At 38.6% G+C, this 62354-nt stretch overlaps 13 protein-coding genes across 14 annotated transcripts in view; 6 read left to right on the top strand and 7 right to left on the bottom strand.

The window, feature by feature from the left end:
- LOC18766884 lies at positions 1632-3293 on the top strand. Its single transcript, XM_007200036.2, has one exon. It carries the CDS (start codon positions 1854-1856, stop codon positions 3126-3128), a length of 1275 nt encoding a protein of 424 aa, XP_007200098.1. The 5' UTR covers positions 1632-1853; the 3' UTR covers positions 3129-3293.
- Positions 4373-5110, bottom strand: LOC18767682. The gene is made up of 3 exons (XM_020553584.1): positions 4988-5110; positions 4779-4870; positions 4373-4665 (listed from the first exon to the last, which is right to left on the bottom strand). Exons 1-3 carry the CDS (start codon positions 5032-5034, stop codon positions 4373-4375), a joined length of 432 nt encoding a protein of 143 aa, XP_020409173.1. The 5' UTR covers positions 5035-5110.
- Positions 5513-8259, top strand: LOC18768307 (galacturonosyltransferase 8). Its single transcript, XM_007201107.2, has 3 exons — positions 5513-5793; positions 5988-7235; positions 7639-8259. The coding sequence occupies exons 1-3, from the start codon at positions 5629-5631 to the stop codon at positions 7912-7914; spliced, it is 1689 nt and encodes a 562-aa protein (XP_007201169.1). The 5' UTR covers positions 5513-5628; the 3' UTR covers positions 7915-8259.
- LOC18768828 (putative G3BP-like protein) lies at positions 8803-13508 on the bottom strand. Of its 2 annotated transcripts, none has more exons than XM_007200226.2 (10): positions 13228-13508; positions 12628-12695; positions 12384-12521; positions 11718-12006; positions 11324-11643; positions 10964-11138; positions 10752-10873; positions 10614-10673; positions 9662-9722; positions 8803-9548 (listed from the first exon to the last, which is right to left on the bottom strand). In XM_007200226.2, the coding sequence occupies exons 2-10, from the start codon at positions 12682-12684 to the stop codon at positions 9238-9240; spliced, it is 1533 nt and encodes a 510-aa protein (XP_007200288.1). In that variant the 5' UTR covers positions 12685-12695; positions 13228-13508; the 3' UTR covers positions 8803-9237. The 2 variants fall into 2 exon arrangements, with proteins under 2 accessions (XP_007200288.1, XP_020426365.1); XM_020570776.1 differs by having other exon boundaries at positions 12628-12686.
- LOC18767783 lies at positions 15311-17478 on the bottom strand. The gene is made up of 2 exons (XM_007199199.2): positions 16666-17478; positions 15311-16544 (listed from the first exon to the last, which is right to left on the bottom strand). The coding sequence occupies exons 1-2, from the start codon at positions 17336-17338 to the stop codon at positions 16003-16005; spliced, it is 1215 nt and encodes a 404-aa protein (XP_007199261.1). The 5' UTR covers positions 17339-17478; the 3' UTR covers positions 15311-16002.
- LOC18767442 (putative ER lumen protein-retaining receptor C28H8.4) lies at positions 19381-22295 on the bottom strand. The gene is made up of 6 exons (XM_020569714.1): positions 21756-22295; positions 21029-21228; positions 20228-20368; positions 20052-20132; positions 19842-19969; positions 19381-19679 (listed from the first exon to the last, which is right to left on the bottom strand). Exons 1-6 carry the CDS (start codon positions 21979-21981, stop codon positions 19637-19639), a joined length of 819 nt encoding a protein of 272 aa, XP_020425303.1. The 5' UTR covers positions 21982-22295; the 3' UTR covers positions 19381-19636.
- Positions 23087-25179, bottom strand: LOC18766177 (cytochrome P450 CYP82D47). Its single transcript, XM_007199987.2, has 2 exons — positions 24140-25179; positions 23087-23899 (listed from the first exon to the last, which is right to left on the bottom strand). The coding sequence occupies exons 1-2, from the start codon at positions 25061-25063 to the stop codon at positions 23270-23272; spliced, it is 1554 nt and encodes a 517-aa protein (XP_007200049.1). The 5' UTR covers positions 25064-25179; the 3' UTR covers positions 23087-23269.
- On the bottom strand, positions 33638-35989 carry LOC18767658 (cytochrome P450 CYP82D47). Its single transcript, XM_020570620.1, has 2 exons — positions 34939-35989; positions 33638-34378 (listed from the first exon to the last, which is right to left on the bottom strand). Exons 1-2 carry the CDS (start codon positions 35860-35862, stop codon positions 33749-33751), a joined length of 1554 nt encoding a protein of 517 aa, XP_020426209.1. The 5' UTR covers positions 35863-35989; the 3' UTR covers positions 33638-33748.
- LOC18766764 (cytochrome P450 82G1) lies at positions 38653-41494 on the top strand. The gene is made up of 2 exons (XM_007201082.2): positions 38653-39767; positions 40186-41494. Exons 1-2 carry the CDS (start codon positions 38787-38789, stop codon positions 40849-40851), a joined length of 1647 nt encoding a protein of 548 aa, XP_007201144.2. The 5' UTR covers positions 38653-38786; the 3' UTR covers positions 40852-41494.
- LOC18767463 (cytochrome P450 82G1) lies at positions 47485-49416 on the top strand. The gene is made up of 2 exons (XM_007201640.2): positions 47485-48498; positions 48593-49416. The coding sequence occupies exons 1-2, from the start codon at positions 47533-47535 to the stop codon at positions 49217-49219; spliced, it is 1593 nt and encodes a 530-aa protein (XP_007201702.1). The 5' UTR covers positions 47485-47532; the 3' UTR covers positions 49220-49416.
- LOC18767393 (cytochrome P450 82G1) lies at positions 55435-57429 on the top strand. Its single transcript, XM_020553819.1, has 2 exons — positions 55435-56494; positions 56589-57429. Exons 1-2 carry the CDS (start codon positions 55514-55516, stop codon positions 57213-57215), a joined length of 1608 nt encoding a protein of 535 aa, XP_020409408.1. The 5' UTR covers positions 55435-55513; the 3' UTR covers positions 57216-57429.
- LOC18767495 (cyclin-C1-2) overlaps positions 58953-62354 on the top strand; it is a 3501-nt gene continuing 99 nt past the window's right edge. Inside the window, exons 1-9 of the mRNA XM_007201331.2 lie at positions 58953-59073; positions 59181-59287; positions 59975-60014; positions 60104-60148; positions 60787-60905; positions 61004-61118; positions 61480-61530; positions 61833-61980; positions 62155-62354. The exon at positions 62155-62354 is cut by the window's right edge and continues 99 nt beyond it. Of these exons, the coding sequence (XP_007201393.1) occupies positions 59042-59073; positions 59181-59287; positions 59975-60014; positions 60104-60148; positions 60787-60905; positions 61004-61118; positions 61480-61530; positions 61833-61980; positions 62155-62259 (762 nt within the window). The 5' untranslated portion in view covers positions 58953-59041 and the 3' untranslated portion in view covers positions 62260-62354. The remainder of the gene's footprint in view (positions 59074-59180; positions 59288-59974; positions 60015-60103; positions 60149-60786; positions 60906-61003; positions 61119-61479; positions 61531-61832; positions 61981-62154) is intronic.
- The window catches only part of LOC109950768 (SKI/DACH domain-containing protein 1-like), a 945-nt gene continuing 912 nt past the window's right edge, over positions 62322-62354 (bottom strand). Inside the window, exon 3 of the mRNA XM_020570855.1 lies at positions 62322-62354. This exon is cut by the window's right edge and continues 259 nt beyond it. The gene's annotated coding sequence lies outside the window, so the exon portion shown is untranslated.

Below are 62354 nucleotides of genomic sequence, written 5' to 3'. Positions count from 1 at the left end.
ATTGAAAAATTTTCGATAAAAATACGTGTGTTTGCATCATTAGAATTGTTTCCTTTAACCCTCGTGGTTGGTGAGAAGGGGGCATGTAATTCTTGTACATTAGAGTTGGAAAATATTAATTTTCAATTCGCATGAACATTTGACACATTGGCAATAATGTGAAAGATTTTTTAGTGTGACAATCACACTATGATATATTATTACTAATTTACGCACGTGTTATAATATAAGTGCACGATGAGTTTATGTAAGGTATTACATTAAAAAAGAAAACTCATGTTATAACATGAATGTACTAAACCCTAAACCGCATAACACTAGGAGAGATTGAGTGACTCTAGCACAATTCAGAGTGCTTGTGCGAAGCTATTATTACTATTCAAGCACAACTGGGCAGGATCCAATGAATGAGACTCATTATCCTTTGCAGAAGAAGTCTCATACTTACACCAAGGCAAATTTAGATGGTGAAAACACAAATTGGTACATAAATTGTGCAATCCTCGAAGGGGAACCTAAATTTTGTACTCAATTTTCCTTTGCTTACTCTTTCTTTTGGGTAACTTTGCTCAGTTCAATACCAAATAAAACTTGATTTACTGGTCAAAACTTGAGCTATGAAAGAGTAAGAATGTGGTAAATGACTGTCGGTGCCCCTGATTTCATGATCCAGAAGAGTGACAAGAGACAAAGATGGGTCCCTTGAGAGGTGAGAAAGGCAGAAGACCAAGAAAAGAAAGGATGCAAATGCAATTGCATGGCATGCACTTGAGTGACCATGAGTGATTTCCCATGTGCAACAACACCCAACTCCTCAATCACACCCTCTGTTTCTTCTTCTTCTTCTTCTTCTTCTTCTTGCCTTTCATAGACTATAATTGCTGCTTTTACTCCCTCACCCACCTATGTGTATTTTCTTCATCCTCTATTTACATTGTTGTCCCTGTCCCCATTAGATTGACTTCAATTCAATAACTTGGTTTCAAAGAAAAAAAATGGTAGTAACTAAACAAAAGTGGTTGATGATGAGTTGGTGTAATAGTGGTGAATGCATAGGATGCTAGTTCAACTGTAGCAAGCTTGATTAATTAGCCTAAAATAGTACTTAATATAAAAACGGGTAAAATTCATCTTTTAAATTGACAAAATTGAAACTACGGAAACCAAACTGATATAAAACCGACAAAATACACAGATCAAAAATGACTTTTTGCTTATAATAAATTACGAAAGTTTACATTTCCACTGGTTTATTCATGCATTCTGCTGCTCCATGTTTTAGAGGAGACCAAGCAAGTTTTTATTGGCGAAATCATTGGTAGCAAGTAGCTACTAGCAAACTAATTTCGTACAAATATTTTAAACAATCCTACTATATCCATATAACTATGTGCATGTGATAATTATAGAAAATTAATGATCATTGATGAGAAGTTGTATCTGTGCAAAGATCCCACCATTGAAATTGAGCAGGGCTTCAAGAAGAGAGGGTCAGTTTGGTAAATCCAAATTTTAGACATGGTACATACATAATTGGGTGGTTGTGGACGGGAAAGAAAAAGCAAAGAAAAGTTTCCAAACATGTTTTCTTTCTCCCTTTCTTTTTGATTAATCTGAATTCTAAAGTTGCTTTTTGGTATTGTTATTAGCTTGCTGCTAGTTAATCTCTCACTCTCATAATATCATTTCCCAGTCTATCTCTCCTTTATTCACGCCGCTCTCACTTCCAATTTCACACTTTTCTCTCTTCTTACTCAACACAAAAACACCAAAGCTTTCCTTGTTCACCATATCACTATCTATCCTTCTCATTTTGCTTCTTTCCTCCCTTAGACCCCAACACCACCATCAAAATGTCTGAATTTTCTTTCTCATCAAACACTTCCAAGAAGACTAAATTCTCTAGTCTTCTTCTTGCTGACTTCTTCAATGTTTGTTTCTTCATTTTGTCACACCCTCTCTACTTCTCCTACTTCATTTTCTTCTCACCATACCTCCTCAAGCTGCTTTCTTTTCTGTCTCCTCTCTTCATCACCACTGCGCTTCTTGTCCTGGCTTACCTCACTGTCTCTCCCCCACTTGTCCAAGACAACGTTGCGAATTCCGAATTGTCCAGCATCAAAGTTGGTTGTCTTGTGACCACTTACCAAACTGTTTTGGAAAGATTGCAGAAGTCTAAGGCAGATGACAGTGATGGTGATGATCATGAGCACGAGGAGTTTCGATCTTTCGAAGAGCTTGAAGTGTATAAGATTGTGTTTGATACGTCTAGTTTCGAGATTAGCGAGAACCCAGTTGAAGAAATCTGCTCACAAGTCTCTGAAGCACCAGTTGATGATGTGTCCAGCCATGAAGGCAATGCTACCTCTGCTCCACTGGAAGCTGCAAGTGATATTTTAGATGAAAACCCGGCTGAGGTTATTGCTTGGCCAAGAGTGGAGACATTGGCAGCATTCTTTCAAGAGGAGAATTGGTCAAAAGATTTCAAGGAAGAGAAAGAAGTCAAGCCAGCAAGCACACTGTCCAATAAAGTTGATGAAGATGGAAAAGAAAAAAGGTCCATGAGAAGAGCATCCAAGGATTTGAGTAGCAAAACAAGTTTTTGTGAAGTGAGTGCTGATTATGATGAAGCTCAATTTACTTCCAAATCCATGTCAAATTCCCAAAGGCTAGGAGCAAATTTTGGAGAAGACAACATTAAAGTTATGGAGGACTCTCAAATGCTAATGGGTCCAAATCTTGGAAGTTTTGGTTCAATGAGGAAAGAGAAAGAGTGGAGGAGGACACTGGCTTGCAAGCTTTTTGAGGAGAGACATCACAATGTGGAAGGTGGAGGTGAGGGCATGGACATGCTTTGGGAGACATATGATGAGACAGAATCAATTAAAGCTACGAAAGGAAAAAGCAAGTCAAAGAAGGGCAAGAATGGAAAGGTTGAGGAGGAGGATGATGGAGAGGAAGAGGAAGATTTTGATGGGCAATTATGCTGCTTGCAGGCATTGAAATTTTCAGCAGGGAAGATGAATTTGGGCATGGGGAGGCCTAATCTTGTCAAGTTTTCCAAGGCCCTCAAAGGGTTTGGATGGTTGCACCATGTCACCAAGCATGGGAAGAAGGGGTACCATTGATTTAACTAGATTTTTAGATTTACTTTGGTTAATGCATGCTAAATTCAAGTAGCAATGATGTGTATTTGAGTAAGAGTGCCACAAGTAAATATATCCCTTTGTTTTATGATATAAATTGGCTTCCACAAATTAACTAGAAGATAAGATTGTTCCTCTGTTTCCATCCATCTGACTCATTTCTAGGTTACCAATTTATTTACACAAAATTTCTTAAAAGAGTCAACTCATCATGTACTTTAACCTACTATAAGCATAATATGATGACCAATTTGAGATTAGGGTTCATCAATGACCCCACAACTTTAGCTAGTGGCTTTTCTTTCAATGGCTTGAAAATATCATTCCCATTTTTTTTACCATAGCAATTAGATCCTACCTAATTAGAGCTCTTTAATTACTGTGTAGATCTAGCTCTTTGATATTTCTCTAGGTAAAAAGAAGAGACCACCCTTCCTCTCTTTAGTAAAGTAGCCTTGACTTTTTAATAATGGAGTTAGGATTATGTTCTTCTAATAATGGAGTGCCCTTGGGCTACAAAAAAAAAAAAAGTCACATGGCATGCTCTTGTTTGCAAGAAAATCATATGGGAGTGGTTGTGCACCCAACTGCCATGGTACGTGATGGATGTTATGAGCAATAGCATCCAAGGCAATTCAGAATTATACAGATAAGATGTTATAAATTCAGAATCAAATATTATTATCTCATATTGAAAGATGAGCTGGTTATAAATTGTATATAGGCGTTTTCAGATAAAACCCCAAACGACGCATAAATCGAAACTAAAAGCCCTTTTATGCAACAGAGGTATAATAAACATTTTTTCTACAATAGAAAACTATTAAATGTCACATTAGTTGATGATAAAATGTAAGAATTGATGTGTAATGAGTACTAAATTACTAATTAATGAACCCATGTTAATTAGCAATGTTAACTGTCACATATTAGTAAGGTAGACAATTTGGTAAATGTGTCTTGAGTTGAGTTGAGACTTGACATTATTGGGTCTATGCTTAATTAACTTATTTTTATTTTTCACAAATGCGTAATTTTTGGGTAATACTAGGGAGACCATCTATTTGTACCATATTTGTGTACCAACTGATGTGGCTGTTGAGTTGGTTATGCCACATCATTAAGTGAGTTTTTATTTTTTTACCTTTCACTTTAAAGACTCATTTAAATCATTAAAAAAATCTTTACTCTCTTCTCCTACCTCCTACCCAGCCAACCCTCTCTCCCTACTCAACCCCACCTTTCAGCCACCCCTCTCCCGTCACCCATCCTTCCCTCAGCCATACTCTTGTACATGTACCTACCCTCAACCATCCAAAGGATAAACGGAGGCCCGTGGAGACCACATTGGGATTGTTGTGGTCGTGGTTGTTGCTGTAAAGTTGGGAGAGGTCGATGAGCTGAGGAGGAGGAGGTTGGGATTGTTGTTGCAGAGAGAAAGGAAGGATTGAAGGTGAGATTTCAGTGGCAGCTGAAGTTTCTCTTCCTCTTTTGCGCTGATTGATAGTATTATTGACTGCTGTGATCAAATCAATCAAAACCAAATTCAAAAAAACCAATCTTTTATTGATTGAATTGGTGTTTATAGCCCAAAAGCAGAATTGGGTAATCAAAAGATATGAAGAGACTCACCTCCTCCTCCATTGTTGAATAGCATGTGGGATTGATCAAGATATCCTCCTGGCTGTGCTTGTAAGGAATAATCATGCCCTTCTTGTGAGTTTCTGCAGAATCAGTGGAAACCCAAGCAGGGATTAATTAGATAAGAAAGATATATAGATTGCAGATACGGTTTGCTGATAAAAATCCAAAACCAAGGAAGCAGAGGAGAGAATGCAAACCTGTTTAGAAAGAGGATATTTGAAGGGTATTGAGCTTGAACTGCCATTGTTGATTGTAGATTGGTGATGCTGATGATGATGATAAAGAGAGAGGCTGAGGGAAGGATGGGCGACGGGAGAGGGGTGGCTGAAAGGTGGGGTTGAGTAGGGAGAGAGGGTTGGCTAGGTAGGAGGTAGGAGAAGAGAGCGGAGATTTTTTTTTTTTTTTTTTAATTTTTTTTTAATTTTAATATGATTATAATATGATTTAAATGAGTCTTTAAAGTGAAAGGTAAAAAAATATAAAAAAAATATTAAAAATATTAAAAACTCACTTAATGATGTGGCATTGCCAACTAAATAGCCACATCATTTAGTACACAAATATGGTACAAATAGATAGTCTCTTTAGCATTACCCTTAACTAATTAATAAACACCCAAATCCCACTAACGAACAAGTGACGAAAGTCAAAAACACAGCCCTAACCTGGGCCCCACATTATTGAGATTTTAATAAGCACCGCCAAGTCGCACTCGCTGATCCGCGTTTTACAGTTAATAATTAACAGAAATTTTTTAAAAAAAAATCCAAAATTAATGCCAGAGTCCGAGTGAGAGAAGAAGTGTGAGTCTCACAGACAGAGAGAAGCCAAATCGAAAATGGCGAACCTTCGAGTCTCTGCCCACAGCAGAGGAGGAGCCATGCGGAGCTCCACCGCGTCCTTCAGAGTTCTGGCTATGACCATTGCAGTCGCCGTCGTCTTCTTCATCTCTCTTTCATTTGTCTTCACTTCCCAAACCGACACTTCTGATCTCACCGACTTGGTAAGTGTTCTCTGCTCATCTCTCACATTCTCGCTGCTTCTCTGCTTCAATGGAGTTTCAAGTTCATGTTTTTCATTTCGGGATCTAATCGTTTTTGGATTTTCGTTTCCATTCCCCCGCTGGAACTAGACTAGTAGAAAAAGTTTGCAAAAATCGAAGTAATTAGTAATCTTTTGTTGTTAATTGCGAATTAGGGTTTCAATTCTGGTTCATACGGATTGGGATCGACGAGAAGGACGGTGCTTGCTCTGAAATCGGATCCTCTGAAGCCGCGACTGGACCAAATCCGGAAGCAAGCAGACGATCATCGGACCCTAGCCCTGGCATACGCTAGCTATGCGCGGAAGCTGAAGCTCGAGAACTCCAAGCTCGTTCGGGTCTTCGCCGATCTCTCGCGAAACTACTCGGATCTCATGAACAAGCCCGCTTATCGCGCTCTCTTCGACTCCGACGCGCTCAACATCGACGAATCAGTGCTGCGCCAGTTCGAGAAAGAAGTGAAAGAGCGAATCAAAGTTACTAGACAAGTAATCGCCGAAGCCAAAGAGTCTTTCGATAACCAGCTAAAGATTCAGAAGCTTAAGGACACTATTTTCCAAGTGAACGAGCAGCTGACGAAGGCCAAGAAGCAAGGAGCTTTCTCCAGCTTGATTGCCGCAAAATCGATCCCCAAAAGCTTGCATTGCGTTGCAATGCGGTTGATGGAGGAGCGAATTGCGCATCCGGAGAAGTATACTGATGAAGGGAAGCCGACTCCGCCCGAAATTGAGGACCCCAATCTTTACCACTATGCTATATTTTCAGATAATGTGATTGCAGCTTCAGTGGTTGTGAATTCGGCAGTGAAGAACGCCAAGGAGCCATGGAAACATGTGTTCCATGTAGTTACTGATAAGATGAACCTTGGAGCAATGCAGGTTATGTTTAAAAGCAAGGACTATAATGGGTCACATGTTGAAGTGAAGGCTGTGGAGGATTACAAGTTCTTGAATTCTTCATATGTGCCGGTGCTCAAGCAATTGGAGAACGCAAAGTTGCAACAGTTTTACTTTGAGAATAAGCTCGAGAATGCAACCAAAGACGCAACAAACATGAAGTTTAGGAATCCCAAGTATTTGTCTATACTGAACCACTTAAGGTTTTATTTGCCCGAAATGTACCCCAAATTGCATAGAATTCTGTTCTTGGATGATGATATAGTGGTTCAGAAAGACTTAACTGGTTTGTGGAACATTGATATGGATGGGAAGGTGAACGGGGCGGTTGAGACATGTTTTGGTTCGTTCCATCGTTATGCACAGTACATGAATTTCTCACATCCCTTGATTAAGGAGAAGTTTAATCCCAATGCGTGTGCGTGGGCTTATGGAATGAACTTCTTTGATTTGGATGCTTGGAGAAGGCAGAATTGTACCGCCGAGTATCATTACTGGCAGAATCTGGTAAGAGATTACTTTTCTTCTTGGTCAAATTTCTGTTCAGAATCCTTACATTTGCAAATAAATATGGTGGTATTGATATGTATATAGATGCATAAGTTGTAGAATATGTTAGGTTGTGCGGACTCTGTGCATTTGTAGTTTTTTTTGTTTTTTTTGTTTCAAACATGCAGCTTCTAGTTGGCCTTGTAGTAAGGGTTTTAGGGAATGGTAAAGAATGTCTCACTAGTTGTAGTGAAAACAGAAGGGAAAATTACTGATAATGCTTTTTTAGATGCTATCATGTCAGTCACATTAAGTATTCTGTTTCGGGATTCTGTGTTGATTTTGTTCATTCGACTCTAAATGTGTAAGTGACTGGTGGTCTATTGGAGCAGCACTAACTAGGGATGTTGTCTCCTTGCAGAATGAGAACCGTAGCTTGTGGAAATTGGGGACACTTCCCCCAGGTTTAATCACTTTCTACTCAACAACAAAGCCTCTAGACAAGTCATGGCATGTTCTGGGACTCGGCTATAATCCTAGCATCAGCATGGAAGAGATTCGCAATGCCGCAGTGGTGCATTTCAATGGGAACATGAAGCCTTGGCTTGATATAGCCATGAGCCAGTTCCGGCCACTGTGGGAAAAACACGTCGATTATGATATGGAGTTTGTTCAAGCCTGCAATTTTGGTATTTAAATGAACCGGGGGTTTGCTGAAGCTCTAGTTGGAGGATCTGCCAATGCTAGTCCTTGTAACTAGTAAGCTATTATCTCCTTGTGGGTTCCATTGCTACTCCTTTCAAGTTAACCAGTTATATTCTTCTTAGTAAGTATAGGGAAGATATGCATCAATTCAAGTGTAGCATACATGTTTTCCATGTTAATCTAGGTCCTCTTTTTATTGTTTCATACAACTTAAATTTACTTGGAAGATGTTAATTGTTGAAAGTTGGTGGATGTATCTACAGTAAATTGCCTTTAGCTAGCAGCTATTGGACCCTGAAGAATGTAGCAATCTTCATATAACCTGCCCTATTTTCAAGCCTATCTCTCAAATATCAGAACAATGCCTTGGAGGGCTCTGATATGAGAAGATTGTATGTATACTACCATCTTGTTTTCCTCAAGCCCAAAGTTCAGTGAAATTAAAAGAATCCCCTTTTGGTTTTGGAAAATACGCCAAATATCTCAAGTATGATAGATTTCGAAAAAGAAAAGTAATGGCGGATGCTTATTTACTTCCTCCGTACAAATATTACAAGGTTTGATACTTGGCTACTAATCATGTACACTTGGGGCTACTAATCATGTACACTTGGGGGGTTTGACGTGGTCCCTGGAGGATGTAGATAGCCGGCCAGAGTTGGACGCCGGTTGGACTAGGTCGTAAGTTTTGAATTGACTAAAAAGAAGGAAAAAATTCAGTTGATTGCAACATTTTGCATTCTTTTAAGTATATTAATTTAATTTAAAAAAAGTCGACCTTCAGACTGAGTTCAAATGGAACAGATAAAATTTAATTGATGAATTCCTACTATGAAATGATTTTATTAACTTGTGAAAACAAAAAATATCTAGGGTCGAGTTAATACCGATGCACAAAATCAAGTAAACAATAAGATCAAACCATCCGCAAAACATTAGCCCACAATAATCAGGGAAACCTACAACCAACACGAGACAGGCATTACAACACATCAAAAACCCTAAATCCTAATTCATTTTCCCAATTTCCTTCCACATAAACAGCGCAATGGAGCTACTACAAGTAGTTTATCGAGAAACATATACTAAAGCATAATTCTACCACCACTATCAACCCCAAAATAACTCCAATATTAAAGCCGAAAGAAAATAAAAAGGTCAAGGAAAAAAATCCTATGGGAATTCCTAGGTGGTTCATCCACAAACAGATCATAAACAGCCCTCTTCATGCTATCCAACAATTACACCATGGTCACTCGAAAAAAAATTAATTTGTCTTCATTCACCAATGAACCTCTTCGATGCCTGGCCTTTCTCAGGCTGAGGCAGACACTTGTGGTGCTGTACTCTTGGCCGCTGTATTAACAGCCACCCCGGCAGGACGATTCACACGACCACCATGATCAGACCTCTGATATCCATCAGCTCCACGACTCGGTGCTCCTCCCCTATTGCTACTCCTACTCCCAAATTCAGACTTGAAACCGGAATCACCACGTCCATAAGCTCTACCACCTCCATAGCCTCCACGTCCTCTTGCTCCTTCGGTCCTGTAACCATTGCCACCTTCAGGCCGGTATCCATTGCCGTTGCCCCTTCCAGATGAAAACCGTCCCCTGTTGTTCCCTACATATAGAAATGGACAAGCAAAAAATTGTTGTAAAAGAATTAGAATCAAGGAGGGTAAAAATGTGCAATCTCCATTTTGAACGCAATGTTCAGCACAAAATTCAACTCACCTCGAGTAGATCTCTTTTCCTCAACAAAAATTTGGCGGTTGCCAATCATGATGGGTGAAGCCTACAACACCAATAGAAATGTTATCCGCACAAGCACATGAAAAAATGAACACAAAGACTTGTAAAATCAAAGGATTAGAATATCAAATGGACTCTTTTGTTTTTATCAATAAAAGAAGAAACAAGCAATAAATTAAGAGTGCTGCTAAATGAACCCTAAAATTAACTGAGTACACCTTACTATAAAAGTATATATTGAATTATTGATTTACCCTAATATAAAATGACCAAAAAGGATATATGGAATTGTGAAACAAATATAGTTTTAATAAGTACACCCTACTAACCATATTCAACCCTAATCAAGAGATAGCTTGTCCTATTGTGTTTTAAACGAAAGAGGTGGTGATTGTAAGAACTCGGAATTGCAAAAAAAGTGTCAACAGTTTTAGTAGAAAAGCATAAATCCATATGAAAAGTCAAAGATTTATAAACACTAATAAAAAAATAAAGCTGAAAATCAACTATAAAATAATGCTACAAGTATTAGGGTGTACCACGGGTATTTTTGGTAGTTTTATAGGATGTACTTAGTTAATTTTATATTTTAATTAAAATATTAGGATGTACTTAGATCATAGGGTGTACTCAGTTAATTTTAAGGTTCGTTTAGCAGCACTCTAAATTAAAAAGCAATTATGTTAACAACTCTTTATTGGGTTCAAACAAATAAACAGAACCATAAATCTATTCAAACATCCAAGATAACGGGGCATGAAAAAACGTAGTGCATCAATGAAGAAACACGCAACGAACTAAAACACCACTTTCCTTATGTTAAAAACTCATTAATAGGGTTCAAAGAAATAGACATACATAAATCTTTTCAAACATCCAATATAATGGATCGTGAAAAAAAAAAAATAGTTGTGCAACAATGTCTATTAAATACCTCCATCGCACTGTGTACAGAACTTGCAGCCTCATATTCCACAAAGCCAAAACAAAAGCCCTGTGTAATAATGGAGGGACAATAAGTACTTTCACAGAAGAATTGCGAACATCAAAGATAGAGAAATTCATGACAAACCTTTAGGCTTCTAACTTGCACACCATTCTGTTTGATCAGTCCAAATTTCTTAAATTCATTCTCAATAAGAGCATTTGTAGAATTCATTGGCAGACCTTTAATGTAGATAGAGTGACCTTCAGCTGTTTACATGAAACCAAATTTACTATGCAAACGTATGGGAGGATAAGAAACAGAGAATAAGTTAAATAGCGGTATAATGAACTGCATACCTTCGGCCTCTAGATTCCCATTTTCTCGTGCATTTGTGCTGGAAACTACCGTTTCCGAAACTGGAACAGATGTTGGAGCAGCAGTCACTTGCTGCTCTTGCTTCTTTGGGACAGACCTCGCAGAAGCAGCTGCTGGAGTAGAAAATGGCACAGTACTCTCCTTCATAATCTTAAGCTGGAACAAGTGATTTAAGCCCCAGAATCAGGTGCGGACAACAACAAAGAAGAAGGAAAAGTGAGATTCTTTTGCACAAATTGCGTTACTAAGTTAATGAGAAATGTAGTACTGCAACCAATTACACAATATTTACAAATCTGAAAATATTTAGAGGCATGAGAGATAGTAAAACAGCTACTTACGATTGAGGCATATGACTTCTTCGGGACTTCAACTTTAGAGTTAGATTCAGCTTCAATTTTGGAGTTGGACTCAGCTTCAACTTTGGAGTTGGATTCAGCTTCAACTTTGGAGTTGGATTTAGCTTCGACAATAGAGTACGATTCAGCCACCACCTGTGAATCATCAGGAATTTCATTGACAACCTCCGGTACTGGTGCTTCTTCTTCTTCGATTGAAACTTCTCCATTTTCAGTGGGATTGTATACTTCCTCCTTGGCAACATCCTCAGAAACTACAACCACAGGCTCTGAGACATGATAGCCCTGCAAAGCGGTAGTATCTACAACAAGAATCAAACTAAATTAGAGCTAACAAAAGTACACACTTTAACATTTCAATAAGAATCATGTATACCATGCTTGGGAGTAAGAGGAGCTTCAACAGCAGCATCAACAACCAATCCATTGTCCCCGTTTTGAGGGGTGGAATCATCAACATATCTAAAAACATCGTTCAAAACAAAGTAGCCTACGTCTTGTGGTGCCAAGAAAAAACTTTGAGTAAATTTCTTCCTTATATTGTCCTTTCCAGTTAAAAACCCAGTGACAAGGACAAATACTCCCCCATTGTAAGATTCTTGAGCATCCACAGTTACGATATTTGCACTGAGCTCTCCATAATCAAGTATCTTCTTGTTGATTGCCTGCACAGTAAAATAATAAACAAATCCAAAGGAATTATTACTCTCACAGTTTTCATCAATTCTGTCTGTGATTCATAACTTCATATTTCTATATTTAGTTGCTGAGAAAAATGTACAATTCTTTAATTATTTAACTTGTAATGCCTCTATATCCAGTGCAACAGAATTTTTATGTTTTTCTTATACTTTCTAAGCTTCCGGAGATAATATATATAACCAATGAAAAGCATCAAAGGGAAAATTTAACAATACTCCTAGGCATAGGCATCTAGGCCCCAAATAAGTTGCTTTAATAACAATTATGAATATGATCTCGCATGAACATGCAGATGCATTAATATAACGATAAAGAAAGTTGGGTCTTGGAAGGAGCTTACATCCATCGTTGTTGTAATGCTCATGATCCCATCGTCTCCAGGACGACCAAGCTTACTAATATCTTGATAAAATCGATGAACAAGCTGGGGGGATTGTTCCAAGATATTGTAGTACTGAAGAACAAATGCATTGCCAACCTATATTTAACAAATAAAATATAAAAAATCATTCCAAATCCATTAGCAACCATCAGGATCAATAGTGTAGTAAATCATCAACTACTGTTCAGGTATCGATACATACAACATCGGCACTAGGAGGGAGATTTGAAGCTGGGGCTTGCTGCACCGGAATCGTCATCTCTGATCAACCTCCAGAAACCAAACAACATCATTACACATTGAACTAAAAAAACTGATGCAGATGATTTCACTAAAACGTATATTGAAAAATACTGCATTTCTTTTTTTCCTTTTTATTTTTAAAATACTAAATTTCAATACTACTCCAATTCTTTCAATTAGATATTTGAAAAGTTTTTTCTCCAGTTAACTGAAGACACATTACAAACCTTTCCACAACAATATAAATAATAATAATTTCCTCGCGCTATTTATATACGTACTTTCAAAATAAATGTTCTTCTCGAATCTCATCAGGAAACATGGCTCAAACTATCCACTAACTGAAATTCAGCTTAATTCCGTACACAAAAAAGATTCTAAGAAAGAAAAAAAAAACTCTCTTCAAACTTAAATCAGTTCACTACCAACTAAAGAAGGCGATTTTAGACTTCCATTAAACAAACCGATATCTAAAGCAGGCTTAAATAACAAACAAAACGAAAAACTTAGAATATGAAAAGCAGAGGTAATGTATGAGATTTGAAGAGCGAAGAGTTACCTGAGCGTGGATCGGAGGGAGAGAGGTGAGAGAAGAGGAAAAGGTTGGTGGTGCTGTACGACTTCTCTCACCTCCTTAGTGTGGTTTGGCGGTTTCTAGGGTTTTGGTGGATCTTCAAGAGGCGCGAGAGAGTTGGTATAGGAGGAGGGAGAGGGAGGGGAGAGAGGAAGTGAAAAGGGTTTTGGGTATTTATATTCGAGAAAGGGAAAATGAAAATTTTATTTTATTTTATTTGTTCCGTAATGCGATTTTTTTCTTTTTTCTATTTTCTAATTAAACTTCCTCTATCTTGGAATTAAAAAATAATAAACAGTTTAGCAATGTCCTTTTGTCCACGACCAATGACAAAAAGTGTAGCAAACCCCCCTTCAAATGAAAAACGAGGACAAAAAATAAAACATATGTGAAGTCTTAAGTGATTTTTTATTTTTTTTTTATTTTTAGTGTATAAAGAGGGGGTTCAAGCCCCCGACCGGCCGATAGGCGAAAGAGAATCAACTAGTTTAATCAGTAGCCTCACAGCTATTTCTCTGTCCTAACTAGGGTTTCTTTCAAGCGAGTCCATTCTTTCTTGGGTGCAATGAGGCGAACATATATTGAGTAATTGGTGTAACCCATATTTACTTAGGTGCAATTGTTTAATATAGATTATGATGATTATTGTTGTAAGTTATACAATAGTTAGGGTACTTCAAAGCAAACCTCATGGTTTCAAAATGATGAAACATTAGTGCATCAAATGTATGATTATTAAGTTGCGCATGTGATTCATGATAGCAATAGATGTTAAATGAGTCATTTTTTAAAGTATGTGGTTATTTTGAAGATGCAAGTAATGTTTTCTTTTATTCAAAGGATCTATTACTTCAATTTTTATTATTTATTTATTTTATTATTCAAATGATAGTCTAAATTATAAGGGGAGTTCAGTTTCTTACATACACACCTAGGGGTGGGTTCGGTCTGAGTTGGTTCAGTTTTGGGCTCAACTCGAACACCGAACCGTAGGGCTCGGTTTGTGTCATTTTGGAAACCGAAACCAAACCATAATTGATGAAAACAGACCACTTCGATTAACCGGACTTGGTGGGTTGGTTCGGTTCGGTTTGGGTTTTTTGACTTTCTTAGAGAGAGAGAGAGAGAGAGTAAATAAAAGCGATGGAGAGGAGAAGAAGAAAAAAAGAGGGTGATATGGAGAAGAAGAAGAAGGAAAAAAAATAGAGAGAGAGGGACTGATGGAGACAAGACAAACAGAGAGATGGAGAGAGAAGAAAAAGAAAAGATTGAAACTATGTATTTTATATATATATTTCCTATAATAATATTATATATAATATTTTTTTAATAGCATCAGTTTCGTTTGGTTAAACCGTGATTTTGAATATTGCAAACCGTATACCAAACCATATATTTCGGTTTGATTTGGGTTCAAACTTATAAAAAAAAAAATTGAAATTAAACCAAACCAACCCAAACCAAAACTGGGTTATCAGTTTGAATGCCCAGTCCTATACACACCACTAATGTGCCATAGAGGTTCACACAAATATTACCAAAGTATTATAGAGGTTTAATATAAAACTATTGATCTGTAAGTTAACGTCAGTTTCCACTAGGTTACACCATGTTTACCTATTATTTCAAACTTAGATAGTCACAACAAAATATGCGTTTTAAATGTAAATTTAGAGCCAAGTTTCTTTAATTTTTTATAGGGTATTCATTGCTTCATAGTCTCGCGCGTATTAAAGAGTTTTGCTCAATTTGCCGCTCAGCACACCCATGGGATGGGTAAAATGGAAAGTTTTGGGGGAAAATAAAACTTGAGTGTTTGTTGAGTACGTTGAGCAATTGTTTAGTGCTCAGCTGCCTATGCCTTGTGGGGGCTGGTAAATTGGGCCAAGCCAATGACTGCCCGTAGACCCACTCGTCCTTCATTGGGCTGTGCCCACATTGATCATGGGCTATTCTATGTTTTGGGATTAATTAGAGAGAAAATAAAGGGTAACAAAAAAAGAGAGATCTTATTAATGACATGTTTATTTATCAAAATATGTATGAGAGAAGAAAAGAAATTATCCCTAAATTAGGAATTTGATCAACTAGAAGGGATATCATATTTCTATGTTTTCCGATTTCGTTACCCGTTCCTTACTTCCCATATTTCTAAATTCTCCTTACTTTTTTAAATTCCCCGATTTCTTACTTTCTTATTTTCCCATTACAAATAAGTAAATTATACCATATATTAGTATGTTTGCCCAAAACAAAAAGAATTAGTATTGAGTCATAGAAAAAAAGGTAACCAAGCTCAAGTTCTCCCACCACCTTAAGAATTTGAAATAGCTGGGATGAATTTGTAGGAAGTATGTTAAACAAAATATTGAAAAAAAGGAGGATATCAGATTTATATACAAGAATATTAGATCTAAAAGGCTAACTGTACGCCAATCACATTTAGGAAAACTTTATACACACAAAATAAAATTAAAAAAAATAATAATAAATAAAAAAAAAAAGCAAAAAAAAAGCCTGTCTGTCCCATTAATTTCCAGTCAAGAACTCATGTAAACTGAGGTTTTGGTATAGCCTGCCTCCCATCAATCCATCCATCTCCTTCTGCATACAACATGTATGCAAATCCCCACCAAAGTAACTCTCATCAGCTGCAATTAAAAGGCAAAAACTAAAAGCTAAAAGCTAGCAAATTAAGATAAAGACGACCAGAAATGAAAAAGGGTCAGTTTCCATATCAGCTGATAGATTCAGCTCTCATCATCCAAAAGCAGATGGGATCACAGTTATGTGTCTCAGAGGCTGAGATACATCAGTGCCTCCAGCATGCTGCACAAATTCAGCTGGTGAGAATGTGCTTCCATGGCAGACACAGACAATGCTGATCTCAGATTTTGTGTAGCTGTACAAGAACCCATGAATTGTTTTCCCATTTGGGCCATTCCCCGTGGTGGAGACATAAGGGATTTGGGGAAGAGAACTGCACTGGGTTGGGGGTTTTGGGGGCTTTGCAATAGGGTCCATTTTGGTAATTTCCTTCAATGGAGTACTTGTTAAAGTTGCAGAATCTCCATTTGATGAGATGGGTTTGGGGATTGAAACTGGCTCTGTGTTTTCTGATTTGGGTTCTTCTTTGGGAGCCAGTTTTTTATCATTGCCTTGAGAATTTGATTTAAATGAGTTGGAGGTAGCTGTGTGTTCAGATTGGGCCTTGGTCTTTTTTGATATTGAACCATTGTTCAAATGGGTTTTTTCTGGTAAGCTCTGGCCTGAATGGCTTCTGGTCTCACTGCTTCCACCACCTAAAAGATTTTGAAACCCAAAAAATAAAAACCAAATTCTATTTTGGCAGGAAAAAAATAAATTAATTTTAACAAAATAAGAAACGAAGGATTTGCACAATTTAGAGTATGTATACAGTACCTTCATGAGAAACTGCGCTTTGATGATCAGAAACGGTAGAGGAGCTACACATTGGGGACCCATTCAACGACCCCGTTTTACCCAATCCGCCATTCGACGACGTCATTTTACCAACTCCACCATTCTCCTCCGTTTCGCACCCGTTATTCGCCAAATTTTTATGCGCCTGAAACGGCCTGAAACCGCCGCCACCGCTGGGAGCCCAGCACGGCATCGCGCAAGGGTACGCGAAGCCGTTCGTGTATGGAACGAACTGCACCGGCGGGTACGGGTACTGAGCCGGTTGAACCGGGTAGCGGGGCTCCGTTTCGCCGTTATTCATATTCAGATTGACGTTCACATTCACGTTCGTCTCTGTTCTCTCTCTCTTGATCGCCGGTTGCTGTTGTTGCTCTTCTGTTTGGGCCTCGTTCCTTCCTCGGCTTCTCTTCTCTTCGCGCTTCCTCTTCGCCTCTTGCCTCCGCAGCGCCTGGATCTCCCGCTTCGTCTGCGAATCAAGAAGCGCGCTCTCCGGCTCCGACGACGCCGTTTGGTTCTCCTTTTCTCTCCGATCCAAGCCGAAGCCGTTGACGGACTGCAATTTCTCTGGTTTTCTGAAACTGCCTCCGATTGACAACCCTAAATCGAGTTCAATCTCCTCCTCTTTCAATCCGGGCTCCGAAACTTCCACCATTGCCGTAAAGCTTAAATTTTCAACGTATCAAAGAGCCTCAAACTGAAAAAAGAAAACTTCAAGCTTGAAGCTGGAGCTTCGTAGTTATATGAAGAAAGTTCCTCTCTCTCTCTCTCTCTCTGTGTTTTGAAATTCACATTAGGATTTGCTCTCGGATTTTCTGAGGAGAGAAAAAGGGTAAGGAAATAGCTGGGGAGGGAAGCGAGGGAGGGCGCCACGTGGCGGAAGAGTAGAAGGTGACAGAGACGGTGGGCAGACACGTAGATATTTTCGGATATATTTTTAGCGGACGGGATTAGCAAAACTCTTCGCCACTAATCCTAATTAACCGCTGATTAAAATAATCGAAAATCGTCTTTTTAAGGGTTAATTTAGCGGGAAACAAACTCTTCTCAAGTGCTAAAGGGAGATTTCTTTGAGCCCAAGAAGCACGCTCGCAGGTTCAGGGCGCCATGTGGCACAAGTGCATGGAGAGCTTAGAATCGGACACGTGTCCGCTCCTGGCATCCGTAAATAACAACGGATAGGCGGAGAGCTCTGGGGCTCTGACAGCCTGGCACATGCGTACGGACGCGTGGTGCGAGATCTTGCTGTCACCCCGCGAATCTCTACCGTCCTTTTCTCTCCACGAATCCCCATGACAGTAGTTCTACGTGGCATCGTCCACAACCGCCACGTGTCCCAGTTGGGCAAACCGCGGGGCCCGCATCCCATAAGGATGGGATTGAGAGACTGAAACGTGGCGCACTGGCGCGCATGTTGAGAGTCGCAGCTCGGCAGGGTCAAGCTGGTCTGCACCTTTTACGGAGAGTGATGTTGACGTGTCGAGGTGTTGCTCAGATTCGGTGATGCGGACACGTGGTGAAAGGGGAATGGTTGAGGTTGGTTGTGTTTGTAGGGTAGTTGACACGTGGCGGGGTGTTGGGGGATGAGTTTGTTCAAAAAAGTAGAAGATAGGGTATGTAGCGCATAGACCGGGTTTGAATTTCGTATGACCGAGCATTGCAGTTACTTGTATTATGCATGGTTACCACGTGTCGCTGTTTGGATTCATAGACTTTATATGCATTGGATTGTACCTTGAGCCTATTTGTCGACAATTAGGGACGGGTTTAGAATTTAAAAATGGAGTGATCAAAATTTATCTTACATATGTATATTTTAAGAAGATATAAAATTCGAGAGTATAAATGAATTTTATTGATAAAATAAATTAAAATAATAAGGAGTATATATAAAAACTAGTAAAACTAAAAATTTATTAATAAATTGACGTTTTATTTTAAAACAATATGGATATTCTTTTACTTTTAATTGACGTAATTCTAAGAGAATATATATTCCTAATTCTACTTTAGTTTTTTTTTTCAGAATAAATTGAGACGATATTTTATAAATACATAATTATCTTAAATATATTAATTATTTCTTTATTTTTCGATCGACGTACAGGGAGGCTATTGTAACAAAACAAAACCAAAAACAAAAAAAAGAGAAGAAGGGGTTTGTTTATGCGCAAGTGGTGTGGGATGATATTTTATTTTTGCCCTTAAAGAAATAAAACTGAAGGAAATGCTTGGCTATTGCAACGGAACAGACAAACAAAAAGGAAGAAGGGGATGCGTAAGGTGTGGAAAGACTATACTTGGGTGGGCTAATGTTTTAGTTTAGGCTTAAAGACATACAAATCATCTGGGCTATTGTCCAGGTTGCCCCCTTCTAAGGTCCGTAATAAACACTTTGCGCCCAGTTGATAATTCTGAAATTAGGGTGCATCTTTAGTTTGAATTCATTTATCGACTTGAGAATGTAATTCAATGAACTGTGATTAATTTATAATTTACAAATGAAGGGTGAATCCGTAATTTTAACAGTTACTTATTGAAAACATAATTCTATGGATTGTGATTAAGCTATACCTTATTAGCGAAGAGTGAATCTGTCACCTTAATGAATTGTAATTAATCTATACCTTATTAGTGAATGGTGAATACGTCGCTTTAATAGATGTAGTGCATTCGTCTACATTATGAATCCGCACAATAGGAAAGTTCCTCAAATTAGGAGTTGACAAGGTAAAATTCGACAAGTACATTCGTTCAATTCTTGACTGCAAAAAAATTCGTTCATTCCCAAACCCAAAAAGCACAAGTAACCATGTCTTACAGTCGTACTATGGCATAAAGAAAAAGAAACGAGAGTAACACATTTACTCATTTACTTCCAACCCCATGTCACAAGATGCTTGTATATTTTGCTCAGAGAAAGAAGGGCAGTACATCATTAAGCCCTGCAGCTCTAGACAGGAGGCATCCTCATTATCAGCTGCCCTGCCATTTTACTGCAAAACAGAAAATACTGTGTTAGGAGGGTTCAGGGCATCTGAGATTAGTCATTAGAGCGTGGCACGAGGGGCATGGTTCACGAAAATTTATTGTATGCAACCGTTGTATATATAAAAGCTTCGAGAGAGGTCGTATGCAAGATTTTTCTCGGGGCTTACCTCTTTATGTAGTAGTAACAAAAGTCAGCTAAGATGAATGTTTGAACCATCTCACCGAGGAAAGCTGACAAAAGCCAGAAATATCCACTCCCAATGTAGTATATATATGTCCCGTTAGTCTCATAGATCTGCACGTAAATTGCAAAATGTCGCATTTAGTCTGATACATGTCTAATTGCAAAACTTCATATGGATGTAGTCATGACAAACCTGAATAATCCAATGAGCACAAGCAAAAAATCTTGAAATCCCCAATGCGAATACATAATGGGAAGTAAATGGTTCAATCATCTGAAAACAAGCATGATAAGAAGAAAACAAAGATCAAAATAATGTCCAGTCAGTTGGTAAAACGGGTGATAGTTTTAATCTGATGTAAACTGAACCTTTGCATTCTGCATCAACCGAAGTTGAGGCAGAACTGAAACAGCCTCCATGTTTGCACCAAATGCCCAAAGGATTCGACAGAAGCGATAATTTAGCGTGTAGGGGTGGACGAGCACACCAAGGACAGCAGAAGGCACCACCTGCATTGTGGTTTATGAGGCAAAACAAATGTGAATATTCTTGTACCTTTTCTAAAGCTACAATACCAGTTTCTCGTTCTGTACTTCAAGTATAGTAAACATGTTCATTCAAGATCAGTGCCTGTTGCAATATAGTAATGGTTTGAGGCTGGCCATAGTCTAAACAACACATGCATATGGAAGCAGCTCCAAATCTTCTCAAATCGAAAGCAAAATTTTTCGTTTCTCCGTGATTCAATCTTGTCTGCCATTTGGTTTTATAACAACTGGCAATTGAAAATCATGCTATGGAAATGCACAATGGAGAAAGAAACTACAAAGCATAAGCAAATTTCAATGTTTAATAGAATTCTTCCCTTCAAATTTACTGTTAACATTAACATCCTAACTGACAATATGACAAATGCAGCCTCACCTAAAATTTATAATCTCCAATTAAATAGTTCTGGTCTTTGAATACATTCTTCAAATGATTTCCCACGTATTTGACAAAGCATTCGGGTCACATGAACCGGCATACAGACCGTATACACATGTAATATTTATACATATGTATAAATTCCTCAAATGGTTCCCAGTTACACATGTATACACTAAATAATACATACATTTACTTGTGCACACAAACACTTAATTTAAAGGGAGGTCGAAGATCTTTACCAGGTAATATAAGCGAAAATTGTCCAGTTCCTTTATGTAGGTCGACTTCAATTTAAACCGTATCATATATATGACCCACGCCGTTGCCACGAGAGTAAGAAAATCTAGCACAGTGTGAATGTCACCCTCCATCATTGTACTACAGAACAACCTTACTGCTAGGAACAGAGCTGTGAGTTCCTGAGTCTTTAGGGAAAGACCTGAGAGCGCATCAGAAACCAGTTTGTTTATCAAAATAAAGCACAACGTGACCTGAATTCTAATAGATTAGGGTAAGATTATGCATTTGAAGGTGGATATTGGGACTTCAAAAGAAAGACTAACCATGTTCATGAAAAATTGCAATGCTAAAACAATAACCATTTTATATAATTAGTGAGAGCAAAATTGATCTATAATTGTTCAAATTTTCATCCATCCCCCTTCTTGTTCTTGAACTGTTTTCAAGTTTGATTGAAGTTGGTCCATTTACTAATTAATTAATTAATTAATTGCTAAATAAATTGTACCTGCAAGCTGCAGCCATTGTGCCATGATAATACAGCAATAAAAGGTCACACCTTTAAAAATCGAAAATCGAAAATCGAAATCGAAAAACCCAACTAAATCAACAAGAAGCATGACAAATCACATTAACAAAAAAACCCAAGAATCCAAATCAACCCACAATTCAGAAAGAAAAAAAACAGAATTATGAAGGATTGAGAAAAGAGGAAGGCAAAGATACCAGAGCAAGTCTTTTGGGTGGTGAGCTTGTAGATGAGGACGATGATCCCAAGCACATGCACAACCTCAGAGGCAATGAAGAAGTAGTGGTGATTCCTCACCCAAAACCTCAATGCAAGCAAAGCACAGAGAGCAAGCAAGGCTCCAAGAAAGACCTTGACTTTCATTGACTGGCTCCTCACCCATTGAAACAGCACATTCACAGGCGAGCTCCTCCTCCTCCCCATGGTATCAGCCAAGACTGCTCTGCACCTGATCGATCCCTCTAGAGAAAGAAACCAGATTGATATTGAAAGAGAAACAGAGAAACAAACGAAGAAACAAAAATTATGTTGTGTTTTTTTCCTGCGTGTTGTTAAGAGGTAAAGAGTGAGAGCGTTTTGATGGGCAATTGGGCATGCAGTTGGTCTCCGATGCTAGGTGGCATTTATGTTGTTTCCATTCTGGGGACCAATTAGGAAAGAACACGTCAAATATCAGTTTAAGGAGGAAAGATTATATTGGATCCCGAAGTTAATGCTTTCCTTTTTGGTTCTCTTGGATTTGGGTATGTAATCATCCTTGGAGTTGACACCTTTGATGACTTTCTTATTGGTTTGTAAAAGGATTCAATGACGCAACAACACAAATAGAAAGAAGGAAAAGATTCCTTCTTGGGCATGGAAAAGGAATAGAGTATTTATTTCTAACATACTTAATTTAGAAAAAAGATAGGATAAAAATTAAACTCAATCGTTGAGACTAATTGCTCTACCGTTGAAACTACAAATTCCCCCGAACTAAACTCTTATACAAAAATAAGTAGGTAAGCAATTAATCTTTCCTTTTTTGTGTGAATGTTACTCGATTTCAAGAATGATAAGTAAGTTGCAAAGGACCCACTAGCTAGGGTAGTGGTTCGGAGCAATTACTCCTCTAAGCAAGGTCTTGAGTTTGAGTCCTAGTATATTGTGTGTGAATTTAGTATATTATCGCCCTTCTCAATATAAAACATTATAGGTACGTTAGTGTGACTTTTCATCTTTTTATATGACTATTTTGCTCCTTGTCACTACAAAAAAAAGTGGCAATAGACACTAATTTTGGTGACTGTTGTGGGGGTTACTAAAGGTTTTAGTCACATTTTTTGACTTTTTTGGTGACTAAAAAGGCTTTTAGTCACCTTTAGTAACCCCCACAATAGTCACAAAAATTGGTGACAAAATGGGAACTATTGGCACTTTTTTTTTTTGGTAGTATGTTGTTGTTGGGTATCTCTTTTATATGTTCAATCAAATTTTGGATTATTTCTGACATTATTGCCAATGGAATTTGGATTGTTCCACACATATATCAATTGATAATGAGCATTTTGTTCCTTAAATAATATACATTCATAAATTACTAGTGATGCATGTATCTATGTATAAATATTCAAATCCTCACTAACCTCTCATTAATAAAAAGAAAAAGGAAGGAAAGACAATTACTTTATTTCCTAATCTCATAAACTAGCAAAGTACCAAACGCAATTCACTACCTATCTTCATAGAATTCAAAGGACAACCTTGGGGTTAAGATAACTTCAAGAGAAGTTGCCTTTGGCATGGTAATGCCTAGCCCTTCAGTCAAGTCCACGGGCATGTCCATAGGGGTTGCCAATTCAAACCCTTGAAGCAAGCGTCCAAGTGTCAAATGGGTAACTTGCAATGCAAATGTGGCACCTGGACAAGACCTCCTTCCAGACCCAAATGGGATGAACTCAAAATGTTTACCAGAGGCATCAATTCCTACATGGGTTGTGAGAAATCTCTCTGGGCAGAACACTTCAGGGTCTGGCCACAAACATGGGTCTCTATGCAATTTCCACAGATTCACAAACAAACGGGTGCCTTTGGGGATGTGAAAGCCACAAACTTGACAGTCTTGCATTGCTTCATGAGGCACTGAGAGTGGGCCTGGTGGGTAGAGGCGCAGTGTTTCTTTGACAATGGCTTGAAGATAAGGTAGGTTTTCGATATCAGTGTCTTCAATCCATCTGTCCCTGCCAACTTTGAGGTCTAGCTCTTCTTGGGCAAGCTTCAAAGCATGCCTATTGTTTAACAGTAAAGAGAGGATCCATATCAAGTTGATTGCTGTGGTTTCTGAACCAGCTAGAATAAGATTCTGCCACATGAAAAGTTGAAAATTGTGAACAACAAACAATCTAGAGTGTTGCAATTTTTCTTATAAAAAATAGTTTCTTGCTCTGTTTTGGGTAGTTTTGAGCTATCAATCACTTGAAAATAAAAAAGATGAAAACTTTACTGAAAAAACAATGAGAAACATTTATAGATTTACTACCACAGACGTTAAAAATCATGAGTAATTGTGGTTTTTTTCATATAATTAGGCATATAAACATACCATTGATGTTGCCTTGATGATCGTTTCACGCGTATAGCCAAGCGTGGAATTGTCCTCAATCACAGACATCATGACATCAATGAAGTCATGCTCGTCCCTTGAGTTAGTCTCTTTCTTTGCATAATGTTCTTCAACCCAACTTCCCATGACAGAATCTAACTCCTTCATAATACGCTTCATAGCTTTAACTTGCCCCTTAAAATCAATCCAACTTGGAAAACCAATTACATCAGCAGCAACTGGATTTCCTGACACATACATGAACTCCTTCACAATTTTCCCAAACCTTTGCTCGTCTCCCTCATCTGAGCTATCAAAATATCTCTTCCCAGCAATCATTCTAGTAATTACATTCAAAGTTAGGTGCTCAATCCAATCACTGATCACGACCTTGGTTGGATTTAGACCATTGAGCCCTTCTGTTTTGCAAAGCAAAAACAGCCCTTTAATGAAAGCATCAACCTCAGAAATTTGGACATGTTTTAAATTCTGAAGCCTGCGGATAGAGAGCAACTCAACCATGACCATTTTTCTCATGTCACGCCAGTATGGGCCATATGGTGAGAACCCAAATCCTGCATAGTTGTAGCCAAGGTACTTGCCGTGTGACGACCTTGGTCTAGTTGCAAAAACTGTGTCGTTTTTGGTGAAGCATTGCTTGACTGCATCATAGTTGCTGATCACAAGTACAGGGTGCTTGCCAAGCCATATGGTGAAGATAGGGCCATACTTGTCAGCCATGGCTGCTAGGGTTTTGAAAACTGGAACACGTAGCTTGTGGAGGTGGCCAATGATTGGCAAGGCACCTGATGGTTGTGGGGCCAACATGCCCTTGATTTTGTGGCTCTGGATCCTCACCCTCCATAGATACAGAACCAAGACCAAAAGACCTGCAATGGCTAGTGGATGAGAAAGAAAATCCATGAGGGATGGCTGGCTATGGTGACAAAAGTGAACTTCCAATTAATTTATGGTTTGTTTGTGGTAAATGCTGTACCCTCATAGACAAGGAAATATGACGTGTTGGGCCACTAGCCACTCTAATTCAAAGGATATATTTGAATGGTTGATGTTTCTTCATTGATATTTGGTTTTCACCAAGGACGACCTTCCAATGCACATGGGTTGAAAAATTTGAGTTGGATAATGTTGTTAATTCTTTCTTCTGCTTGCAAGATTTGAGTACCTGGATACAATTATAATATCAACCCATATCATTGAAAAATGGCTTATATTTAATACAGTTGGGTATCATAAATTCTCACTCTTAAGACATGTTTGTTTCTATATTCTCCATTTTAACAATAAAGTGACCTATATTTGTAAATTTTTTGTTAAAGAATTAGTTAAGTGATGACGTGACATATATGAGACCCACTTTTTTAAACTTAAATTGATTAAAATATTAATAAAAAACTAAAACAAATTTTTAAAAATAAGAAAAAGATTATAAAAAACCAAAAAAATTTATTGTAAAAAATATCAAACCCCTTCCCTCACAACACACATGGATCTGGATCCTTTATTTGGATTTTCACTGCCATAATATGCTTATCTTTTACTCTCTACATGTCACCTCATTTAAATTTCATCGAAAAGCTTGAAAGTTGACACATCGCATTGGAAAAAAGAACAAAAATAATTGTCTCAACAATATTTCACACTCCTTAATAGTCAACAGTAATTACTAACTCTACGAGTTCAACGTCAAGCCCGCAACTTCCTTTTCTTTTCAGGGCTCCACAAGAAACTTGATTGAAAGACAAAGACAATACAACCACCAACAAGAAGCATCAAGCAAACGACAAGAGGAGATAAGAATAACCAGAGGGAACCAACCAAATCTCTCAGTAACAAGAGGAAGAAAAGTCCAATCTTACAACCAGAGGGAATCGTTCCTATGTAAACACCACCTCATCACTCTCTTTTCATCCAATATCATAATCAATTATTGCCAATCCTCAAAATCCAATCTTACAACTTCTTTAGGCAATTAGTTTAATATAAAAAAGAAATATATATATATATATATATATATATATATAATCGAAGGGGTAGAATAAGTTATTGGGCAGAAAGAAGACATTCAAAAGCAAAAAATGAAAAGAAAAAAATATGAAGAAGAAAACAGAAGGGAGGCTGCAGAAGTGGGTAACGTTACCTGGTTTAGGGTTTTAGTTTTTTTTTTTTAAAAAATTACTTTTTAATTTAAGTTTTAAGCAAATTGTTGTTTTTTTTTCCTAATAAAAAATTAGTGATGTGTCAGCTCTCAAATTCCTTGGATGGAATTTAAATGAGGTGGCACATGGAGAGCAAAAGTCAAGCAAATCATGGCATATAAAATCCAAGCAGGATCCATAATCCCTCTGCACATAGGTGTATGATGCATAACTAAATAATGGTATGAGAGGATGAGAATATCATTCCTCTTTGCGAAACCACTAATTAATTGAAATCATTCTAAAGAGAAATATAAAGTCAAAAATTGCACCAGCCACGATCACCATAAAGGCAGTAAATAGTTTGTTAGTTAGTTAGTCATCTGTAACTAATCTTATACAGCTGTATTTGACAGCTCATCATTATAATTTCATATAAAGCTTGTACAAATCATTCTTACAGTTAATGTGAATTACAATTCCTTTATGGTATCATCGCCATTCGATCCTCTCTTCCGCATTCTTTCCTCTGCTATTTTCTCCTTTCTCAAACCTTAATTTTTCTTCTTCCTCTCTACTTCCATGGCAGCTTCTGATGCTTCTTCAGGTCAAACACCACTGCCGGCTGGTGGTCATGTTCTTTCTTCTACTGCATCGTCCGCAACTCCAGCTTTCACTACTGTTACTGTTCAGAATATTTTCGGCATGATTCCGATCAAACTTCAGGCAAACAACTATTTGCTCTGGAAGAATCTTTTTCTCCCAATTCTTCGCAAATTCAAGATGCTCGGTCTCGTCACTGGTGATGAGCCTTCTCATCCTCGCACATTCTTGATTTTATTGGTTCCACCATTGAGAATCCAGCCTTTAATCTTTGGTATGATAAAGATCAAAGCCTGATGATTTGGATTATCTCCACGTTATCTTCTGATCTTCTCTCTCATACTGTGGGCATTGAGAGCTCGCGTGCTCTTTGGGAACTTCTTGAGAAACGCTTCGCCGGAGTTTCTCGTGCTTGCGTTCATCAATTGCGCTCGTGTCTTCAAACCCTCACCAAAGGTGATCTGTCTATGGTCACGTACTTGCAGCAGATGAAGGAAATTGCTGCTGGCTTGAGCGGCTGGCCAACCTCTTACTGATTCTGATCTTGTTGCTTACATCTTGGCTGGTCTTCCTGAGGAGTATGATTCTTTTGTGACCTCTATTGAAACTCGAAGTGACCTAGTGTCTTCTGATGAGCTTCATGGTTTCCTGCTTGGTCGTAAAGCTGCGATCCTACATCGCAAGACTCGTTCTTCTCTGCTCGTCACTCATGAACCGTTTCATGCTTATGCTGCTTTTCCACACCACAGAGGTCGTGGATCTCATGTACATTCTAAGCACAGAGGTCCTGGTCAGGGCCAATCCTCCTTTGGTCAACCTCAATTTCAGGCCCAATTTCAGTCTTGCCTTATGAATTCGGGCTCTCGTGGATTGCTTTAAACACCTCATGTTTCTTGGCAGCAAAATTCTACTTTTGGATCCTCTTCTCGTGCACCGTCTCCGTTTTCTCATGGCAGCTCTTCATCCATCTCCCATTCTTCTCCGTTTTCTTCTGATGCTTCCCACTCCTCTCATGGAGTTATCATTTGTCAATTCTGTAACAAGCGTGGCCATGGTGCTGCCACTTGCAGGAAGCTAGGTCGTCTTCTCAATCAGACTTCCTCTTCACAGTCATCGACTTAGTACTCAGGCTATTATGTCAATCCACAGTCCCAACCTCTTTCTACCTCTTGGATCATGGACACTGGGGCTACCGCTCATGTTACTGCTAATAACAGTCATCTTCAAAATTCTGTTCCTTACTCGGGTTCTGATTCTTTGCAAGTTGGAGATGGTAACTGCTTACCTATATCGCATATTGGTTCTTCTATTATTACCACTCCTTCTGCTGATTTTTCTCTTCGGAATATTTTACACATTCCTCATATAACTCAGAATTTACTATTGGTTCAGAAGTTCTTAGAGGATAATCAATGTTCTCTAACTCTCAATAATTTTGAATTTGTCATTAAGGATCTGGTTACACAGAAGATGCTTTACCACAGTCCACTTAAGGAGGGTATGTACAAGTTGACTGCTGGTGTTGACTCTGTTGCTGCCAAGACCAGTTGCTCTGCTTTTTTCTTTATGGTAAATAAATGTGATTTGCTCGCTTGGCATCAGAAATTAGGTCATCCTCATGCTTCTGTTTTTAGGCAAGTCATTAGTCATAATAACCTCCCTTTTTCTGGTTCCTTTGCTACAAATGTACTATGTTCTGCTTGTAGGGTAGGAAAGGCATCCAAACTTCCATTTCACGATTCAGGCTCTAAGACTTCCAAGCCTTTGGAATTGTTACATAGTGATGTCTGGGGTCCTAGTCCTGTATATTCTGTTTCGGGAAATAAATACTATGTTCTTTTCTTGGATGATTTTACCAAGTATGCTTGGATTTACCCCCATGAAGTTCAAATCCGATGTTTTTGGTATTTTCAAGACTTTTAAGGCCAAAATGGAAAACCTGTTGGACTCTAAAATCAAGATCCTCAGGAGTGATTCTGGTGGGGAATTCTTAAGTTCTAGTTTTCAGCAGTTCCTTAATCAAGAGGGCGTTGTTCATCAATTAAGCTGCCCTCACACTCCCGAGCAGAATGGTGCTGCAGAGCGAAAACACAGGCACATAGTTGAATTGGCTAGAACTTTGTTAGCTGCTTCTAAAGTTCCTTTTCAGTTTTGGGTTGATGCCTTTCTCACTGCCCTTTACCTTATCAACCGCCTACCTTTTACCTCATCTCGCCTCTCTCCTTTTGAACTCCTATTTCACTCCAAACCCAATTATCATTCCCTTAAAATTTTTGGTTGCCAATGTTTTCCTTGGTTAAAACCTTATAGTCCCTCCAAATTACATCTCAAGAGTTTATCTTGTGTGTTTCTGGGATATAGTCTTAATCATTCTGGGTATCGTTGTCTTGATCCTGTTACAAATCGCCTTTATGTATCTAGACATGTTACTTTTCATGAATCTATTTTCCCTTTTCATGCTACTATTTCTTCTTCCTCTTATGATTCTATTTCTTCACATTTTCCTGTCATTCCTCTCACTTTTCCTGTGGTCACTTCTTCTCCTTCCCAGTCTCCTTTGTCGTCCTTATCCTCCTCCCCTCCTCCCTCTTCTGTGCCATCTGTTTCTCCCCCTTCTCCATCTTCATTATCTGTTCATTCTTCTTCTATCCCTGTTCAAAACACTCATCCTATGATCACTCGTTCCAAACATGGTATTTTTAAACCTAAGGATCTTACGGCCACTAGGCATCCCTTGCCTTCTTCTTTACATTCTACTGCTCTTCTTCCTCCCACTCCCACTACTTATAAACAGGCTGCTAAACATTCAGTGTGGGTTGAGGCCATGAAGAGTGAACTTGCTGCTTTGGAACAAACCAAAACCTGGACTTTAGTCCCTCAAACTCCATATTAGAATTTAGTTGGTTCTAAGTGGGTTTTTCGCACTAAGTTTAAGCCTGATGGTACTGTTGACAAATTCAAGGCTCGTTTGGTTGCTAAGGGGTATCATCAGCGGGAAGGCTTGGATTTTCATGAAACTTTCAGCCCTGTGGCTAAACCTACTACGATCAGACTTCTTCTCTCTTTGGCAGTTCAGTATGATTGGTTCTTAAATCAATTGGATGTGAGTAATGCTTTCCTTCATGGTTTTTTGAAGGAAAATGTTTTTATGTCTCAGCCACCTGGTTTTGCCGATCCTACCAGGCCTCATTTTGTTTGTCAGCTCCATAGATCCTTGGATGGCTTAAAACAGGCTCCTAGGGCATGGTATGATGAATTGTTCAAAGCCTTGGTTTCTCTGGGGTTTCGATCTTCTCAGGCTGATTCTTCTCTTTTCATTAAGTCAAGTAGTGCTTCTCTTGCTCTTGTTTTGGTCTATGTTGATGATATTTTGGTAACTGGAAACTGCAACACAGATTGTACCTCTTTTATTTCTCATCTCAGTGCAAAATTCCCAGTTATGGATTTTGGTCCCTTACACTATTTCCTTGGCTTAGAGGTCACCCATTCTGCCCAAGGTATGTTTCTTTCTCAAACGAAATATGCCTGTGATCTTCTCAAGAAAATAAATTTTCTTGGGGCTAGTTCTTGTTCAACTCCCCTTGGTTCTTACAAGTTGGATAATTCTGGGGATATTCTTGAAGATGTTACTTTCTATCGCTCTACTGTGGGTGCCCTTCAGTATCTTACCTGGACTAGACTAGACCTATCCTATGCTGTTAATCTTGTTTGTCAGCACTTGCATTAGCCTCGTTCTAATCACTTGGGTGCTGTTAAACGAATTCTTCGTTATCTTAAAGGCACCATTGACATGGGGGTCTGGTTTACTAAGGGTTCTCTTGGTTTGCAAGCCTTCACGGATGTTGATTGGGCTGATTGTCCTATTGATCTGAGGTCTACCGGTGGCTGGTGTATCTTTCTTGGTTCCAACTTAATTTCCTGGTCAGCTAAGAAGCAACCGACAGTATCTCGCAGCTCTACTGAAGCTGAGTATCGTGGTCTGGCTATGACTGTTGTTGAGTTGCTCTATTTGTCCAAGTTATTCAAGGACATTGGTTTTCAGTTGCCTTCTTTTCCACTTCTTTGGTGTGACAATCAATCTACCATCCATCTTGCTTCCAATCCAGTGTTTATTGCCCGGACTAAACATGTAGAGGTTGATTATCACTTTACTAGGGAATTGGTTCAACAAAGGTTCTTGTCTGTTAAATTTGTTTCCTCTGAACATCAACTTGCTGATATCTTTACCAAACCTTTATCTGCTGCCAGACATTCTCTTCTTCTCACCAAGCTCACAGTGCGTTCTCCTCCCTTCAGCTTGAGAGGAGCTAAAGGCAGTAAATAGTTTGTTAGTTAGTTAGCCATCTGTAACTAATCTTATACAGCTGTATTTGACAGCTCATCATTGTAATTTCATATAAAGCTTGTACAAAACATTCTTACAGTTAATGTGAATTACAATTCCTTTACACCATCTCCCCAACCAAAATGCGAAAAACCCAAATTCATTGAACAACAAAAGAAACATAACAAATGTGTGATACCACCAGCTCCATTGCCTTCGCAATAGCTAATGTATCGAAAGTATCGAACCCAAGTTTTGCCAAATAGAGTGTAAGAACATCCACAATGATGTTCTATATTTCTTAGCTAAAATTTAGGTAAAAATATAAGAAAGCTATTTTAGGAGCTCTCTAAAAAATTTCAATTCCAACCATCCTCCCTAATTTGGAGAGTAATAAATGCTATAACTCTTTTTTGATTGGTCCATCTCTATTAAAAAATAAAATAAAAAATAGTTAGCATTAAATAAAGGTTTGAAATACTCATTAAATAAAGCAGCATTAAATTATAAGGAGTCACTAGGAGTCCTTTCTCTCTCCTCAGATTTAGGAGCTCCTAGAGGACTCCTTATTTTAGGAGTTGGATAGGGAGCATGGTTAGAGTTGCATTTTTACGATTCCTCCCTAAAATTTGTCTAAGAAGGTGATTTATGGAGCTCATTATGGATACTTTAAGAAGAGAAGTTTTCTGGTTTCAATATTTCATTAATTCTATGAATTATTTACAGCAGAATTTAAACAAAGGGAAGGCCTGCTAATCAAGCTCTGTATTAATTACAATAGGTAGCAGGAGCAGCACAATAGGTAGTTGGTTGGGGGCAGCTTGTGCAGCTGGTGCAATTAATCATATTTTCCCAAGTGAGAGCTGGTTGTATAGTTGATCAGCCACTAACTAGGAGTGGTGGTAGGGGTGGGCATCAATCCGGCCGATCCGGTCAATCCGGCCGAACCGATTATATTGGATTGGTTTGGTTTGGTTTTGATCAAAGAAAAAGTCAACATTTTGAAAAACCGAACCGAACCGGTTTGGTTTGGTTCAGCTGTGGTTTGAGAGTTTTAAAAACTGTCCTAAACCGAACCGGACCGATTATAAATCAATTTATTATTTATTTAATTTAGTTTATATGTGGCAAGGTTTGAGTGGTTATTTAAGAGTGTACCATGTACCCTGCAACACTTGATTGGACTCCAAAACTACAACTCACGGACACATCTAAGTTATCTAACCATTCTCTCTCCCTCAGAAGAGCCTCTCTCCTATCTCCCTTCCTTCGTCTCTTAACCCTAGCCGCAACTCCCTCTCATTATTTCTCCATCTCTCTCTGCTACCTCTCCCTCTCTCTTTGTCTCTCTGCTACATCTCCCTCTCCCTCTCCCTCGACGCTAACTCAAGCCAACATGATTCAAACTCAGCGAAACCCACCCATTTGTCCTCAGCGAAATCCATCTCTACAAAACCCAAGTTCCATCATCGACCACCAGGTTATGCAAGGATTGATTATGGGAATATTGTTGGTGGTGGATCGTCATCATCAGCTGGGTTTGTAAAATATGCTAGTTATGTCTACTACTTTATTTTTTGTATTGTCTCCAATAACTGGTTATATATAAAAAGTTAGAGAGTTGAAAAATAAAATGGTATTTTCTATGAGGCCTAATTTTTCATTTTTATGGTTGTAAAATATGCTAATCTATTTTATTGTACAAAAAGACTGTAGCATACCTTGCTTTGATTTAGTTTTATTCATAGAATAATGTATATAAAATGTTGCTTATGTGATATTAATGCTTGATGCCTGTTCACAAGAGAGAAGATCAAATGTTGTGAACAACAGAAGAGACATGCGTGGGGAGGAAACCAACAGAGGAATCTCATGCCTCCTCAGTGTTTTTAATACCACACAAAAGCTGGTGCAGCACTTGGGAAGATACAAGTGTGGAGAATTGCCACCAAACCACCAGTCCTATTTTTTCCTTTGTAATAACTATATAATTAAGCACAATAAGATTGTATTTCTCTGAGAATCATGTTCTCTAATAATTATTATTGCTTGCAGCTTCTTTTCTTTGTATGTTTTTTCTTTACCTCTTGTATGATTAGTGAATGTTTTATGCGTTTGATATTAGGGAACTTGAGAATGAACATGTTCGGTGACACAGAGAAAATGATGTTTTCTTTTATGCTAAACTGGCCGAACCAAACCGTACCGAACTGGATATGAATGGTTTGGTTAATTTGGTTCAGTTTTCATTTTAATTTTAGCTCAAACCGAACCACACCGAACCGTAAAAGTTTAATTAGTTCAACTGTGGTTTGAGGGTGAAACCGGACCAAACCAAACCGTACCCACCCCTAGTGGTGGGTGGTGGTGGTTCTTTATTCATAAATTACTAGTGATGCATGTATTTATGTATAAATATTCAAATCTTCACTTACCTCTCATTAATAAAAAGAAAAAAGAAGGAAAGACCATTACTTTATTTCCTCATCTCATAAACTAGAGCAAAGTACCAAATGCAATTCACTACCTATCTTCATAGAATACAAGGGGCAACCTTGGGGTTAAGATAACTTCAAGGGAAGTTGACTTTGGCATGGTAATGCCTACCCCTTCAGTCAAGTCCACAGGCATGTCCATAGGTGTTGCCAATTCAAACCCTTGAAGCAAGCGTCCAAGTGTCAAATGGGTAACTTGCAATGCAAATGTGGCACCTGGACAAGACCTTCTTCCAGACCCAAATGGGATGAACTCAAAATGTTGACCAGAGGCATCAATTCCTACATGGGTTGTGAGAAATCTCTCCGGGCAGAACACTTCAGGGTCTGGCCACAAACTTGGGTCTCTATGCAATTTCCACAGATTCACAAACAAAAGGGTGCCTTTTTGGATGTGAAAGCCACAAACTTGACAGTCTTGCATTGCTTCATGAGGCACTGAGAGTGGGGCTGGTGGGTAGAGGCGCAGTGTTTCTTTGACAATGGCTTGGAGGTAAGGTAGGTTTTCGATATCAGTGTCTTCAATCCATCTGTCCCTGCCAACTTTGAGGTCTAGCTCTTCTTGGGCAAGCTTCAAAACGTGCCTATTGTTTAACAGTAAAGAGAGGATCCATATCAAGTTGATTGCTGTGGTTTCTGAACCAGCTAGAATAAGATTCTGCAACATGAAAAGTTGAAAATTGTGAACAACAAACAATCTAAAGTGTTGCAATTTGCAAAATATACAGCCCCTGACCCTAAAAAATATTGAAGAATATAAGTCATACGTCGGAAACTTGACTAAATAAAATATAAGATATAATGAATTAATGGTTCCACTACTAATATCACCGAGGCCTTTGTGATAAAACCTCACATCTACTGGACTTTGTAGGTGGTTAAGTTGGAGACAATATCGGTATTGTTAGTAGTGGACCGTTGGCCCGTCTTTCTGAATTTAACAAAAAATTCAACAAGTTGGAAACTTTTGTGTACTTTTAAAAGATAGTCCAGCTTTTCTTTACTTTGATGAACTTTTACATTCCTTTTTCTTATAAAAAATAGTTTCTTGCTTTGTTTTTTGGGTAGTTTTGAGCTATCATTTCATCACTTGAAAATAAAAAAGATGAAAACTTTACTAAAAAAACAATGAGAAACATTAATAGATTTACCACCACAGATGTTAAAAATCATGTGTAACTGTGGTTTTTTTTCATATGATTAGGCATATAAACATACCAATGATGTTGCCTTGATGATCGTTTCACGTGTATAGCCAAGCGTGGAATTGTCCTCAATCACAGATATCATGACATCAATGAAGTCATGCTCGTCCCTTGAGTTAGTCTCTTTCTTTGCATAATGTTCTTCAACCCAACTTCCCATGACAGAATCTAACTCCTTCATAATACGCTTCATAGCTTTAACTTGCCCCTTAAAATCAATCCAACTTGGAAAACCAATTACATCAGCAGCAACTGGATTTCCTGACACATACATAAACTCCTTCAGAATTTTCCCAAACCTTTGCTCGTCTCCCTCATCTGAGCTATCAAAATATCTCTTCCCAGCAATCATTCTAGTAATTACATTCAAAGTCAGGTGCTCAATCCAATCACTGATCACGACCTTGGTTGGATTTAGACCATTGTGCCCTTCTGTTTTGCAAAGCAAAAACAACCCTTTAATGAAAGCATCAACCTCAGAAATTTGGACACGTTTTAAAGTCTCAAGCCTGCGGCTAGAGAGCAACTCAACCATGACCATTTTTCTCATGTCACGCCAGTATGTGCCATATGGTGAGAACCCAAATCCTGCATAGTTGTAGCCAAGGTACTTGCCTACTGTGGACCTTGATCTAGTTGCAAACACTGTGTCGTTTTTGGTGAAGCATTGCTTGACTGCATCATAGTTGCTGATCACAAGTACAGGGTGCTTGCCAAGCCATATGGTGAAGATAGGGCCATACTTGTCAGCCATGGCTGCTAGGGTTTTGAAAATTGGGCCACGTAGCTTGTGGAGGTGACCTATGATTGGCAAGGCACCTGATGGTTGCGGGGCCAACATGCCCTTGATTTTGTGGCTCTGGATCCTCAGCCTCCATAGATACAGGACCAAGACCAAAAGACCTGCAATTGCTAGCGGATGAGAAAGAAAATCCATGAGGGATGGCTGGCTATGGTGAAAAAAGTGTGCTTCCAATTAATTTATGGTTTGTTGGTGGTAAAAGCTGTACTCTCATAGATAAGGAAAGATGACATGTTGGGCCACTAGCCACTCAAATTCAAGGATATATTTGAATGGTTAATGTTTCTTCATTGACTAAGGTTTTGGGAATGATATTTGGTTTTCACCAAGGACGACCTTCCAATGCACATGGGTTGAAAATTTTGAGTTGGATAATGTTGTTAATTCTTTCTTTTGCTTGCAAGACTTGAGTACTTGGATACAATTCTAACATTCAACTCATATCATTGAAAAATGGCTTATATTTAATATTGGGTTAATTTCCGTTTGGTATCCTAAACTCTCACTCTTAATGCATGTTTGTCCCTATATTCTCAATTTTAACAATTAAGTACCCTAGATTTGTAAATTTTTTGTAGTGTGGCTCTTCCGTTAGAAGGATTGTTTCCTTTACTTAGATTTTCACTGCCATGATATGCTTGTCTTTTACTCTCCACACGCCACATCATTTAAATTTCATCCAAAGGCTTGAAAGTTGAGACATCACATTGAAAGAAATAATAATTAATAGTCGACACTCCTTAATAATCAACAATAATTACTAACTCTACGAGTTCAACGTCAAGCCTGCAACTTCCCTTTCTTTTCCGGGCTCCACAAGAAACTTGATTGAAAGACAAAGACAATATAACCACCAACAAGAACAAACGCATCACGCAAACGACAAGACGAGATAAGCATAACCAGAGGGAACCAACCAAGTCTCTCAGTAACAAGAGGAAGAAAAGTCCAATCTTACAACCAGAGGGAATCGTCCCTATGTAAATACTGTCTCTTTTCATCCAATATCATAATCAATTCTTGCCAATCTTCAAAATCCAATCTTACGACAACTTTAGGGAATTAGTTTAATATAGAAAAGAAATATATATAATCGAATCGAATGGGTAGAATAAGTTATTGGGCTGAAAGAAGACATTGAAAAGCAAAAAAATGAAAAGAAGAAAACAGAAGAGAGGCTGCAGAAGATTGATAACGTTACCTGGTTTAGGGTTTTAGTTTTTTTTAATTTTTAAAATTACTTGTTTATTTAAGTTTGTTGAGGCCCAAAAAATTCAAGGCTAGGCCCAAATATATTTCCGGCCCAATGCGATACCCTACCAAGAAGAAACCCGATTTGGGCACGCGAAGGTTGATGCGCTTGCGCACATGTCATGTCAAGCAAATAAGCAACAAGCCACGCTACAAGCTTAAGTGGGCCCAAGCCACGCGAATGCCTAGAGCTTGCTGAGCGAGTTGTGGTATGAATAGTTACGAGTATTCACGAGGTCCAGTGATGATCAAGGAGTGGAAGTTTTGGAATACTGGACCAAGACCAAAAGACCAGCAATTGCTAGCGGATGAGAAAGAAAATCCATGAGGGATGGCTGGCAATGGTGACAAAAGTGAACTTCCAATTAATTTATGGTTTGTTGGTGGTAAAAGCATAGATAAGGAAAGATGACATGTTGGGCCACTCAAATTCAAGGATATATTCCCATGCACGTGGGTTGTTTAAATTTGAGTTGGATGATGTTGTTAATTCTGTCTTCTGCTTGCAAGATTTGAGTACCTAATATTGGGTTAATTTCAAGGATGCAATTATAATATTCAACTCATATTATTGAAAAATGGCATATCCTAAATTCTCACTTTTAAGGCTTGTTTGTCTTTACATTCACAATTTTAACTTTTAAGGCTTGTTTGTCTTTACATTCACAATTTTAACTATTCGGGAATTGTGATTTTAATATTTGATTGTTACAAGATTAATTAATGGCCAAATTGTATCAATAATCGTTCTTATTACACAAGTTTTCATCCAAAAAAAACGTAAAACCATTTATCTACAAGTCAATGTTCTTTTGGTCTAGATTGATACAACACGTTGGCACAGTTTGATTGGTATTCAAAGTTTCACATTATTATTCATGTGAACGAACATAAATAAAGCCAGCAATACGTGGAAAACGTTTTCGACCCAGGCCCCCACCCAATGGACTAATATAAGTCATCAAAGTATAATGAGATTACATTTCAGCTTCTGGCTGATATTTTTCAAATGGCAACGAAATCTCGCCCATGTGTTTACACTTTGTAGAACATGTTTCACCCTAGGATAAAGAATCGTGATCGATCGTACAACGTTTTTTTTCTATGTTTGATGTGTTTTTTTCCCTAATTTTTGCAACCAAAAAAAGTCTCGAAGAAGGTAAGTTTGTCTTTTTTTTCTTTTCACAACTCAGCAATGCCCTAACGGATTACAAATTTCTCAGTGCCATGCTCTATACTGGGTCCAATCATTTACAGCACCGGCACCACTCAAGGCTTTGTTAGTGTTAGCTAGCTAGCTTGATGCATCAAAATATAAGTAGAGTACAAACTCCAACCGACACTCCAGTGAATGAAAACCAATGTGTATCTCAGTACGTACCCAATATGTGTTAAGAAACTGAATAATCTATTTGAATGAAAGGATAGAAAATAGAAAACATTGATCAATCAGTGCATGGGGACTAAAAATGGGAACATATTCTTGGGAGTATTGTCTTCAACGATGATGGCTGACTTGACTTCATGTTTTAACAATATGGATGCATCAAAATAGCTGCATATGTCATCTTGTGATTTGTCCAAGATCTCGAGAGAAATATCTTTTTACTGTAATGAGTCCAACAGTATGTGAAAAGCAACTGAAGACGCAACCTCTATAAATACATATACAAAATGAATTATATCCTACACGCAATTATATTCCCATTTGTATAACACACACACACACACACACACACTCTCTCTCTCTCTCTCTCTCTCTCTCTCTCTCTCTCTCTCTCTCTCTCTCTCTCTCCCCCATCACCACCATGGATTTTACAATTTCCCCAATCCAAATTCTTGAAACAATTTTATCTTTGCTTCTTCTCTACGTTGCCTTGAGAATCATAGCCTACACTAAGAAGAAGATCACCAGCACAAAGACGACCGTGACGACCAAATTAGTCCCCCAACCCTCTGGAGCATGGCCCTTCATAGGTCACCTCCCTCTGCTACGTGGCAAAGACCCAGTCGCCGTAACCCTGGGAGCCATGGCCGATGACCATGGACCAATCTTCTCACTCAAGCTTGGCCAGCACCAAGTGCTGGTCCTCAGTGCCTGGGAGACAGTCAAAGAATGCCTCACAACAAACGATAGAGTTTTCGCCACACGACCAAGCATGGCAGGAGGCAAGTACTTGGGCTACGACAACGCCGCTTTTGCAATAGCCCCCTACGGGCCCTACTGGCGCCACGTCCGCAAGTTGGCCATGCTGGAGCTCCTCTCGACCAAAAGAGTCGAAATGCTGAGCCATATTAGGACCTCAGAGGTTGACTTGTTCGTCAAAAATCTGCTCTCACTTTGCATGAAGAATGGCGCGGGCCCCACACCAGTGCATTTGAGTGAGTTAATTGAGTTCTTAACGTTCAACATAAATGTGAGGCTGATTGTTGGGAAGAGATTCACAGCTGAGCAATATAATGAGAAAAACAGCGATGCTTGGCGTTTTGAAAAGGCTGTGAAGGATGCTTTGTATCTGCTTGGCGTTTTTGTTTGGTCAGATGCTATGCCATGGCTTGAGTGGCTGGACATCTTGTTTGGGCATGTGGGTTCCATGAAAAGGTGTTTTAAGGAACTTGACTGTGTGCTTGGGAAATGGCTTGAAGAGCATCGCCAGAGATCAAGGCCTCAATGCAAGATCGATAGGGTTGAAAGTGATTTGATGGATGTGATGATGTCCAGCTTTCAAGAGGAGGAGGATGTAATTTTTGGCCATAGCCGTGATAATGTCATCAAAGCAACAGCACTGGTAAGTTTAATTTAGTGTAACAATATAAAGCTATTCAACAACAAACACTAACTAGAATGGAGCCGTCAGATTACGAATTTACTCATCAAATTATAAAATGAAAGTGTGCAAATCTTAATAACTTTGAACTCAATATCTGAATGGTAAATCAAGGACAGAAGGAGGCCTAGGCCAGAAGTGGCTCTTTTTTCCCCCATCCCTTTAGCATATGTGTATGATAAAATTTCAGCTTATAATCCCCTAGACATTGAATTTTGGCTCCTCCCCTGATCAGAATGTCACGTGATGGTGAAGCCATATGCAAGCTTGAGGCGACCAAGGCTCCCTCCTATTGTTTCCACACATAATATTATTATCAGAAAGGGGTCTTTTAATTATTATACAAATGTTAATTGTTTTCCTTAATTGCTTTTGGCAGGTTCTAATCCTAACTGGCACAGAAAGCACATCCGTCACTCTAACATGGGCACTCTCCCTACTACTGAACAACCCAACAACCCTGAAAGCTGCCCAACAAGAACTGGACATCCACGTAGGAAGAGACAGATGGGTACAAGAATCAGACCTCCCTAACCTCAAATACCTCCAAGCCATTCTCAAAGAAACCCTACGCATATACCCACCTGGCCCACTTGCAGGCCTGCGTGAAGCCACGGAGGATTGCCATCTGGCTGGCTACCATGTGCCCAAGGGCACCCGTGTACTAGTCAACATTTGGAAACTGCAGCGGGACCCACGCATGTGGGCCAACCCAGGTGAATTCCAACCCAAGAGGTTCATGACCACCCATGCTGACGTGGAATTCAAAGATCAGAATAATTTTGAGTATATTCCGTTCAGCTCGGGTAGGAGGTCGTGCCCTGGCATGGTTTTGGGGCTGCAAGTGGTCCAATTAATTCTAGCTCGTTTGGTTCAGGGTTTTGATATGAGCAGGGTTTGTGAGGAGGCAGTGGACATGCGTGAAGGGCTGGGGCTTGCCCTGCCCAAAGCAAATCCCCTGGAGGCTTTGCTATCTCCACGCCTTCCTCTTCACCTCTATAAAAACCCTACAATTGCTAGTATAGATGAGAAAGAAAATCCATGAGGGCTGGCTGACTATGGTGACAATTTGCAACTGGTAACTGGTGAATTTGATACGATCCCTGCTTGCAACTGGTGAATTTGATATGTATTTTTACGTTTATTTGGAGGTTACATCTGGTTTAAATATTTTTTTTAATATTCCGGGGGGTTTTGTAATTTTAATATTTGACCATTACAAGATTAATGGTCGTTCTTATTACACAAATTTTCACTTTCGTCCTCGTAGTTTTTTTTTTTCCTTCAGTCTCACCCTTTCAGTCAATAACTTCCAGGTTGCAGAAACACTCTGGTTTTTCGTGCCCAAGCCCAACCCATGATGTTCAACGAGGGTTGTTTTTCTTACCCCATTTGATCAGTTTTGATGAAGTAATAATAGTACTCCCTCCTTTGCAAAACTGATTCCAATAGGTGAGTTTGTGACAATTATATTGACTTTCTACTTCTGAAAAAAATTGGGTTCTATATGAAATTTAATTGATTTGTTTGTAAAATTCATACAGTGGCTCTTCACAAATAACACTTAAAACTTCGTTCATTACTAAATAAAATAAAATAAAAAACAGTACTTAAAACAAAGTTTTGAAGAAACAAGGTAAAATTGTAGCAATGGTCCCTCAAATATGGCCCCATTTTACTTTCCGTTCCTCAACCCCAAAAATTGTCATCATCGTCCTTTATTTAGATATTGCATTGCACTAGTCGTACTTCTCTTGATTCTGTTAAATTTTTTGTCAAAATTAAGGGCAAATTGTGAAATTCATATTAAATTTTAGGGGCAAATAATGAAAGCTTTCTTCATTGAAGCCATTGATGAGCTCAAGTAAGCTTTGAGAAATAGAGGTATCGAGAGAGAAAGAAACAGAAACAGAGAGAAACTGATATATTGTGAAACTGATTTTCTCATTAGATGAATTCCAGAACTTACAGTTCAAGACTTATATATATTTTAGCTAACTAACTAGCAAATTAAGTTAACAGAAACTAACAGCCAGCTCATCCCTAACTAACAGACACGTGACAGAAGGTATTGAATCATGAATTACAATATGGTGGTTTGGGTATTATAAGACTACCTAGTCACCACCTCCTTCTACCCGAAACCCTACCCCTACTCCCCCTTCTCTCGATTAAAAAAAAGTGGACGATAAGTATGAAGCAGTGCTGGATTGGAGAGTTTGGAAATGGAAGCCATTATTAGATTACAGGCACTCACAGAAAGGGAAAGTGGGAAGGAGGAAGGAGATAAAGCCATTTTCTTTTTTTCTCTCTTTTTTGGGGGTGGGTTTGTGATTTTTGGTAGACCCCGAACGGCAGGTAGGGGACAATGACTCTCTGTGTTGATAAAAAAAAAGTAGATTTTGTTGATGGTATATTGTGGCTGTTCTTGCATTCTGGAGCTTCTATGACTTGGTGGCATTTGGTTCTGTATTGCAGGAAATTGAGAGAGAGGTCTTTATCCGAGGGAGGGGGTAGGGGTAGGGGTAGGGGTAGGGGCAATGCCAGTGGTTGGTTCAGTTGCTTGGTGGGGGTGGGGAGACTGGTTTTTATTTTCATTTTTATGAATGAGTTTATTTATCTAATAAAATTTGATATGAATTTTCTAATTTACCATTAATTTTGAAGGAAAAACAACAGAACTGACGGAAAGGACGAGTGATGCAACGATAGATCTAATTGAAGGACGATTATAACAATTTTTAGAGTTGAGGAACGAAAAGTATGGTCTTGTTTGAGAAACAATTACTACAATTTTACTAAGAAACAACTATATGAACCCAAATTCCATCGTTTGAAAAAAAAAATTATATGAACCCAAATTCAGACTATCCCTTATTTTATCCACCTGCACAAACAGTTTGACAGGACCCGATCCAAATTCCGCTTTGGAATCCGAGCCAGACCCTGTGCGTGTCCGACACCTGGCGAATGTCTGGCACAAATGACCTATTTGCCCTTCTATACAAAACATGGTAAATTAATAAGGTTAACGTCTACTGAAAAACCGGTAGAGTTTCCTTTATAACTGGCTCAATACCAAAACATTTTTACCTGCCAAACAAGTATATATATATATATATATATATACAACTAACTGCCAGCATACGTATATATACATTCCAACAGTTCCATTCTCAGTCTAGGGCAAAACATCAGAGCAATTACTAAGAATTTACAAGGAATCAATTCTTTTACAAAACAAAAATCCTACATCAAAAGAAAGGCGCGGAAGATGGAAAATGGCCCGGTGGTGGATTCCTGTGCACGTCTACTGCCTGGGGGTGCAAAACAATAAGAAGGGTGAGTGGACTCAAAAACAAAGTTTAGAAAAATAGCATATGAACATACTAACCCCACTGTAAAAACAGTTATACAAACTAACTTATTTTCTTTATTTTTGAAATCAATGCATGTATATAATTATACATTTGAGAACAGTTTAAAACTATCACCTAGGTGTACCCTTATTTCTGTCAATTTCTTATATCCGTCAATTCCTTGCATCACCATGGGTGACACATACTCGCAGATCTCAGTGACACGAAGTCAGTCCGAGCTGCAACTGGTAGGATGCAGGGGACCGTGGTCCACCTGATCCGCATTACTCGCTCCACACGAGTTCGAGTACCAAGGAACTCGTGGGGTAACTGTCAAGCATGCTGACTAAACCGAAGGCAACCAATATAATCCGAAGGCAACATTTAATATCTGGGTACAAGGTGGTTTAAGAAAATATAAAGTTTCTGAAGTAAAACTGTTGAATAATTAACTTTCTGTAACCTTTAAAATTCTGCTGCCATTTATCTGATCATTAACGAGAATATCTTTTCCTATATTCTTTAAAAAAGTTTTTACTCGGCAGCATACAACATAAAATATTTAACAGAATAAAACAGCTTATAACTGAAACTGAACTGCTTGAATTCATTTATTAAAACAAAGAGTCCACTCAGTGATAGTCCAAGCTCGCTAGACCTCTTGAAGGTCACTCCTGCGGGTCAACTGGTGCCCGGGTGCCTGATTCAATGACCATAATAATCTATTAATATAATATAGTATGAACTTAAAAACCCTACTCCCGGCTCCTAAAAGTACGTGCGTCAATTTAAAGTTATCCCTATGTCCATAAAAGCTTTCCTTCCACGTGGGATAGTTTAGCGGTATCTTGGGACTCAAAAAACGTTAAAGTCCCAAAACGATCAACCCGGGACCCCACGGGTCTATGACCTCACAAGATGATACGGAAGCCGTTAGAAGGTCTAATATATTTAGGACACATGTCCCGAGGGTATTGGTGTCGATCGGACGGTCGGATTGATCACAATCGTGTAATCGCATAATTCCTAAACCCTAGCCCTAGGATTCGCGATGTCGGAGTATCCGGGACTCCGTTTCACAATCCGTCGAGTCCTACACGTTTTTAAAATTATCTAGAGTAACATATCTAAAATTGATTCCGATCCAACGGCTCAACAGTATTGAACCCGGAGATCGCACAATATGGAAAATTCGTTCGAGGCTCAAACGGTATCCAAATTGAGATCCGCGAATTCCTACGCGCTCGTGACAACCTAAGGATTGCATCAGGATGTAGTGTCACTGCACCACCCTCGCCCACGCGCCGGCAGCGCTGGGTGTCCAAAGCTATTACGCATCACCGGAAAATCTCAAAATCACGGCTCCAAACTCCTACCCTATGTATAACACTATATTTAGAACCACTTTTGTTCTTGGATCTACCCAAAAACTGACCGGAAGTGGCCGAACACGGAGGCCGAAAATCGGTCGAATTTCAATTTGAAAACTGAGCTAGCTACGGTCAAAATCGATGCAAACCTACCCAACCATCAGCTAGAGCATGGAAAATAGGTAGAAATCCATACCTTACTCGACAAATTTGGAGGAGAATTGAAGGAGAACGAACGGTTGCAAAACTATGCAAAACCAGCTCGTTTTTGGACGGAATCCGGCGAAAACAGCGGTGGCTGGTATCGGAGAGTGGTCTGGGCTTGAAGACGGAACCGAGCTGGTCCTGTTGGCACTGACGGCAGGGGCAGAGGTGGTCGGTGGCGGGAGTTCTGGCGCTTGGAAGGTGACGGCTGGAGGAAGACAGCGGGAGGGAGAGAGAGAGAGAGAGAGAGAGAGAGAGAGAGAGAGAGAGAGAGAGAGAGAGAGAGAGAGAGAGAGAGAGGAAACTGAGGGAGAAGATAGAGAAGTGAGGTTTTAAAAATCTGATTTTTTTAATTTACCATTTTACCCCTCATGATATTTTAATCGTATTTTCTTTGTTAAAACTCCTATTCGAGTCCACTTCGTGTCTACGAACTCGTGTCGTGGTGCTCTACGCAACGGTGTATGTGAAATTGTCAAATTTCTTTCGGTCAAAAAATCAACTTTTCGTTATTAAATTATTCTAAGGGCAAAATTGTCTTTCCACATAATAAATTACTAATTAAATATGAATTTTAGGTTTGGGTCATTACACAGTTGATAAGTTATTGAACGAAAAGTATGGGTCATTACACAGTTTATAACAATTTTTGGAGTTGAGAAACGAAAAGTATGGTCTTATTTGAGAAACAATTACTACAATTTTACTAAGAAACCAATATATGAACCCAAATTCCATCGTTTGAAAATATATATATATATATATATATATGAACCCAAATTCAGACTATCCCTTATTTTATCCACCTGCACAAACAGTTGATAAGTTATGGAATATTTTTTTTGTGGGCTTTATGTTTGTAGTGAACTTTATCTATGTAGTGGGTTTTTCGCATGGCTCGGCCATTGGTTTCTTGTGGTGGCCTCAATTTTGTTTTGCTCTCTTTTGTGCTTCTTAATAAAACTTGTTTCTAACTACCGGAAAAAAAAAAGAGGGTTCAAACTTAATACTGTTGGTCTACAAATCAATGCACTTTTGTCCACTGAAATACACCCCGTTGGCAAGGTTTGATTGGTATACAAGTGTAACATTATTATTCATGTGTTATAACATAAACCATCGATACGTGGAAAACGTTTTCGACCAAGATCCCCACATCAAAGTATCATCACTATCAGTATGCTATGTAAAGATAACAATGAGATTCCATTTCGGTTTGTGGCTGATATTTTTCAACTGGCAACGAAATCTCGTCCATATGTTTTCAAAGGCCTCATACTTTTCAACCAGGATTTACATCGAAGGAGCAACCTTGTAGAACATCTCTTTCTGTGTTTGATTCATGTGTTTTTTCTTCCACACGTTTAACCTTAGAATTCATAGCCACCCAGAATTTACTATAGGAATTTAGAAGTCACGTGTTAATTTGGTACGTAATGGTTGTTCAATGATATATGAACTGTGCCACCTGTCAATGCAATGGAAGGCTTTGTTTTGTTAGGGTTTATGAGGTGTGAAAATCGCCAATAACGAGTATTTGAATATTTACGAGTGGCATGGAAAGTTTGAAATCATATTAGGAGGACGACCTCTATAGGGCCCAAGTAAGTTTGTCTTTCTTTTTTTCACAGTCAGCAATGCCCTCACGGACCTCAAATATCTCAGTGCCAATGCTCTCTGTACTGGGTCCAATCATTTACAGCACCGGCACCGACACCGCTCATGGCTTTTCCTGAGATAGGAAACAGCACTGTCGTTAATACAAAAGAACCTTTAAATTATTTTGATTTACTATTTGTTAGTGTTACCTAGCTAGCTGGATGCATCAAAATAGTAAACATTACCGTCGTGTAACTCGAGTACAAAGTGAACAAGGTTCAGCCTAGCTAATGAAAAATGGTATTGAGGTCTCAGGTTCGAACTCCCATAACATCTTGGTTATGTGTGTGTGAAATCTCCTCCCTATAATTTAGACTATCACTTCTACTTAAAAGTAGAGTACAAAGAAAAAAAAGGGTATCAATTCCATCTTCATGAACAATTGGGAACTAGGAATTAGTTTCCTATATAATCATGGCAAACAAGAAAAAGAAAATTAGGTCCCCAATTTTGAATAAGATCTATGGACATTGACCTTGAGCATATAGGTAGACACATTAATATACCTACAAAATAATATATTTATTTTTACATATTTTTTTAATACAAAAGATATGGGGAGGAGTTCATTATACAAATAAAGGCTTTTTACATAATTCATTGGGGTTTGAACATGTGAGATTGAGACCACTAGTCTACAAATTAAGACCTATTTTCAATAAGTTAGACCTCGCAGTTAGTTAATTTAGTTTTAATAAGCCTACAAACACCTATTTGTATGTTCATAATTTAGTAGTAATGTATATACGAATATATAAAGTCAAAATATCCCGCATATATATATATATTTTAAAGTATCAAACTCCAACCGACACTCCAGTGAATGAAGACCAGAGATGTTGGAAAGAGAAAAAAATTAAATATCTAATTATTCTATATATTTGAGATGTGGTGAGCATCCATTGTGTATCTCAATGCATGTGATACGAATCGTCCTGCTGCTGCATTCAACATTATGTGATACGTACACGTACCTAATTTTTTTGTTTGTTTGTTTTTGAAAGAGACGTATCTTGTTTCTAAAAATTGCATTGTCAAACCGTGTCTATAAATACACATGCAAAATGAAATCCTACACGCAATTATATTCCCATATTTGTAACACACACACTCTCTCTCTCTCCCACCACCACCATGGATATCCAAATTCTTGGAACCATTTTATCTTTGCTTTTTCTCTATGTTGCCTTGAGAATCACAGCTCACACTAAGAAGAAAATCACCAGCACAAAGACGACTGTGACGACCAAATTAGTCCCCCAACCCTCAGGAGCATGGCCCTTCATAGGCCACCTCCCTCTACTACGTGGCAAAGACCCAGTTGCCCTAACCCTGGGAGCCATGGCCGATGACCATGGACCAATCTTCTCCCTCAAGCTTGGCCAACACCAAGTGCTGGTCCTCAGCGCCTGGGACACAGTCAAAGAATGTCTCACAACAAACGATAGAGTTTTTGCCACACGACCAAGCATTGCAGGAGGCAAGTACTTGGGCTACGACAATGCACTTTTTTCCCTAGCCCCCTACGGGCCCTACTGGCGCCACATCCGCAAGCTGGCCACGCTGGAGCTCCTCTCGACCAAAAGAGTCGAAACGTTGAGCCACGTTAGGACCTCAGAGGTTGACTTGTTCATCAAAAATCTGCTCTCACTTTGCACGAAGAATGGAACGGGCTCCACGCCAGTGCATTTGAGTGAGTTAATTGAGTTCTTAACGTTCAACATAAATGTGAGGCTGATTGCTGGGAAGAGATTTACAGCTGAGCAATATAATGAGAAAAACAGTGAGGCTTGGCGTTTTGAAAAGGCTGTGAAGGAGGCTTTGTATCTGTTTGGCGTTTTTGTTTGGTCAGATGCTATGCCGTGGCTTGAGTGGCTGGACAGCTTGTTTGGGCATGTGGGTTCCATGAAAAGGTGTTTTAAGGAACTTGACTGTGTGCTTGGGAAATGGCTTGAAGAACATCGCCAGAGATCAAGTGCTCAAGGCAAGATAGAGAGGGTTGAAAGTGACTTGATGGATGTGATGATCTCCAGCTTGCAAGAGGAGGAGGATGTAATTTCTGGCCATAGCCTTGATAATGTCATCAAATCAACAGCACTGGTAAGTTTCATTTAGTGTAACAATATAAAGCTATTCAGCAACAATATTAATTATTATACAAATATTAATTGTTTTCCTTAATTGCTTTTGGCAGGTTCTAATCCTAACTGGCACAGAAAGCACATCCGTCACTCTGACATGGGCACTCTCCCTACTACTGAACAACCCAAAAACCCTAAAAGCTGCCCAACAAGAACTGGACATACACGTAGGAAGAGACAGATGGGTACAAGAATCAGACCTCCCTAACCTCAAATACCTCCAAGCCATTCTCAAAGAAACCCTACGCGTATACCCACCTGGCCCACTCACAGGCCTGCGTGAAGCCACGGAGGATTGCCACCTGGCAGGCTACCACGTGTCCAAGGGCACTCGTGTACTAGTCAACATTTGGAAACTACAGCGGGACCCACGCATGTGGGCCAACCCAAGTGAATTCCAACCCGAGAGGTTCATGACCACCCATGCTGACGTGGAATTCAAAGGTCAAAATAATTTTGAGTATATTCCGTTCAGCTCAGGCAGGAGGTCGTGCCCTGGCATGGTTTTGGGGCTGCAAGTGGTCCAATTAATTCTGGCTCGTTTGGTTCAGGGTTTTGATATGAGTAGGGTTGGTGAGGAGGCAGTGGACATGCGTGAAGGGCTGGGGCTTGCCCTGCCCAAAGCAAATCCGCTGGAGGCTTTGCTATCCCCACGCCTTCCTCTTCACCTCTATAAATAATGTCTTTGAAGAAGTTGGCAGCTTCAAACGTTGGCAGGAAATATTATAGTTCACTTTTATATAATAAATTCACTTGTGCCCAATATGTAACATTATGAATTTTAAGTAAGGAGCTAAAGATAGGACAACGTTAATCTTGTAAATGGCTTCTTGTACGTATCCTACACTCGGAATTTAAGTTTACTAGTCTTTTCGCACGCTCTTCTGCACCTACGAAAGGCTTTTTTTTTTTTTTTTTTTTTTTTTAAAAGTTTAAATGTATTTTAGAATTAAAAGAGATAATGGGTAGATGTATTCCATAAAAATAAGATCTATTATGTGATTTTTCTTTTTCTTTTAATTTTTTTAATATGAAAAGATGGAAATTTACCATATTATCCTCATTTAATTAATAATTTCAATTCTTAATATTTGCATTAACCAATGGTATTTTCTGATATTTTGAATATTTTACCACTCTCTGCATTTTGCTTTATATATATAGATAAATGAGTTTATTTATCTAATAAAAGTTGATATGAATTTTCTAATTTACCTTTATTTTTGACGGAAAAACAATTAGAACTGATGAAAAGGACGACTGATGCAACAATAGATCTAATTGAAGGATAATCATAATAATTTTTAGGGTTGAGAAACGAAAAGTAAAATGGGGTCTTATTTAAGAGACCATTGCTACAATTTTTCCAAGAAACAAATATATGAACCCAATTCAGACTATCCCTTATTTTATCCACACCCGCACAAACAGTTGATAAGTTATGAAATTTTTTTTGGTGGGCTTTATGTTTGTAGTGAACTTTATCTATGTAGTGGGTTTTTAGCATGGCTCGGCCTTTGGTTTTCTTGTGGTGGCCTCAATTTTGTTTTGCTCTCTCTTTTGTGATTCTTAATAAAACTTATTTCTTACAATAAAATACAAATGATAGTTTAAACTACCGAAAAAATGAGTTCAAATTTGATATCGTTAGTCTACAAATCAATACACTTTTGTTTACTGAAATACACCCCTCGGCAAAGTTTGATTGGTATACAAATTTAACATTATTATTCATGTGTTATAACATAAACTAAAGCCATCGATACGTGGAAAACGTTTTCGACCAAGGTCCCCACCCAATGGCCTAAATAAGCTCTGCTCTACAAACTGCTCAAAGTATCATCTGGCAACGAAATCTCGTCCATATGTTCATAGGGCCTGATACTTTTCAACCAGGCTTTACATCGAAGGCAACTTTGTAGAATATCTTTCACCCCAGGACAAAGAATCATGGTCGATCGAACAACGTTTGTTCTGTGTTTGATGTGTGTTTTCTTCCACACCACAAGTTTAACCTTTGAATTCTAAAGGGTACGACCATTAATTCATAGCCATCCAGATATGTATTAGGAATTTAGAAGTCAAATATTAATTGGGTACGTAATGGTTGTTGAATGATATATGACCTGTGTCACCTGTCAGTGGAATGGAAGGCTTTGTTAGGGTTATGAGGTGTGAAAATCGCCAATAACGAGTATTTGAATATTCACGAGTGGCATTCATTTCATTATGGAAAGTTGGAAATCATTATTAGGATGACATCTTAAAGGAAAATACTACGCTTATTACATTTTTAGGACGATCTTTCTAATAGAACTGAGCCCCATTAAATTCGTGGACAAAGACATATATTAGGAAGATTACACCCTAAATTTGCTTAAAAAATCTAAAACCATATTTATTTCCGGGAAGTTATGTGCAATTTTAACTGCTTGAAAGTCTTAAAGAAGATCAATGGGGTGTTAGCTGGATTGGCCTATGCTCTTGATATGCTTCCAAGTGATCCTAAATTCAAGCCCCCATAATACCTGTGTATAAGTTTTCCACCCCCTTCCTAACTTTCACAACCAAAAAAAATATCAAAGAAGCCAATTGATGTATTGGATAATTGATTAGCGGCCAGGTAATGGAAACTTGACGATGTAGAGTTTGAATGGGTGACTTGACTTAGAGCAGCTCCAGTGCTGCACGCAAACCCGGCAGGAGGCCCCCCGAGCAAGCCCAAGACTGCTCCAGCGCGAGAAAAGAGGCTCGGGCAAGCCCAAGGGCAGGTTTCGCCTAGGCTTCAGCCCAAGGGAGGTGACGTCAGAGCTAACAGAATCCAACGGGCATGCGCCACGTGTCGCAACCCAGACTCTCCGATCAGTTTTTTTCTAGAAATCCGACGGTCCTCCTTTTTTTGGCTAAAAAATTCTGAATTTTTTTTTTAAAAAAAAACCAAAAATTCTGGATTTTTTTCCTTAAAAATACCTAACAATTTTATTCACTCTCCACACCAAATCTTCATACAATTTCTTCTCCTTCCAATATTTTTTACTCTCCACTCACATTATTCACTTTCCACACCAATTCTTCATCTAAACTCTTCTCATTCCAATCTTTTTTACTCTCCACTCACATTTTTCTACTACTTTCCATTTGTATCAAAAAACAAATGCCATCTTCTGTCGAAGCTGGAGGTGCGTGAACAACTCATGAACATATTGCGTTGTGTCAGTCTTGGGTGATCGTTAGTCATTGCCCTGTCTCGGGCAATGAGATGAAGTTGCCTCATATGTGGAGCAAAATTCAGGGAGAATTTTGTCAAAGATCGGGTTCTATTCGAACCGAAATGACCTTGTCTAGTAGATGGAAAATTCTGAATAAAGAGTTAGGGAAATGGAGAAATGCCTTGACAAAAGCAAGGGAGAACATTCGAAGCGGTCAAAATCTATCCGATAAGGTAAAATATTTATAATTGCCATTTAAATCAATTTCATGTAGCTTTTTTTTTATTGCATATTATATTTCTTTTTCTTGCATAATCTTTTTTTTTTCTTTTTGCATTTCCAATTTGTCTATATTTTCTTGCATAATCAATTTTATTCATGCATTTCAAAATAGTTTATATTTTCTTGCATAATATATATTTTTTTCTTACACTTCCAATTATTTATTTTTAATAGATCATACAAGCACAACTTTGGTTCGGTGCCATGGGGCAAAGAAAAAAAAGTTTCTTGCATTTCCAATGTTGGGAAGTTGTGAAGGATTTTTCGAGATTCAACATTATTCCCACAGGTCTACCGGTTGTATTAAATGAGACGCCGCTCCACGATTCGTCAACAACCGATTCGCCATTGGACTCCCAATGGAAACGGAGTCACCACTTCCACATCCGTCGAGACCTATTGGGAGAAAGGCGGCGAAGGCCAAGAGAGGGAGCACTTCGAACAATGAATGTGTACAATTATTGGAGCAAATAGCTAAGAACACTGCACTAAGAATTGAGAGAGACTTAAAAAGAGATGAAGCGAACAAGGCACGACAGGAAGCATTTGCATTCAACAGCAGCAGGCAAAAGAAAAAGACATGGATGATAGAGAGATGAAAATCATGGCCATGGATACAAGCCATATGTCTTCTGAAACAAAGGCCTATTGGAAGCTAAGACGAAGGGATGTGATGAGAAGAAAACTTTTCCATGACGATGGACCTAGCAATACGGATTGGTTAAATGATGAAAACCATTAAGTTGTATTGAAACACCTTTGCCATATGTATTAATTTGTTGTATTGTTTCCTTTTTATTCAATAAAGAAAGCATTAAATAATATGACAATTTATTAAAAACATTTGAGCATCAAAACAAAGATTAATTAAAAACAAACCTTAATTTATTGCAAACAACACACAAAACAAACCATACTTAAAAGCATAATAATAATAAAAAAAGCATAATTCCAAAAAACACCACACACAAAATAAAGCATAATTCCAAACAAAGCTTGTATCTTGACTTCATCCACTGTGATTGCCTTTCATCTCCCACAAGTGCTCGATCAAGTCAAGTTGATGTCTCTCGTGAACATATAAGATTGCATTTCTTGATAACAATCAATCATTGGGTTGTTGTATCGACCATCCCGAAGTAACGGTTTGGGCTCCATTGGTTGTCCATTTGGTCTCATTGGCCTTTCATACATTCTTGTCAACGCCGTGTTCATGGGATCGGGTTCAAACACATCTGAAGCATCATAATCAAACTCATCCTCCACAATCATGTTGTGGAGGATGATGCAAGTCAGCATAATGCTCTGCAGCACCTCCTCATCTAGCATCCAAGCAGCACCCCTAATAATTGCCTAACGAGCTTGCAATATACCGAAACACCTTTCCACGTCTTTCATGTAACCTTCTTGAAAGGCAGCAAAGCTTTTTTCTTTCTCGGATTGGGGATTTGGAATTGTTTTCACAAATGTTGTCCACCTAGGATAAATTCCGTCGGCAAAGTAGTACGTACCAGAGTATACGGTATTGTTGACTTGGTAGGTGATCTGGGGGTCATGACCTCACAATACCTCGTCGAGTACCGGGGATTGACCAAGGATATTGAGGTCATTCTAAGATCCGGCAATTCCGAAGAAGGCATGCCAAACCCAACAGTCGAATAAAGCTACGGCCTCCAAAATTATACTTTTTTTGCCCTTCCGATTCCCATAGTCTCCTTGCCAAGTAGTAGGACAATTCTTCCACTGCCAGTGCATGCAATCGATGCTTCCAATCATTCTTGGGAAACCTCGAGCCTCAGCTTTTTGTAGAAGCCTTTGCAGGTCCCTTGGCGTGGGTTTGTGAAGGTACTCCCTTGTGTACAAATTTTCCACTGCATCATAGAATCTCACCAAGCACTCTAGGATAGTTGATTTTCCCATCCTTGCAATCTCATCCACCTGCTTTGCAGATGCCCCATAAGCAAGCATCTGCAAAGTAGCTGTAAGTTTTTGCTCCGGGAGAATACCGAAAACTCCAACAGTATCATATTTTTGAATGAAGTATGTGTCGTAATTACAAATATCATGCATGATTTTTCGGAACAAATGTGGCTGCATTTTATATCTCTCTCGAAACTTATGAACATGATATAACGAATTTGGGATAAAGTAATCTTCCAAGAGATTTTTACCTCGAGACTCCCTACGTCTGTCCACATTTGGGGCACGACTACGGCGGTGTTGCCTTGATTGATTAAGCATACACACCGCTGCTGCAAGCATGTCTTCCTCTTCTTTATCGGCCTCCTCATCTTTATCAGCACATCTACGCCAGATTTGTTCCTCTTCTTTCTGTTGCCTCTCCAACAACCTCCTCAAGTTTGACATTAAGAGTAGAATGTGTTTTGTAAAATCTGAGAAATGAATGAATAGATAAGAAATGGTGTGAGAGGTATAAGTTAATGGTGTAGTTTTATAGAGGGATTCAGAAGATAGAGATGACACGTGGCACAATTTTAGAGGGTGAAAATCTGATCTGAAATATGAGATTATAATTTTTTTAAAATATCTGAAAATCTTATCTGACATGGGACACGTGACACAATTTTAGAGGGTGAAAATCTTATCTAAAATATTAGATTATAATTTTTTTTTAAAATATCTGAAAATCTTATTTGACATGGGACACGTGGCACAATTTTAGAGGGTGAAAATCTTATTTGAAATCTGAGATTATAATTTTTTTTTAATGAATATCCAAAAAGTTTGTTTGGAATAAGACACGTGGCAACTGAGAGTCTCATTCGAAAATCTTTTCTGAAAAATGATGGACACGTGGCAACTAAAAATCTTATCCGGAAATTTAATTACAAAAAATTATCAAAATTAATAGTTGAAAGTATAAAAAAATAGAAAATAAAGTACAATGAATAGTAATTGCCTTAGCCTTAGCCCTTTGAGGTGGAACCACAAATTACAAAGCTGCCACTATTGCCCTTGCTTTGCTCTTATCCTTACCTTAGCCTTTTGAGGTGGAGATGCTCTTAGAATCACCTTCAATTTTTACTTTATTTGTTTGAAAAAGTTTGCAAGCGGGTAATCATTTAATTTGGTAGACATAGATATGAAGGTATGGGCCCAAGTAAGTTTGTCCTATGATTTATAGCAGCGGCACTGTTGCATCAAAATTGTAAACATTACTGTCTTATAAGTAGAGTATATATATATATATATATATATTTTTTAAGTATCGAACTCCAACCGACACTCTAGTGAATGAAAACCAGAGATGTTGGAAAGAGAAAAAAAATTAAATATCTAATTATCCTATATATTTGAGATGTGGTGAGCATCCATTGTGTATCTCAATGCGTTTGTTTATTTGTTTTTGAAAGAGACGTATCTGTGTCTATAAATACACTTGCAAAATGAACTATATCCTACACGCAATCATATTCCCATCTGTAACACTCTCTCTCTCTCTCTCTCTCTCTCCCCAACACCATGGATTTTACAATTTCCCCAATCCAAATTCTTGAAACAATTTTATCTTTGCTTATTCTATATGCTGCCTTGAGAATCACAGCTCACACTAAGAAGAAGATCACCAGCACAAAGACGACTGTGACGACCAAATTAGTCCCCCAACCCTCTGGAGCATGGCCCTTCATAGGCCACCTCCCTCTGTTACGTAGCAAAGACCCAGTTGCCATAACCTTGGGAGCCATGGCAGATGACCATGGACCAATCTTCTCCCTCAAGCTTGGCCAACACCAAGTGCTGGTCCTCAGCGCCTGGGAGACAGTCAAAGAATGTCTCACAACAAACGATAGAGTTTTTGCCACACGAGCAAGCATTGCAGGAGGCAAGCACTTGGGCTACGACAATGCACTTTTTGCCCTAGCCCCCTACGGGCCCTACTGGCGCCACGTCCGCAAGCTGGCCACGCTGGAGCTCCTCTCGACCAAAAGAGTCGAAATGCTAAGCCACGTTAGGACCTCGAAGGTTGACTTGTTCATCAAAAATCTGCTCTCACTTTGCACGAAGAATGGCGCGAGCCCCACGCCAGTGCATTTAAGTGAGTTAATTGAGTTCTTAACGTTCAACATAAACGTGAGGCTGATTGCTGGGAAGAGATTCACAGCTGAGCAATATAATGAGAAAAACAGTGAGGCTTGGCGTTTTGAAAAGGCTGTGAAGGAGGCTTTGTATCTGTTTGGCGTTTTTGTTTGGTCAGATGCTATGCCGTGGCTTGAGTGGCTGGACAGCTTGTTTGGGCATGTGGGTTCCATGAAAAGGTGTTTCAAGGAACTTGACTGTGTGCTTGGGAAATGGCTTGAAGAACATCGCCAGAGATCAAGGCCTCAAGGCAAGATAGATAGGGTTGAAAGTGACTTGATGGATGTGATGATCTCCAGCTTGCAAGAGGAGGACGATGTGATTTCTGGCCATAGCCTTGATAATGTCATCAAATCAACAGCACTGGTAAGGTTAATTTAGTGTAACAATATAAAGCTATTCAGCAACAATATTAATTATTATACAAATATTAATTGTTTTCCTTAATTGCTTTTGGCAGGTTCTAATCCTAACTGGCACAGAAAGCACATCCGTCACTCTAACATGGGCACTCTCCCTACTACTGAACAACCCGAAAACCCTAAAAGCTGCCCAACAAGAACTGGACATACAAGTAGGAAGAGACAGATGGGTACAAGAATCAGACCTCCCTAACCTCAAATACCTCCAAGCCATTCTCAAAGAAACCCTACGCGTATACCCACCTGGCCCACTCACAGGCCTGCGTGAGGCAACAGAGGATTGCCACCTGGCAGGCTACCACGTGCCCAAGGGCACTCGTGTACTAGTCAACATTTGGAAACTACAGCGGGACCCACGCATGTGGGCCAACCCAGGTGAATTCCAACCCGAGAGGTTCATGACCACCCATGCTGAAGTGGAATTCAAAGGTCAAAATAATTTTGAATATATTCCGTTCAGCTCAGGCAGGAGGTCGTGCCCTGGCATGGTTTTGGGGCTGCAAGTGGTCCAATTAATTCTGGCTCGTTTGGTTCAGGGTTTTGATATGAGTAGGGTTGGTGAGGAGGCAGTGGACATGCGTGAAGGGCTGGGGCTTGCCTTGCCCAAAGCAAATCCGCTGGAGGCTTTGCTATCTCCACGCCTTCCTCTTCACCTCTATCAATAATGTCTTTGAAGAAGTTCGCAGGCTTCAAACGTGGGCATGAAATGTTATAGTTCACTTTTGTCATATATTGCTTATACAATAAATTCATTTGTGCCCAGTATGTAACATTATGAATTTTAAATAAGGAGCCGAAGATAGGACAACGTTAATCTTGTAAATGGCTTCATGTACGTACCCTACACTCGGAGTTTATGAATGTATTAATATTTTGTCACTTCCGTTTATTTAAGAGATGAGATGAGAGTGAGAGAGAAAAGAAAGGACATGCGGTGGCAGTTCACAATTTTGCTTTACAAAATTTGCAAGTCTTTTGCAAAGAAATAATTCTTAAAGAAACAAAAACGTGCACTTCACAGACATAAACTCACTGATTGGAAGTTGGTGGAGCTGTCGATGTCCTTTTTTTTCAAATGTGTAAAACATTCACCTTAACCTCATATAGGCACTGTCCGAGCCCACCCATTCTTGTTTGGTAATGTGCTCTTGTTGGCCTGTCATGTCACCTACAATTTGAAAGACCAATATATCTCAATCATTCAAGGGTTTTGGACAAAATCTCAAATCAAACCCAAAAATATAATTATGACACTCTTGGCTCTGTTAGGAGAATTACTCTCATTATAGACTTTGTATTGTGTGGTTGCAATACACTTTTATTCCTACATCACTTAGAGCACTTCCAGCAGTTTGTCCCTCGTTATAGTAAGGGGGGACTAGGGTAGTTACTATTCATGTAAATAGTAGCTGCCCTTGCTATATTAAGCAATGTGTGTTTCCAGCAGTTGTCATTTGCCATGGCAAATACTATTCAATTTTATTTTTTTTAAACAACTTTTTTTACCTAAACAATTAATTTAGATAATATTTTTGGATAAATTTTTGGGTTTCTACGTGTCAATACTATTCATATCTCATAATCAGATAAAATTTTCGGTTTCAAAGTTCAAATTTCAGATAAATTTAAAATTTTCGGATAAGATATCATGCTCCATTCCCCTCCGGTTTCAATAGAAGAAGCCATAATATGATAGAGAAAAATAAAACTTGAAAGTGAAAAAAATATTGAGTAGAAAGTGAATAATAATAGAAGGATAAGAAAATGTATGAGGATTTGGTGTTAAAAGTGAAGAGTATTGGTTGGTATTTATTGAAAAAAAAATTAGTAATTTTTTTGTATTTTTTTAAAAAAAATTTAAAAAAAATTTTATTGCACAAAAATTAGCTGCCATTGGATTGGAGAAAAAAATCTGATCGGAGAGTCCAGAGTGCGACACGTGGACTGCAGCAGCACTGTAGCACTACTGATGTCATGGTAAAACTCGGGCCAGCCCAGTCTACTGGGTCCCACCATCTGCCGGGGCTCTGTTTTGCTGCTGGAAACAAGATTCAAGTTTTTAGGAAGTTAAAAAAAGTTAAAAATATAATAAAATTGCCGGGTGTAAAACAGCAAGTGCTAACGAATTCATAACTCAATGTTAAAAGTATTTGTCGCAGATCAATATTCTCGGATTCAAGCCTTAATGACACCTCCTTGTTACGTTCCAAACTTTGATATCCCAAAAAAAAAAAAAAAAAAAAAAAAAATGTAGCGACCGCCTTTTTTCTTTATCCTTTTTGTTAATTGGGCTAGATTTGTTTAGTTCAAGTGGATCGAAAGAGATGGGTAGCCCATTAGATAATCTGAATGGGCAACAAAATTGGCTGAACTCTCAATCTAAAAACGTTCCACAAGGTCCAATTTCTACATGCCCGGTAAACAGAATCTGAAGCGAGGAAGTAATTGACGGTTGGGGGAACTCAGACACTTTGAATCTCCCAGGAAAGAAATGGCTGCCAATTTCTGGACGTCGTCCCACTAGTATGTATTTCAAAACCCAATATTGTTTTCCATGTTTCTGATTTTTTTTTTTTTTTTGGTGTTTTGCTTTTCCTTGTTTCTGATTATGGGTTGTTTGTTTTACGCAGCAAACAGCTTTTCGACCAGGAAGATGTGGATGTGGTCTTCCCACTTGATAAAGAGAAAGGCATCACTCTTGAAGACTTCAAGCTCATAAAGATGCATATGGCCAGCTGTATTTTCTCTCTCTCTCCCTTCTCTTGTTGGCTTTGGTTTCGTATTATGTTTCTGTTTTGATTGCCATGAATTTGGTTTTTGTTTTACTTGTTATAGGATTTTAAATGAGTTTTGTAATATGGGTTTTTGTTATTTTTTTGATATCTGTGCTTGATGTTGAACTGTTACATTTGGATTGAACTTCCTTCATTTCAATTGAGCTTCTTATGCCCCCATTTAAGAAGTTGACTAGAGATGAAAAACATTATAAGTTTTGACAGGATCCCAATATCAAGAATGCCTAAACGAGGAAATGAAATCTACCTTTGGGATCTTTTTAACCGGATTGAAACTATAGAAAAAACTAATAGTGCTTCTATCACGTGGTTGTGTGTGTTGGTGTTCTGTAGATATTCATTTCCCTTAGAAGTTGTCATATGGAGCTTTGGATTTTTACCATCTTACAAAGTTCTTATGTTTTTTGGTATTTATTTGTTGAAGTGATGCTATTTGTGATGAATATCCTTCAAATGTATACCATATTACTCTTTTTTTATGTAATCCGACTTTCTGGAATAGAGCTTCTGATACAAAGATTAATGTATGTTGTTCACATGCGCAAGCATGGTACTGCTTATCACTTATGTTTTGTATATGTTTACTATAAATTAATTGTTTTTTTTTTTCCTTTTTTCCTTTCTTTCAGATATATCAAAATTGGCACAACATGTAAAAGTGAGGCAAAGGTCGAGCTGATTACTTCATCTACTTGAAGTGTAGGAAATTCTTAATTCACTTCTGCCTATTTATCTGATCTCTTATTTACTGGTTTCAGGGTTGTAGCTACTGCAGTTACATATATGAGACGAGTGTACACCAGGTATCTTAACTAATTATCCAATAGTGGGAGAAAAATGCTCAGTCACTAGCCATAAGTTCATGGTTCCTTCCTTATTTGAATGTATGGGTTGTTCTCTTGTGGAAGTTCTGAGAGTGTTGTTAACCCCTAAATCCTGCATTTCATGTTTGAGTCCGTATCTGTTAAGTTTCTCTCATTTGTTTAGCTAAGCCAGATTTTTATGCCTCTTAACTGATTTTGTCACTGAGGTTCATTTTGACGACGACAGAATAAATAACTAACAAGCTAGGCATATCCTCAAATCAAGACCCAATCATGATTGCACATGTCCATTGCTTGTTTGTGTCTTCATGTTTACATTTGCACCCTGCTTATTAATGACGTGCTGTTAAGATGTGTATTCAAACAGTCCTTAATCATATAGTTAATTCTTATTCCCCAAAACAAGTTCAGTGTAATATGCTGTTCATTCTCACTTGTATGCTGGTTACATTGTTCTCATCTGTTGTGATGTTCACAACTCTATTTTGTCCCAGTTCATTATACAGCTATTGTTGAATTCCTTTCTCTGGGCCTGGGGTTTGGCTATCTATCATTGCAGGACTTCAAAGTCTAGATGTGATTTCTCTTTCCAAGCATAATTCTATTTATTGCTTCAGGAAGAGTATGTCTGAGTATGATCCACGTCTTGTAGCTCCAACCTGCTTGTACCTGGCATCAAAAGCAGAAGAAAGCACAGTGCAAGCTAAACTTCTCGTATTTTACATCAGAAAAATATGTAAGTACTTGTTACTGAAAATAATAGATTACTTCTCCAACTTTTATTATGATTTACTTAATGTGAAGCCCTCACAATTTACCACTTTTCTGTTACAGATTCTGATGAGAAGTATAGATACGAGATCAAAGACATACTGGAAATGGAAATGAAGATTCTAGAAGCTCTCAACTATTATTTAGTTGTATATCATCCTTATCGTTCATTGTCTCAGTAAGTATTCTGTAGAGATAAATCCTTGTTTATCTGCTTATTTCCCACCTTATTTGAGCTCTACAGTTGTGCTTTATTTTGTTTCCCTCCATTGTTACTCGTAAATCTTTCAATTCCTGCAGATCATGAGTGGTTGGCACCATTGTATTTCAGCAAATATGTATACAGTCCAATTTAGTGTTATAGTTTTTAGCATACTAATAGAAGTCCAACTTTAAGTTTGCACCGAAAACTGTTATGTGTGATTCTGGTGATGCCATTAATGTTCTTCTTATCTAGCTCACTCTCTCTATGTTGATAGGAAACTATCCTCTCTTCACTAAGAAGATTCTTAAAAGCATTTCACTCCATTTCTTTCCAGGTTGCTTCAAGATGCAAGCTTAAACGATATAAGTATGACTCAGTTAACTTGGTAAGAGCCCAATCTCCGGAGTGGTTTATTTTCTGAAGGTGTGATACATATCTGCATGCGTATCTAGCTGCTATTTATTTATACATATCTTTAGGGCTCTACTTCTTGTGAAGGGTTTTCATGCAAAGATGCTTCCAAAATGAATGCAAGACTTGGGTGGAGCTGATAAAAGATGTTCTGTTTTTCTGTGTTTTCTGTATAAGCTTGAATTGCGTTTTGGATGAGTGAATTTTTGTATGTAGACATTCTGACCGTTTTTACACTTTAGACATAAGGTAACCTTGACATGTTGATATACACAGGGGAGTAGTAAATGACACATACAAGATGGATCTTGCACTCGTACATCCTCCACACCTGATTGCTTTAGCTTGCATATACATTGCGAGCGTACTTAGAGAGAAAGATACCACAGCATGGTTTGAAGAGCTCCGTGTGGACATGAATGTGGTAAGTCTTTCGGATGTTTCTACATCTTTTCATTATTTTCTGTCTACATATTTCATGTTCTGTGTGAGGCGTGACCCTAATTTGGCACATCAGTTGACTGAAGATATTAGATTAATTATGAGGCGTTCTTTCTATTCATACCCTGGGAATTAATTACGATGCATATTCTGGCAGGTGAAAAACATATCAATGGAGATATTAGATTTCTATGAAAACCACCGAATGATCCCGGAAGAGAGGTTTAATGCTGCTCTCAACAAGCTAGCCTTCAAACCCTAGATGGCCAGGCAAGCCTTCGTGCAAGAAGATTGTAAAGCTTACTGAGAAACCAATTGAATTAAATGAAGAAAAATGGCCATTGTGCTCGCAGCATT

This window comes from Prunus persica, chromosome G8 (genome assembly GCF_000346465.2).
Source record: "Prunus persica cultivar Lovell chromosome G8, Prunus_persica_NCBIv2, whole genome shotgun sequence".
In the NCBI taxonomy this organism is placed as follows: Eukaryota; Viridiplantae; Streptophyta; class Magnoliopsida; order Rosales; family Rosaceae; genus Prunus; species Prunus persica.
The sequence above is the reverse complement of the archived record's forward strand: the minus strand, read 5'-3'. Positions and strand labels throughout refer to the sequence as shown.

Excerpts from the sequence above, each read along its gene's own strand:
- LOC18766884 (XM_007200036.2), top strand. The coding sequence starts at position 1,854 with ATGTCTGAATTTTCTTTCTCATCAAACACTTCCAAGAAGACTAAATTC.
- LOC18767442 (XM_020569714.1), bottom strand. The coding sequence starts at position 21,981 with ATGGGGAGGAGGAGGAGCTCGCCTGTGAATGTGCTGTTTCAATGGGTG. Across the intron at positions 20,369-21,028 it reads ATTTTCGCTTATATTACCTG|GTGGTGCCTTCTGCTGTCCT; the intron begins GTAAAGATCTTC and ends ACCACAATGCAG. Across the intron at positions 20,133-20,227 it reads GGTTGATGCAGAATGCAAAG|ATGATTGAACCATTTACTTC; the intron begins GTTCAGTTTACA and ends GCTTGTTTTCAG.
- LOC18767463 (XM_007201640.2), top strand. The coding sequence starts at position 47,533 with ATGGATATCCAAATTCTTGGAACCATTTTATCTTTGCTTTTTCTCTAT. Across the intron at positions 48,499-48,592 it reads TCATCAAATCAACAGCACTG|GTTCTAATCCTAACTGGCAC; the intron begins GTAAGTTTCATT and ends TGCTTTTGGCAG.
- LOC18767393 (XM_020553819.1), top strand. The coding sequence starts at position 55,514 with ATGGATTTTACAATTTCCCCAATCCAAATTCTTGAAACAATTTTATCT. Across the intron at positions 56,495-56,588 it reads TCATCAAATCAACAGCACTG|GTTCTAATCCTAACTGGCAC; the intron begins GTAAGGTTAATT and ends TGCTTTTGGCAG.
- LOC18768307 (XM_007201107.2), top strand. The coding sequence starts at position 5,629 with ATGGCGAACCTTCGAGTCTCTGCCCACAGCAGAGGAGGAGCCATGCGG. Across the intron at positions 5,794-5,987 it reads CTTCTGATCTCACCGACTTG|GGTTTCAATTCTGGTTCATA; the intron begins GTAAGTGTTCTC and ends ATTGCGAATTAG. Across the intron at positions 7,236-7,638 it reads ATCATTACTGGCAGAATCTG|AATGAGAACCGTAGCTTGTG; the intron begins GTAAGAGATTAC and ends GTCTCCTTGCAG.
- LOC18766764 (XM_007201082.2), top strand. The coding sequence starts at position 38,787 with ATGGATTTTACAATTTCCCCAATCCAAATTCTTGAAACAATTTTATCT. Across the intron at positions 39,768-40,185 it reads TCATCAAAGCAACAGCACTG|GTTCTAATCCTAACTGGCAC; the intron begins GTAAGTTTAATT and ends TGCTTTTGGCAG.
- LOC18768828 (XM_007200226.2), bottom strand. The coding sequence starts at position 12,684 with ATGACGATTCCGGTGCAGCAAGCCCCAGCTTCAAATCTCCCTCCTAGT. Across the intron at positions 12,522-12,627 it reads TCCCTCCTAGTGCCGATGTT|GTTGGCAATGCATTTGTTCT; the intron begins GTATGTATCGAT and ends TGTTAAATATAG. Across the intron at positions 10,874-10,963 it reads TGGGAATCTAGAGGCCGAAG|CTGAAGGTCACTCTATCTAC; the intron begins GTATGCAGTTCA and ends TCATGTAAACAG.
- LOC18767658 (XM_020570620.1), bottom strand. The coding sequence starts at position 35,862 with ATGGATTTTCTTTCTCATCCGCTAGCAATTGCAGGTCTTTTGGTCTTG. Across the intron at positions 34,379-34,938 it reads TCATCAAGGCAACATCATTG|AATCTTATTCTAGCTGGTTC; the intron begins GTATGTTTATAT and ends TTCATGTTGCAG.
- LOC18767682 (XM_020553584.1), bottom strand. The coding sequence starts at position 5,034 with ATGGCAGTTCAAGCTCAATACCCTTCAAATATCCTCTTTCTAAACAG. Across the intron at positions 4,871-4,987 it reads AATATCCTCTTTCTAAACAG|AAACTCACAAGAAGGGCATG; the intron begins GTTTGCATTCTC and ends CTGATTCTGCAG. Across the intron at positions 4,666-4,778 it reads ATTCAACAATGGAGGAGGAG|CAGTCAATAATACTATCAAT; the intron begins GTGAGTCTCTTC and ends ATTTGATCACAG.
- LOC18766177 (XM_007199987.2), bottom strand. The coding sequence starts at position 25,063 with ATGGATTTTCTTTCTCATCCACTAGCCATTGCAGGTCTTTTGGTCTTG. Across the intron at positions 23,900-24,139 it reads TCATCAAGGCAACATCAATG|AATCTTATTCTAGCTGGTTC; the intron begins GTATGTTTATAT and ends TTCATGTGGCAG.
- LOC18767783 (XM_007199199.2), bottom strand. The coding sequence starts at position 17,338 with ATGGTGGAAGTTTCGGAGCCCGGATTGAAAGAGGAGGAGATTGAACTC. Across the intron at positions 16,545-16,665 it reads AAGCGCAGTTTCTCATGAAG|GTGGTGGAAGCAGTGAGACC; the intron begins GTACTGTATACA and ends AAAATCTTTTAG.